We start from the raw sequence: 72,089 nt of genomic DNA, 5'->3' as shown, positions 1-72,089 counted from the left end.
TAAAAAGTATTCAAGCCAGAGGTGCTTCTGGTGATTAGCTGCTTTGAGAATTTCATTTATGACAATAAGCARACATTCAGAATAAGGAGCACCTTAAATTATAATTTTACCCGTGAAATAGGTGTAGACAAGAACCAAATTAGAATGAGCAGACCAAACAGATTTCCATATGTTTTGTGGACATACACATTTCATTTTTATGTTACTGAAGAGGTTTTTACAACACAGCAAAAGAAAATAATGCAACAAAGCAGAATAATGTAAAACTGAGGGGAAATGGTTGATCATGAAGCCTGTTAGAAGGACTTGCTAATTTCAACACAAGTTCGTATTACCTTTCAAGCACTGATGAGGGTAATTCAGCAGTATTYAATTTCAGAGTGGAAAAAAAGTGCAACTAATCCTGCAACAAATTCACCTCTCCTGTGACCTCAATGGGACTCCTGGCCTRCAGGTTTAAAAACAGCAAGGAGCACGACACACTAACTGAGTATCAGTTTAACTTCAGGAAAAACATTAAATGTTGTGGTCAGTTGACCTCATCTGGACACCAGATGCCCAGGTACTGCTCTATCACTGTCCTCATCAGCTGGACAGAGGAGAGAGAACATAAYAAAAGGTTCATGGGTCAAGATAAGGACAGGGAGYGATCACTCACCAATTACTGTCATGGGCAAAACAGACTTGGGAAAATTTGTTTCATTTATTACCAGTCAAATCAGAGCAGGGTAATGAGAAMTGAAACCAAATCTCAAAGGGTCTTTCTCCCCATCCTTCCATTCTTTACAGGCTCAGCTTCCCTCCCAATTTCCTCTGCCATCTCTATCCAGGAGCTCAGAGGGACCGGGAATRGGGATTGTRGTGAGTTCATCACATTGTCTCTGCTRCTCCTTCCTCCTCAGAGGGAAGACTCCTCATGCTTCTCCCCTRCCCCAGCRTGGGSTCCCTCCTACAGGAGACAGTCYTTCATGGACTTCTCCAACTGAGWCCTTCYCGTGGGCTRCAGGTCTGCTCCAATTGCTCCAGCAYGGATCCCTTCCATGGCATGCAGTCCCTCAGGAACAAGCTGCTCCAGCCTGGGTGCCCCACAGGGTCACAAGTCCCAGCAGTAAGCCTGCTCCAGAACAGGCTCATCTTTCCATGGRGCTTGCCAGTAGCCTGCTCCAGCATGAGCTTCCCACRTGGTCACTGCCTCCTTTGGGCACCCAGCTGCTCCAGCATGGGAACTTCCACAAGCTGCAGGTGGATGTGTGTTCCACCATGGATCTCCATGGCTGCAGGAACACAGCTGYCTCACCATGGTCTTCACAATAAACTGAAGGGAAATCTTTGCTCTGGTGCCTGGAGCACCTCCTGGCCCTATTCACTCTTCTGTGGGATCTGCCTGCTCAGAGTAAATGGCAAAGGTAAAGACAACTCCCCAGGAATAAGCCTTACCTGCTCTCAGAGAGGTCTTTATTTTGGTGAGCTGTCGTTGATACAAGGAGCAGGTTGGCGCCTCATTAAACATCCTCGTGGCTGCTTCTTCTTTTTCACAGAATTTAAGTGCCTTTGGAAACTACAGCATTTTTTCCACTACACAAAAAGCATCTTTTCCCCTTTTTCATTGCTTAGATGAAGGAAAATATCTTTGTGACTCAAAGCCTTTAATTTCATGCAGATGTATAGAAAGGGTAAGGGATGGAGTTGATTTATTACTGGTCCCTCCTCCTCTTTGCCCATCATGCAGTAGGTACCAAATTCATTTGTTTTCATGATGTTCTTATTCCAGGAGACCAACTTCACTGGAAGAAGGGGAAGGAGACTTGCAAACAGTTCTTAGCACTCAACCACAATTACTGTAYCTCAGTCCACTGAGAATACAGAAGCGCCTGGTCAGCAGGACATCTTTCTCCCTTTCTAGAAAGTTACRCCAAAAACTATTGTCATACAAGGAGATCTCTTTCACATTTAATCTGGTTATTTCAATRGAGCTAACTTTACCAGATCACTTCACAAACTGATGTCCAAACTTTCTCTGCAGCATTTCAGACAGAGACAAGCACCAGCAATGGGCTCTCTGTGCTCTGCTCTGTGGAGTCTGTGCATTGATTCCTGCAGCTCTCCACTTACAGGATCCATTGATTCCTGCAATTGCTCTGAAGTTTCTAGCATGGATACAGGGTATGTGACTTCAACCAGCAACTGCTCCAAGTGAGCAGCCAAAGGTTCTGCCAAATCCCTCACACTCAGGGTTTCTCASTCCACTACTGGTAGCMCCAGGAAGGAGGGAGGAAAGCAGCCCTCCTTCCCCCAGCTCCCATGCAATGTGACAGAGAAGCCATCTTACTACTGTAATGGCACTGGAAATCCCATCATCCTGGGCTTCAACAAAAGAAAGAAGAGAGGAACAGCCTGGAATGATTCCAGAGCCAAGTGAACTGAAGTGCCCTTGAGTGGCAGCTACTGCTYTTCTTTAAATAGATAGGAAGCCTGCAGTAACTAAACACCAAAGAGATGCCTTATGGCGACATCTGCCATGGTAAGCACAGAAAGGGATTAAAAAGGAAGGAAAACAACACGGGCGCTGCAGGACAGATATGTGAGGMTTCTTGGATACATTCGGCAAAGCTGATGAAAGGGCTGGAAGCCATGTCCTGTGAGGAGCWGCTGAGGACTTTGGGCTTGTCTAGTTTGGAGAAAAGGAGGCTAAGGAGTGCACTTTGCACCTTCCTTTGGAGGGGGAGTGGAGAGRGAGATGTTGATCTCTTCTCCCTGGGATCCAGCTATAGGATGTGTGGGAATKGTTYAAAACTGTGTCAGAAAAGTTTTAGATTGGATATTAGGAAGCACTTCTCYACAGAGATAGTGGTCACACCCTGGAAKAGGCYTYCTAGAGAGGCRATTGATGCYCCAAGCCTGTCAGTGTTTAAGAGGYATTTGRMTATACCCTTAATAACACTCTTMAAGTTCTGGTCAGTCCTGAAGGKTCAGGTAGTTGGAATAGATGATTWRYACAGGTCCCTCCCAACTAAAACAGTTCTATTATATTCTTTTTCTACTAKTACAACYGCCTGAATTGGTTTTTACTTYGATTTTTCAGACAGCATTTTGATAGTTAAGACAACTAATTTTCTTTTCGTGAAGAATCAGCCATCTTCGGTTCATTGATAATAAATTTGTAACAGTGTAAATATGTGGGTTTAATTATACTTGATCTAACCATTTCTTGCTGTCCATTTAACTGGGAAGAAATAAGAAGTGGTAGTCATGCTCCAAAGTTTTCCCAAGCATAATGAAGCAGCAAACAACCCACACAAGCCACTAAAACGATGCCAAATAAAACTACCACAGAATCACAGAATATCAAGGTTAGAAAATATCTTCAGGATCATCCAGTTCAACCATCAGCCTAGTACCACCATTAAGGAATGCTGCTGAATAGAGAGATCTACACATTATCTTTGGTAAATAAAACTTATACTTCATTTTTCAAATAAATCAACCATCAGGCATTGCAAATAAAGTCAGTCTGGCAGGTGATGTTCATATCCTCACTCCAAGAATTTTAAGCGCTTGCCACACCATCAGTCACCCACCACCACCRCCCACCAAGAGACCCACACACATATTTCATGCTGTTTAATCTCAAAGCAGCACATACAATGGTAATTGCTCAGTGCAATTTTCACATGTGGTATGGATATGTGCACAGACTACAGTGTTTTACTGTATTGACTTCCACTTGTGCGAATTCATTGTTTGGGGCTCATTCCTTAGGAGAGAAAAAAACAAAAAACAACAGCATAGAAAACAAACAAACCTCTGGCATCAGAGAGGTTTCCTTTGAAGTTCTGGGTAAAAAGCAGTTCTTCCTCTAAAGAATCTTTTTCATCCAGGAATTATTAAGAGAGAAAATTGTTTACCTATGATTGTTCATAATCTAGAAGCCAATTTAGGCAACCCCATAATCTGTCTCACTGTCCAAAGACCCTTTTATTGATCCATCCCCAAACCCATTTGAGCTGTTTGTCCCTTCTGGGAGGCTCAGTTAAGTGAGGAAGGGGACCTTGCCTAAGCATCCTGAGTATCCACTCAGCCCRGTGCTCCTGGGCCATCTTTCTCTGCTCCATTAAGAGTGTTGCTGCTGTGCTGCCTGCCTGACACTTTCCATGACACACCAGTGGTCTGATGTGGCTTCATTTGTCTGGTACAAGGCCACCTCTCTGAAGGCTCATTTTTTCCACAGTCTTGGTGTTGCATCTTTCTCCTCTCAGCAGGAAAGTTGTTCCTCCCCATGATGAAGCCCCCTCTAATCCTAACCTGTGCTTGCAGCTCTACCTGTGCAATGTGCAGCATTCCCCACAGGTAACATMACATGGATCCTGTGTAGCCATGGGCACTTTCCGGATGATGCAGGATTTCTCCGTGTGAGTTCCCAACCCTGAAGGATGCCAGCTGTCATCAGACCTGCCATACACTGCAAACAGYAGCAGAGTAGACTGCTGACAATCACAGGCATGTGAGGAAACTGGTGACMTTGCTGGAGGGAAGAGCAGGCCATCTGTATGGACTGAGTGGCTTTGGAAATAAACTGTACATGGCATAAGTTCTCTAAAAACAGAGATGAACCAAGCCACAGCATGAAGCTGCTCCTGCTGTGAACTCTTGCTTGTGTGAGAGAGGCAATGATGACAGCCCTCAGAGCCTGATAATCTCAGTCCAGATGGGTGCTAGTCCCAGAGGCTGTGCACATTTCTTAGAATCAGCTAACACTCAAGATAATCACAGCCAAGCATTTTCTTGYCTAAAACATCAAGATGTGCTCTTAGTCAAAGCAACCACACCTTGTCTCTTGTGTCTTCAAAGCTACTTCCTGCTCACACACAAATTAGACCATGTTTTACCTGAGATATTAAATTATTACCCGCCACAAGACTCTTGTAGTCCTTGATGTAGCAGGAAAATAAGTATCTGTTCGTTGCATCCTCACACTTTTCAAGATCTAGCCATTGAAAAAGTTCTTGAAACATACAATTCACAAGCAGATGCTTTCATCAGACAACTCACTTGCATTGCAGCAGGTAAATAATTTCTGAGACACGTGGGAACACCACTCAGTGTAACTAAGGCAGAGCTGCTGGTTGCCTGGAGAATGTTACATGCTGTGTAGGATGTTGTTGCATCAGCGTGCTGGTTTCTTTCCCAACATTGAGGACAAGAAGAGGTCTATTTCAATTCATAACCTGTTCTGGGGGAAGAGTGTTTCCTTCTGAGAGGTAATTTTGGGATACCCTCCCATTGCTATATTCTGTAACTGACTGACAACCAACTCATCATGTTAACAGTTTTCCCATTAAGATCAAAATTTGCCATATTGGGTCCAGCTTAAAATCCTGTCAACCTGGCACCCTCTGTGCAATAGAAAGCACACCCAGACATTTCATGGGAAATCAGAAGGTTGGAAGGAACTATCAAGCTTCTATTTTTAATGGTCCCAATGCTTCCAGTTTAACATCTCAGATGTTTTGTCATCTTCCACTCACAGATGCTCCAGATGGGAATGTGGCAGATGCTTAACATTAAAGGATGAGGTGACCAGGTTAAGGACATGTGTCTTACTGCATTAGGAGCCAAACATGCAGGTAAGAAGGCAGAAGTGAGGACCTCGTATTCACAGACAGAACCCTARTGCAAGTTTTTACCTGCCACTTCCATTACTGAGTTTTCCCAGGGGTGCTTCATTACTATTTTTTTTTTTTTTATTCTGGATCTTCGTTGGTATTTTCCAAAACAGAACTGTATCCTTCCAAGCAAACACATTTATTTATGACTGTGGYGCCAAAGGAGACCAAATATAGCAAGAGTCGTGAAGATGGTTCTCTTCCTGTCCCTATTTCCAAACAACCTACTTTCCAAACTAGGCATGGTTTGCCTCGGAAGATTTCTACAATTATAACTCATCCAGAATCTGGAACTKGGGCTACAGCAGGCAAAACCAGAGGCTGAAATATGCCCAGCAACTRAATAACAAGCACATAAAACATAGAGATAAAGCACCACACATACACTTTTTCCATAGATTTTCTCTTTATATTGCACTATATGCCTAAGGGGAAAAATCTGGGGCAGAGTTTTTTGCTGGTCCAATGTGTCATTGATTTCCTTTGAGAATTTTTAAGAACAACAGAATGTGTCTGTCCCCATACTTTTGATGTATTTGTATCAGTGAGTTAAATAAAAAGGCGGGGGAAAAAAAGGTGATCTGAGGAAAACAGGAAACAAGGAAAAACCCTGCAGAAGATCTTTCTACAAATTTATCATGCTTTCCTGCAGATCATTTTTATTGCATTTTCTTACATTAATATTTTAAAAAACCAACACACGTTCATTAGGTTTTTTCCCAACCATTTTACCAGATTATTGCCATGGCTGAACTTTAGAACGATAGAAATGTTGTGARGAAACAAAAAATCAATTGGTCCTTATTTACCAAAACTAGCAGAAATTAAATACCCTGTCCTACAGCTTTCATTAAATAAATGTGATCTTCCCTGAAAGATCTTAAATTATCTGTAACGAGATTCTGTCAATATCAAGCATTGTCAATATCAATTTATTGTCTTAATTTATCCATGCTGAGATTCTGTCAATATCAAGCAAATATTGTTCTGTTAAGGCTAATCAGAGGTGTAGTGATTTCTAAACCTTCTGTTTAGATGGCTGTTACTGTTTGCCAGTATTTATTACCTGCAATAGAGCTCACTTGAAAGAGATAAACCATCCATCAATAGGACATGCCCCTTCAGCAGTTGTTTTATCAACTGCTTCAAGTATCATTCTTTTTCATTAACTGTTTCATCAAACATCTGTCTGTCTTTCATCTTCTTTTTACAAAAAACTGCCACAGCAAACTACCATTGACACATCACCCCTTGCAATGATGAGATTGTGTGAGGTTTTTTTTGGTTTGCATTTTATTTTTCAATCCCCCCAACAGAAAGAAGGCAAGCAAAAGATAGTATAATTTACTAAACAAAAAAAAAAAAAAAAAAAAAAAAAAAAAAAAAAAAAAAAAAAAAAAAAAAAAAAAAAAAAAAAAAAAAAAAAAAAACAAAAAACCCTAGCCCAACATGTATTTTCAGGCATCCAGCCCTTCAATACACTGGTTAAAAAAAAAAAAAGACTAATGTCGTCTTACTCTTTACTTTTTTTTACATATTATATTAAAATATGTAAATGTTAGAGCCATAAAACAAAAGAATACTACTAAAAGTGTACTCCTGTTGCTGTAGAAACAGAGCTTGATTTTTTTTTCTGCTACACTAGAAGCAATTGAATGCAAATMAGCATCTTGGCACCTTGACATTTTGGGATAATTAAGGTGTAAGGCACAACAAAGAGACATTAGAAATACTTTTGTTTAAAAAATACCATAGGAAAGGTTTTCAGGTAGAGCTGGAGGGGTAGAAGCTATTATAAAGGGGAGAAACAATCATTAGAATCACAGAATCATAGAATTAATTAATATTTGAAAAGACTTCTAAGACAGAGACCAATTTTTGACTGACCATCACCTTGTCAAACAAACCATAGCATTAAGTGCTGTGTCCAGTTGTTTCTTAAACACTTTCAGGGATGGTGACTCCACCAATTGCCTGAACAGCCCATTCCAAGGCTTGATCACCCTTTCAGTGAAGAAAAGCTCCCTGATATCCAACCTGAACCTCCTCTGGCACAGTCTGAGGCCATTTCCTCTTGTCCTGCCATTTGTTCCCTGGGAGAAGAGGCCAACCCCCATCTCACGACACCCTCCTTTCAGGCAGCTGTAGAGAGTGATAAGGCCTCCCCCAGGCCTCCTTTTCTCCAGGCTAAACACCCCCAGCTCCCTCAGCCACTCCTCATAGGATTCCTCTCTGGACCCTTCTCCACTCCCATTGCCCTTCTCTGGACATGCTCCAGCACCTCAATGTTCTTCCTGTATTGACTGGCCAGAACTGGACACAGAACCCAAGGTGTGGCCTCAGCAGTGCTGAGAACAGGGGGACAGTCACTACCCTGGTCCTGCTGGCCACACTAGTTTTGACACAAGCCAGGATGACATTTGCCTTCTTGGGCACACGCTGGCTCATGTTCAGTGGCTATTGATCAACACRCTCAGGTCCTTTTCCACCTGGAAGTTTTCCAGTCACTCTGTCCCAGCCTGTAGCATTTATGGGGTTACTGTGACCCAAGTACAAGACCCAGCACTTCACCTTATTGAACTTCATATATTTGACCTTGGCCCATCGATTCAGTCTGTCCRGATCCYTCTGCAGAGTTTTTCTACCCTCCGGAAGACAGGCATTCCCACCTGACTTGGTGTCGCCTGTGAACTTTCTGAGGGTACACTCCATCCCCTTATCTAGATTATCAATAAAGATATTAAGTGTCTTTACTGRCCCMARTACTGAGCCCTGAGGARCCCCACAGCCTGCCAGCTGAATCYAACTCCATTCAGCACCAMTCTCTGGGCATGGCCATCCAGMCAGTTCTYAACCCAGCAAAGAGGGCACCTGACCAAGCCATGGGTTTGACRGCTTTYCTAGGAAARTGCTGTGGGAGACAGTATCAAAGGTGTTACTGAAGTTCAGGTAGACAATATCCACAGCCTTTCCCTCATCCACAGGAGGGTCACCTGGTCATTAAAGGAGAGCGYGTTGGTCAAGCAGGACCTGCCTGTCCTRAACCCCKGCTGGCARGGCCTGACCCCCTGGTTGTCCTGTGTGTGCTGTGTGATTGCACTCCAGACAATCTATTCCATAACCTTCCCCACTGCCAAGGTCAGGCTGACTGACGTACAGTCCCCCAAATCCTCATTCTGACCCTTTTTTAATCCAGGCSTCACACTGCCCAACCTCCATTCATCTGGGACCACCCCATTTAATCGGGGCTGATGTGAAATGATGGGGAGTGGCTTGGTGAGCTCTTCCACCGTCCCTCAGTCYCCTGGGGTGGATCCCCTCAGCCCCACAGAGCTGTGAGTGTCTCAGTGGCACAGCAGATCCTCAGCTGCTTCCTCCTGGATTGCAGGGGCTCTGTTTGCTCCCCGTCCCTGACTGCCAGCCCAGGGGATGGGTGTCCTGAGGAAAACCAGTCTTTCTGTTAAAGATCAAGGCCTTTTCCTCAGCCTTCCTTGGTTACAGGGCTCCCCTCACCATCCAATAAAGGATGGAGATTTTCCTTGGCCTGGTTAGAATACATCTCTTCCCAAATACTATACGTGATCTAACAATACATTGCTCAAATTCTGATACAGATCATGGAATTATAGAATGATTAAGGGTTGAAATGGACTTTAAAGATCATCTAGTCYCAGCCTCCCCTGCCAGGGGCAGGGACACCTCCCACTAGAACAGGCTGCTCAAGGCTTTATCCAACCTGGCTTTGATTATCGCCACAGTTGGGGCAYTCAAAACCCTCCTGGGCAACCTGCTCCGGTGTCTCACCACTCTCACAGTAAAAAAATTCTTCCTAATATGTAACATAAATTTCCCCTCCTTCAATTTGTACCCGTTACTCCTTGTCCCATCCCCACAGTTCCTGACAAAGAGCCCTTCTCAGGTTCCCTGTGGGCCCCCTTCAACTTCCCCAACTGGGAGGTTGTTGTGAGGTCTCCACACAATCTCCTCTTCTCCAGGCTGGGCAGCCCCGATTTCCTCAGCCTGTCTGTGGGAGAGGTGCTCCAGCCCTCCCATCCTTGTCCCCTCTCTGCAGGTGCTGCCACAGCTCCACATCCCTCTCATTCTGGTGGCACAGAGCTGATGCAGCGCTCCAGGCAGGGTCCCTCAATGGCAGAGCAGAGTGGGACAATCCCCTCCTGTGCCCCCTTGGCCACGCTGCTCTCGCTGCAGCCCAGGATTTCCTCGGCTTTCTGGGCTGYGAGCTCTCACTGCTGGCTCACGGTGAGCTTTTCATCAACCATCACCCCCAAGCCTTTCTCTGCAGGGCTGCTCTCAATTGCCTCTCCGCCTTATCTTTGGCATAGAAAAGAATCACAAGCTCCAAACAAATAAATTCAGTGAGAGCACAAAGAACAGAGACACCTGAATTACAGATAGCTTWTGTAAGATTTAGCTGATGAAAGACAGCTAGAGAAATGTGGTGTTAGAAAGCTGGAAGAGACAAAAAKAAAAACAAAGGACTTTCTACACTTCTAAGATAAGTTTGGTATTCAGGGCAATTARAACTAAATTAAACTAGATTAAACTGAAACTCTTTGGAGCTCAATATGTCTTGCAGACTRTTCTCAGTCTCCACCCCTATTTAAAAAAAGTCAAATCTTCTTTTAATTAAACAATTTGACCTTCATTCTTCTTAGGGARCAAATTTCTATGGGATAATGAAAAGCCAGTGAGTGGAACCAATGCCACTTCATGTGTAACAGACCCCAGGAGCTACAGTCAAGAATGCAATTTAATAGCTGGAAGATGTCACAATTATTTGAGATGACATAACTACATAACAGATAAATAAGAAGGTAATTAAAGCATGATATAAACACACCTGGTACAGTGGTACTCGAACTCTACAACCTGGACTAAAACTTGCTATGTTTGTTGCAAACACTTGAAGTTTGATTTTATGCAGAGCAGTTACACATTTTCAAGAATGGAACTAAAGGACAGTATTTTCATTCTCTCATGCCAACAAATTTTTACAAGCTTCTCTTTGAGACATGCCTGGTTGAAAGGCCTTGAAATTTGAACTGAGGCATTTTTTAATGATATAAAATGTTCCTGGAAAAAGTAACTTTAAGTTAGCACTCTCAAAATATTGTTCAACCTTAAAAAAAAAAAAACCACAGTTCATACATGCTGAATAGAGAATTGTTCTAACTTTTTCAAGAAAATTTCAGCAAAAAGTTGATTAGAGTGAGAATCYTGCAGGCCACTGTTGAGCTGGATTTTTATTCTACAAGACCACATCTGAGCAGGCTTTGTCCATATTGACAGCTGGAACCAATCTGTAGTACCTGAGAAGTACAGAAAGATTCCAATACTCACTCACTGGAAAGCCAGGCCAGAGGGAAGACCATACATTTACAATGTTCTGTCTTAGTCCTGCATGATAAATGCTTTTATGACCTTTTTTTTTATTAATAATGTTGAAAAAATATTTAAGTTTACAAAGCTATGCACTTAGAATTTGGAAAATACTAAAGTTTCCTGTGCAAAGATATTTTTGAAAAATCTTTTTCCATTACTGCAATTACTTACATATGTGACCTCATATGATCAGGACAGTTSGAGGAAAATTTTCCAAAAATATAGCCAAAGGATTTTTTTCTCCTTAATTTAGCCCATGTGTAAATATATGTAATACTTCATTTAACACTCAACAGTGTAATTTGTGTTTGTAGAATCTATCATGGTAATTGCTGATTATCGCTTCCAGCCTTTCCTTTAAAACRCATCTTCCCAGTCTCCTAATTCTARGTTAGAGTCTTTCCTGTGATAAGCACATTCAGTTTTCATCAAAGGGCATGGAAATTGCACATGCACAACTTGTAATCTGCACTTGTGCTTGGTAGTTTCCTCTGATCACAAGAGGTGATGCTTGCATAGCAATGAGATCTCCCCATGCTGGGAATCCAGGCTTCTGCTGAGCAACCCTAAAGCACATTGGTGGTTTTGCCACACTATTCGTCTACCAAATCAAACCTAATTTTCTATGTCTTGTGTCCATATGTTTTTTTAACTTACTGAAGTGTATGACTGACCAAATTTAATGTATTTTTTTCRTATGGATTATTTAACAGTTCCTTTTCAATGAGTCACATTTTCATGTTTTTCTTAGTCTCTTATTAACACTGGCCTTATTAAATATACAATTAAACTTTTCTTTAATCTGAAGATATGAAAATGTTCTTTCAGAAGGCGTGTTGAAACAGGTTAACAGTAGGTAAGCTTTTATAAAGGTGCCACAAATGTAATATATGCAAAAAAATAGCAAGTGATTTATGAGTTAAACCATATAATAAATTAAATTTGACATTCAACTTGTGTTTGGGTACCTCAATCTTCGTAACTTGCAAATAAATTTTGTTAAAATTATGTGCTTCCAGACAATGTTTCCTTCCAAAGGATTTGCCAATTATAAGCCAACTAAATATGCCAAATCAATTGATGTTCTATCTAATGCACAAACAATTGTAAAATTGATTACTGTTGAAAGGGCTACCTTTCTACCAATATAGCAAAATGAATTGTTGAATTTTGACTATTTAGCCATATTTTTTCTCCCGTACATWTGGAAGCTGGAAGGAGAAAGGAAGTTGTGCAACAGTGAGGCAGAATCAGTTCTGGATGGRGCAGGAAACTTGAATTCTGGCAAGATGACCTAGATATAGCAGTGTTGCATTTCCACAGTGATTTTCATGATTTTACATTATTTCTGAATAATACCTGACCAAATTTCAAACCAGCTGACAGTAAGGAGGCTTTTAAGTTACCGTCTTGATACAGCAGGCAGCTTTCGATTTTTTCAGTAAGAACAGCAAAATTTTTTTGTGGTAGCTCAGCAGGTATTCCACAKCATCCTGTTCAGTGCTTCAGAAAAAATATGACTTTACTTTCATTCAGTGTGCTTATAAAATGTGCTATACAATGAAAAAGGTTATTGAGTAACTAATAGAAAGTTCTGAAAATGACAGCAAATCTGCCTATTTCCTCGCAGTTTGGCAACATGCTTGGAGCAGAGGGGCTTGCCAAAGAAATAAATATGTAACCAGACCTGCCAACATTCAGTCATTCAAAACTACATTCTTTCATACTGAATTCATTTTAATATTGTCAAGTTTTTCCCTTTAGGGAAAAGGGCATTTACCATGAATATTATGAGACATTGACAAAAATCTCCCTGCTATTTATTCTCTGAGGACRCTGAATATGTGAGTGAAGAAATGGTATTTCACCTAATAGCCCACACAGTGGCAATGTACTCATTCTGGAGTAATTCTATTCATATCTTGCTTTTCAGTGAACTCATTCTGTAGTAATTCTGTTCATATRTTGCTTTTAAAAGCAATACTCCCTTTCCATCTCAAGAAAAGCATCCTCCATAGACCTGCATCTGAAGCACCAGCAGGATCATTCAAKTATTTTCCTCTGGCCAGGCTAACACAGGGAGGGTCAGAAATCTTTAATCTGCTCAAAGCCTCTGTTTGGATCACCTTGTCAGAGGGATGCTTTTGACAAACTGCCTTAATAAAAGCAACAATAACACTGAAGCCATCAAAATCTTCAATAGYAATTGAATTCTATAACATTGAATTCTATTCTAAGAAAGAAACTCTATGAACGGTCAATTTTGTTTGGTTTTTTTGTACAAACTAATCCCCTGTGTTGTCTTCTTAGTCTTTCAAAAAGCAGTTACATCTCTTCCTACAACCTCTTGCTGTTATTGACTAAAACTGTACTATTTTTTCATAATTTATCCATTCATTTCCAAAAAMCCCACAGGTTTTGCATTCTTCTCAGCCTCTAAGTTGTCAGTACATCAAATCACATAGTTCTAAGAACTCTGGGTTTATAAGTATCAGAAAGTTATCTCCTAAATTAACAAAATCACAGTATTTTCTAGAACTCAAAGGCCTACACTCATTATGTATACAAAGTACTATTTTGTTTAACTGGGGTTGCWTGTGCAGTTTTGTGAAGTTCAGCAGGTTGTAGAACTTGGCATTGCTCAAGCTGCTCAGTAAATTATCCACCTTGTCCTCTGGCACAGCAGGCACAGCCTCAGTGTAGTATTATCTGTAATCCACACAAAAGGCCTTGTCTCCTTCCACTGTATCACTCTTGGGAAAATGACCCAGCAAAAAGCACTGCTCAGGCAGTCACTTATCTCCACAGGTTATCCCAGCCCTCTTCACTTTATCATTCTGCACTCTCTGGTGGTCTCTAGTAAGGTTAGAGTGAACATTTTGATCAGGTATACTTCTTCCGAAGATACTCCTAGACATATATCCAAGTCCCTCTGTGCCCTGCTATCTGGGAATAGCAAAATTCCCTCAGCTTGATGTCCTCCAAGGGATATCTTACTTCAGTGATAAAATCTGGTAGGAGGGAGGTGTGGGATGCCTCTTTGCAGCTCTACAGGATGTTCAAAGCTTCTTCACAACAAAAGCTTTTCAAGTCTGTAGTGTGYAGGACCTACCATATAACCTGCATGTGCTGCTTTCCTGTCTTGTCATTAAGCTTGTTAACCATTTCAGTGGCTTCAGAACACTCCCATCCATGAATTCTGGATCTCATTTGTGGTTGATGGCAATTCTCCAGATTCCCAGCATGCTCACCAGTCTAGCAGACCCCTTGGTTTGTGGTTAGACAGGGCTGTATCACCACCAACACRGAAAACCAGCAGGAAGCCACGGGTCAGGGCTACTTGGAGTAGAATTGAAAGAAGGGCATCTCTGTCAGCACCCTTTAGAGTTAGAGGAATCCCATCCCCGTGCTTTAGGAGCTGACCACTGTGCCCTTTCTGAGCTCTGAGCATGAGAAATGGATGAACAGATGAACAGATTTGTGAAAACTGTGGTCTACTACTGATGCTTATTATTGACAGRATTGTAATTCTTTGCCTCATGCCACATTTTGGGAAGAACAATTCTCAGGCACTGCATGCTCTTGGCAGGTAGCCTGCCCTGCCAAGGCAGCTTCCGACAGCCCCCGCTGGAGCATAGCTTCCCACTGACATCAGCTTACTCCTTTCTGTTGACTTTTGCTGGAAATCTGCCCTCTTGCACTTCCTAACTCTTCTGTGGCCTCTCAGCTATCATGGTTACACTTTTTTTCTGATATGTAGAGTATATGGAATCCATATGAAGCATCAACAGTCACTTTAAACTTATGGTAGACCTCCTCATATGGCAGAGCTGACACAGCTGGCCTGTCACTGTGCTTTGCAAATAAGATACAGCAAAATAAATTGAAACTATTCTTTATCTTTCTTTACCTTCATCTCYTTCTTTGCTTCTGAATGTTGGAATACCTACATGTCAAACCCTTCACCTGTAAGTCACCATCAGAAAGTATTTTACAAGAATCTGAGACGCCTTTCCTCATTTTGTCTATCATTTCACATCTCCTATTACTCTGTAAGAAACATTATGGCATTCCTCAGGTGTAAAAATCAGTTTTCTAGCTCTCCCTCTCTTTGTAATCCATTTGTTCGCAGAGTTGTGAAGTTTAATAGATACCTCACTAAAGCTTCTGTTTTTCAAAGACTTGAATTTTCAGTTTCAAAGTCTGTCCAAGTTCTAAAACATCAATAAAATTTMTTGAGATAAATTACAATTCATTACACTTATTGGGCCTAAACTGCTTAGAAGAGGTCAGGGAAATCCTACTGATTTCTGCTATTGTACTTTCTCCTGGGTTTTTTGGGCTTTTTTTTTTTTTTTTTTTTTTTTAACAGACTACAGCAATCGGGCAATATCTACCAATACCAATATTGCCGCTGGCTGCTTTGTGGCTGTATCTAATTGAGCACTCCTCAGGTACTTGTTGAAACCAGAGRTCTCCTTCTTCAGCAAAGTTTCTGKCTGCTTCCCACACTTCAAGCTTRTCCCAAGTGAGAACRAGCACCTGATGTGGCAGACTCTCTGATCACATTGCATTAGTGACAACTTTGTTTGCTTGGGACTCTTTCCAGTATCTTAACTGCTTTTCACCAAGGTGAAGTTYTTTATCTGCTTTCCCCAAACTGTCAGGATTTAAAGTGGAACAGCATTAATCTGCTGAGTTTGCCAGCAGGTTCTTCTCAACCCAGTATAGATGTTGCCTTTTATGCTTTGAATACCAGGGTAAAATGTATTCAAATGTATTCCCCGAGCATTACACTACAGAGTTTACTGATCATTACACACACAGGAACAGAAACACACACACATACACACGTAGAGAGACTCTCTTGCTTGCCTTGCACTAATGAACTGCACCAGGTTGTTCCTGCCTTCCTCTTCCAAGGGATCTCTAATGGAATCTGATGTTCATCACTGGTACTCCAAAGATAATTTGGTAACTGTTTTTCAGGTCTTAGGCAAATTTCATGTGCCTCACTGTTTCTCAAAGACAGCTAGACATTTTTTATATAACAACCCACTCCMTGAATCTACAGTTGCAACAACCAGCAAGAACAAGAAACAATTTTCCATACCCTGTGTTTTACATTCTCTCCCCAACTCWAATCAGATAGTGCATTCTTTAGCTAACAATCCTACAACAGATTTATGATGAAATCACCATCAAGCCAAGTTAAGATGAAAGCAAATGCATTTATTTGTTTATGCATGGAAAGCAAACAGCAACGTTACTAAAGTTCATACAAACTAGTTTACAGGTTATAAAAAGGCAGGAAAAKCATGCCTATTTCAATAAGATATCCAAAAGGCCCTCCAGAACCTCTAACAAGCTGCAAACACCTATCCACACAGCCAAGGTCTGAGGACATTTACAGGAATGCACTTCACACTAGAAAGCATGCTTGCTTCTATATTTCATCATCACTTACAGCCCTTCTGAGCTTTCAGTCAGCTTAAAATATTCTCTAGCCCTGCCTGCAGTTCTTTCTTGAAGCAGCCAAGATGTTAGTTTCCTTCATTCCTTCTGTTTGTCTATCTATCTATCTATCTATCTATCTATCTATCTATCTATCTATCTATCTATCTATCCATCCATCCATCCATCCATCCATCCATCCATCCATCCATCCATCCATCTATCCATCCATCCATCCATCCATCCATCCATCCATCCATCCATCCATCCATCCATCTATCCATCTATCTATCTATCTATCTATCTATCTATCTATCTATCTATCTATCTATCTATCTATCTATCTATCTATCTATCTATCTAATCTATCTTTCTCCACCAGCTCACTGGCCTGACTTCTCCTGCTCTTAAAGCACTGGCATTCCCTGGGCATTCTTTAGCCGAGCCACATTAAAAGGCACTGCCCTGCAGCTGCACCCCAAACAGCTGGCTGGTGCACCCCAAAAAGCTGGCTAATGCACCTGAAACAGCTGGCTGGTACACCCTGAGGGACAGAGCCCTCCACCAATGAGGACAACACTCTAAGCCTCTCGCCATGCATATTATGAACCTGTGATAACTCCTGTGATCAAAGGGAATACTAATAAAGTTTTATTTGATCAAATAAAACATCGACGGGTTGGAGAGATGGGCAGAGAAGAAATTAACAAGGGCAAATGCCAGATCCTGCATTTCCTTATCCTAGGGAAGGATAACCCCATGCACCAGTACAGGCTGGGGRCTGACCTGCTGGAAAGCAGCTCTGCAGAGAAGGACTTCGTTGTCCTGGTGGACACCAAGCTGTCCACTAGTCAGCAGTGCCCTTGTGACCAGGAAGGCAAATCATATCCTAGAGTGCATTAGGAAGAGCATTGTCAGCAAACTGGGGGAGGTGATCCTGGAGAGGTTTTATCTGGAATGCTGTGTCCAATTCTGGGCTCCTCAGTACTAGAGAGACATGGAGATCCTGGAGCAGATCCAGCATCGGGGGATGAGGGGAGTGGACAATCTCTTTTATAAGGAAAGGCTGAGGGGGCTGGTCTTGCTGAGTCTCGAGAAGARAYGGCTGAGAKGGGACCTCATCAAWTCTGTCAGTGTCTGAAGGGARGGTGCCAAGAGGATGGAGCCGGGCTCTGCTCGGCAGCTCTGTGCAACKGAAYGGGARGAAACAGGCAAATACTGCTGYACAGGAAGTTCCACCTGRACATGATGATGAACTTCTTTACTGTGCAAGTGACTGAGCACTGGAACAGGTTGCCCGRAGAAGTTGTGGACTCTCCCTCACTGGAGATATTAAAAAACGGTCTGGATGCAATCCCGTGCCATGTGCTCTGGGAGGACCCAGCTTGAGCAGAGAGCTTGGACAAACATCCCGTGGCYCCTTCCAGCTTGGCCCGTTCTGTGAGTCAGTGCTTCCGTGTGGCGGGACAGCAGCACAACGTCACCGAGCGCCGGCAGGCGACGCTCCGCGATCTCCCGCGCTTTCTGTCCCTCCCCTCCCCCCGGCCCGGCCCGGCCCGGCCCCAGCTCCGCGTCCCGGCGCGACCCCTCCCTGCCCGCGCCGCCCGACCGCGGCTGCGGCCAATCCCGCCGAGGCTGCCGGAGCCGCCCGCCAATCAGAGCSCTGCCTCCCGCCCCCGGCGCGGCGCCGCACCAATGGCACGCGAGGAGACAAACCCCCATTGAGGGTCGGTTGAGCCGCCGCTCCCCGCTGCCCGCCTCGCCCCGAGCCGCCGGGACGTCAAAGGGAGGCAGGGCCAATCGGGGGCGAGGTTCCGTGCGCCGCGGCCAATGGGAGCGCGGCTGGCGTTGCAGCCCCGCCCCTTGTCCCCCCGCCGGCGGCGCGGCCGGCTCTCCCCCTTCCTCCCTCTCCTTCCCTCTCGCAGCAATGGCGGCGGCAGAGCAGGAGCAGTTCTACGCCCTCCTCGGCAACCTGCTCAGCCCGGACAATGCGGTCCGCAAGCAGGCCGAGGTAACGGGGCCGCCGCGTCAGCAGCCGCCGAGACGGCCTGTCAGACCCGCCGGGCCTCGCTGGAGGGAGGGAGGGAGGAAGGAAGGGAGGGGGACGGGGAGGCGGCGGGGCCGGCCGAGCCCCACGTGTGAGCAGCGGCACCAGCTGCCGCCCGGGCGGCCCGGGCCTTCCTCCGGTCGGGGCGGCGGGGCCGGGCGGTGGCGGCCGTTTCGCCTGACGGGCGCGGGGCCCGCGCCGGCCCTCGGCTCGTGAGGGCGCGAAGGGTCCCGTTACTCCCCTGCGCGCCCGCTCCGGCGTGTCCGGCACCGCTCTCGCCCCTCGCCCGCCGCGAGATCTACACCCCCCCGGGGCCCGGGTGGGACCGTTCCCCGGGCTGCTTGTGTCGGTCGCCCATGGCTGTCTCCGCCCGAGCCGCCCGGCGTGACGGAGCGCGGCCCCGGCGCCGCCGCGCAGGGGGAGCCACAAGCCGGTGGCGGCAGCGGTGTGTGGGGGGGCCGGCTCTCGGTGGCTGGGGGCGTGGAGGCGTTTCCCGAAGGAGGTCAGAGCTGGTGCCTGGCGCGATGGAAGCGCTCTTGTGTGCGCTCCCGAGGTGCCCCTCGCAGAGGCTCCGTGCCCCCGCCCCGACTTGACCGGCAGGAGCGGGGCCGAAGGTCAGAGCTGGTGCCTGGCGCGATGGAAGCGCTCTTGTGTGCGCTCCCGAGGTGCCCCTCGCAGAGGCTCCGTGCCCCCGCCCCGACTTGACCGGCAGGAGCGGGGCCGAGGTCCTTCTGTTGCCTCACAGTAGTTTGCTTTTTTAACTTTTCTGAACGGCCCCGTGTGTATTAARCTGTTTTGTCAGCTAAGAAGTATTTCACCCAAAAGAAGTGTTTTCAATATGCTGAGTTTCTCTTGTTATCAGCAAAAAGTTTTCAGACGTGTTGTTTCAGCTGAAATTCTTTGTGGCGGCTAAGCCACGTTAATTCTTTTCTCTCTGTCATGCTTAAGGCTCCATTGTCAAGCCTGGTGGGGAATCTCTCCCGTTGAATTAAATACCGGCGTCTAGGTTTAGAATGAATTCCCACTGCATGGCTGCATCGGGTCTTTTATCGCTCTCATCACTCCAGCGGTCAGCAGAGTTCAGTGCATTGTTTGGTGAAGAATAAAAAGCATTATTCCTGATGCTGCAGTGAAAATTCCTCAAATATGAATCGAGAGTGAGAAGGAGGGAAGACATACCTTTTTAGAAAGCTAGTGAAAGCTAGTGAAGTTAGTGATAACTGCACTCTCTAGAGAGGCAGCAAGAATTATTCTCACATTCCTGAACATAGAGCTGCAATGAAGGCCATTCCGTGGGAGCTGAATTTCTTTCTCTTCTCAACTGCCTACATATAACCTAAAAACATTTCCAATAACTTTTTGAACTTTGTTGGCATCKTAACACAACAAGTTCATTGCACAGCTGTGTCGTAATGCCTATGAAATAAAACATTGGATACGAACTCTAAAACTTAGATTCTTGCAACTGACAGATTTTATTGGCAACTTGCTTGGAACTGAATTGAAGTTCTTTTAAATCTTCGTAGATATATATGCGACTGACTAGGGTCAGTCACAATAAGAAACTTTAATTGGCATGATAGAGACCAAGCTTTTTAAGTCTGTTAGTTTAAAAAAAATACAAGGAGTAGTATAACTTTACTTATTTAACTTCACTGAATTTGGTATCAGTTTCTGCATATTTCCAAGGTGTGCTGCATATATTTTTATGGTTTAGGATCATTCAGAWTGGAAGGGTCCTCAGGAGGTCTGTAATGCTCAAAGCAGTGTCAGCTATCAGGTCAGACCAGGTCACTTCGGGCTTTGTCCTGCTGACTCTTGAAAACCTCTAAGAATGGAGACTGCACAAGCTTTTTGAGTTACTCCTGCTTGCCTGTCCTCATTAGGACAGAGACATCTGGACCTCTTCCAGTTTAAAACTCCTTTTTTCAATCTATGCCTGTTGTCTCATTTTTCCACCATGCATTGCTGTGAAAAAAGCCCCCCTTACTCTTCCCTGTGGGTCAATGAACTTTTACCTCTAAATACAGCTCTGTCTCTCTACAGTGTAGCTAGCTTGACTTAAGTTGCCTATTTCTTGAAGTAAGATTCCTTTGGATAAAAGTATTGCATAGACTTTAAAATATTTGCTTYATAAAATCATACAGGACTCATACTTGATTTTAAACATCAGCATAGTCCAGTCAGCCATTTAAAGTATACTTACTGTTGCAGGGTTGGATTGAATGCATAAAGGATTCAAATAACTGCAGGTAAATTGAATAGCAGGTTTTCATTTGTATCTAATGAAAAGCAGTCAGAATGAGAAACGGATAGACAGGGAACTACGAAGAGAGACTGAGGTTATTTCCAATAGGTCTGATCACTGAAAGGAGAATGAGGGGTGTTCAGCTGAAAACTGAACTTGATGGAGATGTAGAGTCATATGTAGAGTCATATCCTGTTTGGGAGGATTGTAGTAAAAGCTGTTAAAAAAAAAAAAAAAAAGGATGAGGAAGAAAACCTGATGACTCCAAACTCCGTTCAATTTATCTGTGTGGATCTGTATGTGTATAGTCTGCTCTTGTGAGAMCCCACCTGATTTCTGTGGCCCCTACACAAGAAAGTTGTGGACTTGTTGAAGTGAGTCCAGAGGAGGGTCACAAAGATGATCAGAGGGACTGAACAGCTCTCCTGTGAAAAACRGGATAAGAGAATTGGGATTGTTCAGCTTTGGGAAAGAGAAGAGTGGAGAGACTTTCCAGTACCTAACAGACCTGCAAGAAGGGTGGAGAGGGGCTTTCACAAGGGCATGCAGTGATAAAAAAGGGGCAATGGCTTTAAATTGAAGGAGGGCAGGTTTAGATTAGATATACAGAATAAATTCTTTACTGTGAGGGTGATGAGTCACAAGAACAGGCTGCCCAGAGATGCTGTCGTGCCCCATTCTTGGAAGTATTGAAGTCTAGGTTGGTTGGGGTTTTGGACAGCCTGGTCTAGTGGAAGGTATCCCTGCCCATGGCAGGGGGATGGAACTGGATGGTCTTTAGGGTCCCTTTGAATCCAAAACATTCTGTGATTATGTGTATAAGCTAGCATGCGCATAACCTGACTAGTTGGCTGAAATCTGGTTGGTTCATTTTATCATCCATCTTGTAATGTTCTCTGTTGACTATAAAAGCCTGTCTTCCTCTTACTTGTGCATCTGTCTTCTGACAGAGGAACTTATATTTACTTTATTTTGGTGATTTATTTCTTTAAAGGGCATTTCTCATGTTTGGGAGAATATGAGTAGTAAGTGTAGATAATAGATACTTGTTTGCATGTCTTATGAAGGTTGGTCATGCTGTGTCAGAAATTTGTATTTCTGTATAAGATAACTGGGAACTAATTGTGAACTAAAAGAATACAGTAAGATGTAGCAGGATGCAGGTGCATAGTTAGGGTGTGGGCAAGACTGGTAGTAAAGTGGATGGGGCAAGCAAAGAAGTCTTTCACCAGCCCAGAGGGAAGGTTCTTGGTTTGGCCATGTATTCMTTGTGCCCCTTTTCTTTAACATCCTCTGAATCCAGTTTACAGAGTTATACCATYGAGCATCTGCTTAGGTTGTTGCCATTTTTAGTGAGTTAAATAAACAACTCAAAATAGAATTTTATGGTTATCAGAACTGACATGAGGGAAGCCAGCTTTTACTGTGCTTCAGCTGTCTGTGAAAGCATAACTTCATGCTGGGCCTGGGTTTARGGAACCCTTGTGTTTCTGGATTAATTTTTGTATTTGTAGATAATAGTGCAATATAAATATATACATTCATGGAAGTGCTTAACCTAGACTTTCTATTCTGACCCTAAACCTCATTTAATTTTGCAGTCTCCATGAAATGATTAGATTAAATGCAGGGATTCATTGGGGATTCAAAATCTCATTGACTGAGTGTATATTGGCAACTAGAGAGAATATGAAATGAAGATTGAATTTGTGGAAAAGGCCTACTAGGAAGTAGGTACAGAAAGGAGAGGAAGATGATGTCTAAYGTTAAATGTGAAACTACTTTATTGAAAACAGCAGGTACCCTGTCGAGGTGTGTAAGAGTTAGCTAGAGTATTGGAAGGAATTGCTGCAGATTTAGAAATGGGAAGTAGGCAGGCAGAAAATTGGTGAGAATGAGCCTGAGCTTTGCAGAGTAGGCTCATTCCTTGAGTTCAGGATGGAATAATGAATATTTGGAAATGGTGAAGTAATTCATCTTCAAGATTGTCCACAAAACTTGGAGTAACCTGGAGTTACTAAGTATAGAACTATTTCTGAATGTTATGAGGGGCTGCTRTTTAGCTTGTAATTCTACACCTGCCTATATAGACTTACTATATTTTAAAAAAAGCATCTTGAATTTTAAAATGCTCATATATACCATGTTTTGGATAGCAAAAGTTGCTTTGCTGTGTTTTCACTCCAGCTTCTAAGTAACAATGTAGTTTTAAAAGGAGTAATGAATGAAATGCATGCCAGAAGCATGTAAGACAACATAACTGAACTTCTCAATAAACTTTTCATTTTGTTAAGAGGGTTTTTCCAAGGAGGAGACTAAATAGCGTCTTTTTCTGAAATTCAGGCAGGAGTTTAAAAAAAAAGAAGTTCTTATTCAGAATGTGTGGTTGAGATGTGTGGCTGCCACATAACATTGTAGAARTTATAAAAAGGTTCAAAACAAGAACTGATGAAATTTTTGGACTATGCATTTGTCCATGATTGTTAAACTGTTGGTCACAGCTTRGTCTCAGGCTTCCAAAGTTCTTAATTCCTGTATATGATAAAAGCTATGATGGATTCCCAGTAGCGTATGTTCCATGTATGTTGTATTTCTATGAGTTTATGCTCTATTTATGTTATATTTTGTAACTAATCTCCTAAGTGGCCACTCATGCATATGTAGATCATTCCAATATGGCAGATCTTACTAGATAACTAAGATTTACTCACAATTTTAAAATAGGTCATAAATTTTTATTTTGATTGTTTTAATTTTTATTCTGGTAAGTTTTTTTCAGAAATTGAATGGATACTGTTGTTGTTTTAAAAGGAAAGTCAATTCATATTAATGTTTAACACAACTTTCTAATAAATGTTTACAATGAGCTGCATTTCTTTTTGTGCAGGAGACCTACGAGACTATTCCAGGCCCATCAAAGATCACTTACCTCCTGCAGGCAATCAGGAACAATGCTACTCCCGAGGAGGTATGGCTCAATCACCTTGGATTCATTTTCAAGGAAATTTGGAGAAGGAGAGGGGAAATCAGTGTCCGTCATTTTGGGGATAAATGAGCAMGTTTAGATTTGCTGAAGCATCTTCATTTACTGCCCATTTGTAGAGGGATCACTCATCTTCTCATCTTGTTTGTTACATGCCCAGTTCACCAGCTGAGACTTACTGGTGTAGGATATTTAGTTTCAGAAATTTAGTTTCATAAGCAACTGCTTGAATCTCCAGTGTTTTCTGTTGTGTGCTTTGCTTAATGAATATTATTTTCTTAAAATGTGTAACTAATACGTGACTTACTGTCATGTTTCTGCAAGTTACAGTTGAGRAATTGTTTCCATTTGGGATCCTGGGCCTAAAAATGCTGAACTTGTGTGTTGTCTTACAGTGCTTAAGTCATCTAGTAGTATTACAGAGTGATTGGAGAGCAGTCTAAGGACTATATGTRGTTTTTAATCTAGGCATAAAGTGTGCCTGGTAGTTACTCCTCAGTTTTGTAAAGGCTCACAACTTTAGCAATCAGTTAAGTACTGACTAGTAAAACCATTATTCACTTGGATATGCAGRGTGGAGAACTACTGAGCTTTCAAGATATTACACATTTCAGAGTCACTTAAAAGTAAAAATATTGTATTTTAAGTTTTCAGATTTACAGTTTTACTGAGCATTGGAAGGACGTAGCATGTAGAATTTCGGAACTTAAGAGCGTATGTGTGCTGTTTCTCCAATGATGATCTCTTCTGGTAGACTATTCAATTCAGAGTTAGTTGCCTTTTGTGCTTTTTAATGCTAAGAAAGTATCAGTTTACCCCTTCTGATACCTATCTATCTGCAAAGTTGTGTTCTTCTGACAGAATCCTTCAATATTATACTGTCAACTGGTTGCATAAGAGGTATCTAGTTTTCCTTTATGCCCCTCTGAGATGTTTCAAATGATAGAAAACTGTAGAGCAGTGTTACTACAAAGTGTAAATAAATTCTTGTTTCATATGTTCACTGATTTTATTCCCTTTACATGAGCTAAGGAAATAGCCAGTGTAAAACTTAAGAATCTTGCAATGGCTTGGATTCCAACTTGCAAAGTACAAAAAAATCTTTTCACCCATACAAGTTATTCTTGCCAAAGACATCAAAGGCTAACATTTGTAGGATGACTTGACATTTAACTCCGCCAATGGATTAATCAAAGAAAGATTTAAATGTTAGCTCTTAACATAAGTAAACATCAGGTGCTGGACTCACAAAATCCTGATTAATAAAACCGACAAGCAATCTCTTCCCTGTAAATCCAAGTACTGAGTAGCCTAATTAGAGCCTAAGTGAAGTAATCCCCATGCTCAATCTAAACACTGCATATAAACATGCTGGGAAACATTCTGTGCATGTTTAATATGGTTCTGGTATCAACAGGTTGTTTGTGGATATATTCTGTATAGATCCAAATGTCGAGCAGAATATTGCATGTCACCAGTGGATAGAGCTTTGGGCCTGGTATKTGTGCTYTGAGCACATTGAATGTRGCAGTGCCACAGAACAYAGGATGCTGGAAGGAGCTGTAGAACTTTAAAAATCCCTTGTCCAGGCTATTTGAAAGCCGACTTCAGATTCCTCGTCATTGGGAAGTCTCTGTATTCCTTTACCTCCTTTCAGGAAAACTAGGCTGAAGTAAATACTCCATCATCTTTGCATGAATTGGGTGTCTTGTGTTATAGAGAGTAGGACTATTTGTAGGACTGTTCAGACAGCAGTTGGGGGAATCCTGACTCTGCAACCTAGTTGTTTGGCATTATGATGGAGGTACAGGGATGTAGATTGTGCTCCCAATACTCCTTGCATTTGACATAGAAAACATGATTAAACTAGATTAGGAATAACTCTTTTAACTAACTGTATAACAAGTTCTCTCCTAGCCAGGTGCCCAAACTGTGGAAATAGTCACATTTTTCCTCTGCTCTTATTTCRTRCTTTCCTAATAGCCAAGTAACACTGTTCACAGAAGTGGAGAGAAGCATCTGACTTAGCAGTTAGAACACTTCTGTGCCAGATAATGTGCAAACTAGTACACCTCAGTGTGAGGAGRGGCTTGAACCCAGGTCCTAACTTCTGGGAGTTGTAGTCTCACTATTATGAAGTTAGGACTCTATTTCCTATGCACCTGCATTTTAAAGGGTTTTACAGAAAGGTGGTATACATTCACAGTTTATTTGATTGATTTTATTCATAGGACTTGTTTTAGATGTTAGACTGTTACTTTGCAGTTTTGATTTACCATATAAATCTTTGAGAGGAGCAGAAGTTGTACAACCTGCATTCATTTTTTCTTGGTTAACTCTGGACTGGCAGGTTTTGGTTGTGTTGTAACTTACAGATGACTGATAAAATAACAAATGCTCTGTAAAACTGTTTCTGCTGTATTTGCAGCTTTCCTAGAGGCCCCTGACGTCTCCCCATATTGTCACATGAAGGGATGGATTTCTTAGTCCAAAGACTGCTGTTGTGGATAGCTTCTGGTTCAGCTTTTGGGAAGGGCAGGAGGAAGGAAGGCAGCCCAAGGATGTGCCACAGTTCTGCCTTTGAGYTGTCTGTGGACCTTGAGCTCTCTGTACTTTGAATTCAACATAGGACTAGATCCCTGAATGAYATGCAAGTCCATCTATGTGTCCTAAATGTTCTTTATTTCCGTCCCAGCATGTTTTCCTCCTTGAGGACTTGAAAAAGGAACAGTAAAACAAAAGTAAAAATTACTGTGACAGTATTACTCAAGATAGTCAGACTTTCTCTTATGAAGTATATAGGATTATGTAGACACTTTGAATACCAGTGGAGAGCATGGTGTCCTGGATTGCTGTTCATAATTCTGCTGCTATCCTGCTCAAMAAATTGGTTTTCTTCTTGTGCCTTGGTTCCATCAACCCTAAAATACTAAAGCATTTCTGACACCATGTAAATTCTACTAATAAGAAACAGTATGTTAAAATTTTAGTATTATGACTACTTTTTTTATTAGTAGCTTTGACACTTCAGTTGTATGTGAGCATAATTTAGACATGCAGAGGACCCAATGCTGGGAAAAAATGTGCACTTTTTATGCTTCACTGGTAGCTGTAATTTCTTCTTTGGGGATGTACACTTTATATTGTTCCTCTCCTCATTAAAAGCTATTGCTGCTAAATTGCAGGATTTTAAAATKCTTGTTTGAGTACTTATCTTGAAATACATAAGCATAACAGAATCTTTGGGGTGTGTGAAAAATAAATATATTCTTTTTTACTCTAGAAGAAACAGCCCTAGAGGTGCCATTAATTCAGCTATGTTTGTCATAATTAAATTAACAATGATAGTTTTCATATGTAAGTGAATATATACTGRAAATATGCCGTTTTTTATTATTAGAAGTCAACTGCTCATTTGTCACTCCTTCAAACACTTGAATTTCCTTCAGGGATTTKGGGGATTGTTTTTTTTCCTAAGCTCATAACTATAACCAGGATAATTCATGTAGTGCTGATCTTGTTTCCTTCTGTACGCCTTGCTGCTTGTGTTTTTACTTTGCAACCAGCCTGTTTATCAGTCTTCTAATATTTTTAATTCTTCAGAGTTGGAAAATCTTATYTTTGTTTTCATAAAGCATGTAGTCTCAACATCTATTCCCTGCCAGTCCACCTATTAGTACTTAAGGAAATGGTATCATATAATGCAAGTTCAGTCATTATCAGATGTCGGGAAATATGCACTGAAACACAATGCCTTGAATAAGGGAAGATGTAACACCAGAGTTTGTGCCACGTTTAGTCCCAGTAAACTTGCTCACCACTCAAGGCATTTCTTGTGCAAGTTTACCRTGCTAATGAGGAAAAATTTAATCTCCCAATATTGGTGCTCCTAARGATGGGAGAAGGAAAGATACCATTATATTGTGGTACCATCAAAATTTTTGGTCACACTGTCAGTGAGATTCCCRCAGGCACTGAGTAATGAAAGTCCTTCCAAACTCACATTCCCCGTGTCACAGTCCATTGCTAGAGTCTTGGCTTCTGATGGGAACTACAGTGCAGGYGGGCGCTGTGCTTGTGGGCAGCACCTGCTGCCTTCCTTAGATCTACTAGGGAAGAGCTCATCCTACATATGTGGGGGCCTTAGTCCACACTGGAGATATTGAGGAGGAGATATGGAATGATCAAGAGTCGGGTCCAGTTCTATTACTTTCCTTGTGCTAGTAGAGAGACACTTTGTGTGCACTACTCTTTAGCTGTACTGAAGAGAGCTGGGTAGGTTAGAAAAAGTCATAGTGAGTCTAGAAACTGCAGAATATAARAATAGTATCTTGAGTGATGTTCTAGCAATATCTGATATTTACAGGGTGTGTTAGAAGTTAACACTTTGCAGCAGTTTGTGTTTCACATCTACAGGTTATGCTGTGGTAATACAATTGAGAAATTTGGCTTGATTACTTTTTACTGCTCATTAAACGTTTCTGAATTTCAGAGACATAAATTTTGTCATTCATGTGACAAAATTTATTCAAGTAAATGTTTGTCATTCAAATGCACATTAAACAAGAATATCTTACAAAAAACTGAGTTTGGATTATATTTTATGAGAATTTAACACACATAAGGTTTTGTTATGTGTATTAAACTTTACAAGTTTSGGTGGTGATTTTTAGTTACTGTATATCCTTAAAGAAACATGGTGAACAATATATTAAGCTATTCAGGGCTTCATGTGTCTCTTTGCCTTTACTGCATGTGTTGCTCTAGTAATTTTGAATTACTAAGCCATGTTTTTTGCTTCTAGTTCTTGTACAATTGTAAATAAAAACAGATATGTAAACGATACTGTCGTAGACTTGCTGTATGCATACAGGAAATGAGATTGTAATATGTGATATTGAGGTTCCTATGCTTAAGTTCAAGTTTAAAGAAAAAAGTTTCATCATAGCCCTGCAAAACGCTGAAAGCTTTGTTTGGATTTGGGGTTGTTTTTGCATATGTGCAAAACATATGCAAAATGTATTATTTTTCTCTTATTTTTCAGAGAAGAGTTTTATTTGCGAAATTCTAGCTGTAGGTTCCTGAATCTTTAGCTTTAAGTTTAGTTGTTTGAGAGAGTGTAGGAGGGCTTAGAGGTTAATTATCTGACAAAGTTGTGCCCACTTTGTCACTTTTTAATCTGAAAACCCTCATTAGGCTATTTAAAGGAGAAAGAATGTATGCTTTAAAGATCTTTCCATAACACAGCTAAGTCCTTAACTTGTCACCAAATATATCTGAGGTTTAGCTGTAGAAAAAATYTGAATACCTCAGTACTGTGATTATYTCTTTGAAGAGTTGTAATTAYCAGAAATGWGGTTGTAAGCTGATGTTTCTGTACTGTGTTTTTTTCTTACTGTCCTAATTGTCATCTGTTGCTTGAGAGGCATTCCATTCACCARAGAAGTCTACACAATGGAAGTGTCATTTGGAAGCATGATGTCAGTCTTCCCTTGTAAGAGCATGATTATCATATCAAACACTTTAACATACATACTTCTCCTTCAACAGGCTCGGCAGATGGCAGCTGTCCTTCTGCGCCGCCTGTTGTCATCTGCATTTGAAGAAGTTTATCCAGCTCTGTCACCTGAGGATCAGACATCAGTCAAAAGTGAATTGCTGCTCTTTATCCAGATAGAAGTGCAGTCCACTATGAGAAAGAAAATATGTGACATTGTTGCTGAATTGGCCAGGAATTTATTAGGTAYTTCGTTTAATCTTGTGGTAAAACGTTGATGTATTGACAGTAGTTGTATTTGTATCTCTTGTTCTCTAGTTTGCTTAGATATTTGCACATAATGTGCTAACTGATTCCATGGTTTATAATAGAACCTGATACTTGGTCACATCCTTTACCAGGAAAAAATAAGATTCTTGCACTCTGCATTTTAAATTGCTCAGGTTAAGATGAGATTGTATTAAGGTTTATAAATTAAGTTTTGTGTAAATTGTCATAAATCATGCTGAACAATGCTTCAGTTTTCTTTTTTTGAGTGCTGCTATATAGGAGTAAATAGAGATCATCTTSYGTTCTGGAGGGTTTTCAAATTAAAMRTTTCACAGTATTTTACATTATGACTTAGGCACATCTTTAGATCAGGGTTTTTTTAATTATTTCAGTAGTGATGACTGGTTTTCCTGCACATTTGAGATCTCACAACTCTGAAGTTTGCTTATCCTAAAACTTTGTTGTGTTTAATGTAGATGAAGAGGGCAACAACCAGTGGCCAGAAGTTCTGAAATTCTTATTTGACTCTGTCAGCTCTCAGGATGTGGGACTGCGAGAGGCTGCTCTACATATTTTCTGGTAAGCTACATTTTTGTAGATTAGCAAATCATGTYTAAAAATAAAAGAAAAGCTGTCATAACTTGATTAATTAGGAATCATATTTATTTCATTTACTTTGTTGTATTCGGTCTTACTTAACTCTAACATCTACAGTTACAATCTGTAATTTAAAAAATGGAGAAGTTTAAAATAGTAGTTTGACCTTAACTTGTGTGAATTTTTATTAATTTTTTGGTCTTATCTTTAGGAATTTTCCTGGGATTTTTGGGAATCAACAGCAACACTATTTGGAGGTCATTAAGAGAATGCTGGTTCAGTGTATGCAAGATCAGGAGCATCCCTCAGTAAGACCTTTATGTTCTTTTGGGATTTTAATATGTTCTGGGCATAGAAACTCAGTGCAGAGTCTCAAACATAAAGGTCAAACAATAGATTTYGATCAGAGAATTGCATTACCTGAAACTGATGTACTTACGGAGTTTTGACTATGCCTGCTGCAAAACAAAAGGYTCAGACCCTTTTGTGGTCCTAAAGTTTGACTGGCTGCTCATATCTGCGTTGCTTAGGCCCAGATTCTTTCCTGGCTATGCATGGAGAAACCCAGTTGCAGTGGCCGCAAGCAGATGGGGTTTTAGCCCACAGCATTGAGGAGTCACAGACTCCTCATTAAAATCTCTTTCTGGCCTTTGTGTTTAACAGTCTAAATCTGTAGTGTCTCTGTGTACAGTATCTGTACCTGGTATGTCTCAAAAGCCTGAATATAAGACAGCTCCTTCAATTGTATGTGCATGTTTTACTCTAAGGGTGTGTAAGCAAGGCTTACTTTTCTGGAAGGCTTCAGATTTATTGATTTATGCAGAGAATTGTACTTTAAAATGTTTCTCTTGTTGTGGAAAATGCTGGGCAAGGATAGGAAACCCTGCTGTGGTCTATGGGTTCAGTTTGCTGCTCCCCCATTGATTACTTTTTCTGACCTTTGAAAGTCAACTGAGTAACATTTTCTAAAGTACCACAAGTCATGCCTTTAAAGAAGCATGTCTTAAACAGCTGGATCACGCTTCTTGAAAAATGAGACTGACTCTTGCATGCAAATTTGAAGTTTTGGTGATGGAAGTTGAAAACAATAGGGTTTTTTCCTCTTTCATTAAATGAAAACCATCCAAAAAAAAGCAAAACTAGGGAATACTTGCTACTTCATCATATGACAAACTTTTTGTATTGTGGAGGACATAGAAGCTGAAGGTCTTCATTATCACTTTACSTTAATTTGCACAAAAATGTAAAATCCCACATTAAAAACTAACAAATGCATGTTTCTGTACTAGTTTCTCACATTTATTTCTCCAATTGTGTCTTCTAGATCAAGACTTTGTCTGCTAGAGCTGCAGCTGCATTTGTGCTTGCTAATGAGCTCAATGCTCCCCTTCTTAAACATTTTGCAGACTTGCTACCTGGAATCTTGCAGGTAAGAAACCAAATAAGTAACACTCAGTGTGCCATAACCGTCTATATTGACTTTATCATAAATTATTGGTCTGCAAAATTGTGATTTTTTTTCTGAGACCTGAATTAACTGAGTCTGTTAGCCAGACAGCAATYGCCTGTAAGATACAGTGGAGACTAATAAGGAATTTTGCAAACCAAGGATAATTGATATGGTTTTAAGGAAAATAGCTCAGTGCTGATTAACTTACGTAGTGTTACCAAGATAAATGAGTTAAAATTATTTGTAAGTTATATAGGTCAAAATCATACAGCTTTAAAATTAGCCATGATATTGAAATATAGTTTAAATMTGGGATTTGAGAATGTGTAAATTGAAGAGATTTGAAGTAATGTGTAAGTGGGGAATTTGTATACTTGTGATATCCTGTATCTTTTCACTTTGGAGGAAAGCACAGAATTATTCTGAACATAGATTCTCAGACTGAGAGCGAGAGTCTGCAAAAATTATCTTTATTATTTGATAAAATAGGAAATTGCAAATAAAATGCCATTTTAAGCTTCATACAATTTCTGAAGCTSGATTAGATCTCCTGGATGGATGAATTTGAGCAAAAGTTGAAATTCTAGTGGAAAGTTATTTACTTTGGCAGGGAAGCCTATTGTAAACCAAACCAGAAACAGAAATTGTTTGAGCTCTGACAATTCCACAGTACACTTCCCTTTCTATATCAAGAAATAGTGTGAAGCAACTAAGTATCTATGATAACAGAGGAAGTGAACTTCTGGTGGATTTAAATTAGGCTAAATTTATGTTAAAGACAGGCTTCTTGCTACAGTCAGAACAGCAGGTTCTTGTTGACAGTGTGAGCTGTAAACTGCATGTGCTTTGTGGCAAGCTGAAGAAAAATTGTGCCAAATCYACTGGCGTCTGCAACTGATGGAATTCTGCTTGATCTTAAAAGGAAATGGAGAAGAATTTATTCAAACTATTTGAACTTGAAAATGGGCTATAGTATGTATAAATCAAGTGTTTTCATATTKAGGTCACCATTTGGTGGTTAGTCCCTGTCTGTGACTTTGTGAATAAGAATTTGGTTATTTGGAAGTTGTAAGTGGCTGAGAGGACCTTGGCTGCAGAGTAGTGTCTAAGTTGGGGGTTAGTCAGGGTTTGCAGTGGTCATACCACTTGTCTTGATGTTTAGCACTTAAATAGTGTGTGAGTTTTAGATTTTGGGCTAATAGCTCACTGAGTGCTATAACTTTCAAGGCTACTATTACACTATTAATACAATGTAAAAATACAGGCACTTKGCTCGCATTTTCAAGTTTTATTTTGCAAATACAGAGCACAAAGCCATGTTACGAAATCTCTTTTTTTAAAGTACTTACTGCAGGAAGAACTAGATTTTCTGGCTGTGGTAACACAAGATGGGTATGAAGATCTGAGTTTATAAATAGGAATGTGTTAGAATAGTGGTGAGTGACCTTTGGAGACAGTTGGATGCTTTTTTTGTTGCTGTTGAAKTTCATTTTGTTGAAATATTGACGCGGTAAAGAAGCTAAAAATAAAATTCTGACTTGGCATATCGGGCCTTTCAGTGCAAGATCTRTAATGGGTGTGTGAGAAGTTGAACTTTGAAAACTGACAGTTGAAACTTTTACCCAAAGCTTTATCTTGCAGTGGAACTAAAAGCAGATAGAGCTTCATTGAGATTCTTGGATGTTGTTTGAGACTACAAAAGAGTACCTCTGCCTTTTAGGGCTCACTTTTCACCTTGAGCTGCTTTCTTCAGAAAATCAGTCTTGCTTTAAAAARCTGTCAGTTGCAATCTGTATAAAACACAGTTTTGCAGAAACTTCTGGTAAATATGTCATTACCCTTTGAAAGAATGAGAGGATGTGGTAGCTATTAGACCAAGAGGCCTTAACTGTGATGATAGATTTTTTTTTTTCCCAGATTTTTTCCAGAATATTTCCAATATTACATGATGCTGCTTTTATGTTGAAAGTGTGGTTTGTAGAAGTGTGATTTATCAAAAGCATTGAATTCTAGACTTAAGTATTAAAAATCACTTAGTTATTCACTTCAAAAAATATTTAAACATTAAGAAGACATAAAATACTTGGCTATTGAAAATTCCTTTCAGAACCCCAGAAGTGTGTCTAAAAGCTTTTTTCTTTGGAGCTTTGTTGTACTTCTAGATTTTAACACTATTGAGTAACTGTGTTCTGTGTTGGCACTAAAATATCACCTTGATCAGTTAAAAGTAAGTTTTAAATTACTTTTCAGAATGTGGATGTGGGTTAGGAAAGATAGTTGCAAACAGCTTGGTTTCTTTTTCTCTTTCCTGTGTCCTGTGACTGAAGACTAAAAGATCTGCTTTAATTTGGTGGCTCTCCAGGGATGTCTGGAAAAAAACTCTTTAATCTTGTGATTCCTGATATTTGTAAGCATAAGATATTCAAAGCTTTTCTCACATAACAGGCAAATGAGGAGTTAGGCTCATTTTCCTTCTTTTAGGCAGAGTTACTTTCCTTTAAATAGATTTTGAAGTAGTTTTGGTCAGAACTCAGTGGTTTTATATGTTGGAGCCTCTGATGTGTGACCTTAATCCTTTCTGAGTATCTGCAGTGTTAGATTTGAACATTGTGAGCCATAACTTAGTTGTAGAAAGCTTGTAGTTTTGGATCCTGCATAGTATCCTGTTACGGATTTATGCACRCAGGTCACTGTAGTAGGGTCTGACCATGGGATCCTGCTGAAAGTCTGAGTGAAGGTTTCCAATTGTCTTGTATTAGTTGTCAGGTTAGAACTTGAGCTGATGCCTCCGGAGGGGGACCCCTACCCCAGTTCATTCATGCCTCTCAATAGTACATGTACCACTCGTGGCCCAATCCCCAGCTGTTTACTTCTGGTTGTTGGTCTCTTGATTTCTTTACTGGTTTTTACTGTTGCTGGGCTGATCTTCTAATGAAGTTAYTTCCATTCTCTTGGAATTATTTCCTTGGTTCTTATCTTCATTCTGCTTGCATCTGTTGGAATCAGCTAGTTCATTGTTAGAAGCATTCGTTTTAACAAAAAGTTCACTCTGGTCAGTTCTTGTGGCCTAAGGCTTTGGCTGCTTAACTGCTAATGCTAAATGAGACTGTTCAGAGAAACAAGAATACAATTAATGGAATTCCTTTTATAACACTGGTCCTATTCATAGTGTTGTTTGTTTCTATTTAATGGTATCTTCATCTTATCTTTTTATAGGCTCTAAATGACTCCTGCTACCARAACGATGATTCTGTTCTGAAATCCCTTGTAGAAATTGCAGATTCTGTTCCTAAGTATTTACGACCACATTTAGAAGCTACTTTGCAACTAACTCTGAAGGTAAAACTTGAAATGTTTAAGGATCACTTTTTCCACCCCAAAACTTCTGTTCTAACCATTTACTCTAACCTTTTGGGTTGTAGTTGTGTGCAGATACCAGTCTCAGTAACATGCAGCGTCAGTTGGCACTTGAAGTAATTGTGGCCTTGTCAGAAACTGCTGCTGCTATGCTGAGGAAGCATACAAATATTATTGCACAAGCCAGTAAGTATTTTCCTCATTTCTTTTGTTCAAACAGTCATCCTTTACAATATTAATTTGATTTTGCAGGTGGTCAGTGGTAAAATCACATCTGAGAGTTTGCTGGTGCTGATAACTTAAGAAAACTCTATTCAGTGTCATTCAATGGAGTAACCCCCTTTCTGTTATGATTCTTCATAAATTAATCTGTGTCTACGCAGCATCAAAAATCTGAATAAAAATACAGTGGACTCTTATTAGATATTCCCAGGAAAAGACTACTTTCATGCTTTTCTTTTGGCTTTGGAAAATTTTACTGTAACAAAAAGCTGGCATTTAGTTCTGAAGTTTTGTGTTTGAAGTTTGGTAGGCCAGATATTCTCTGGTGCTGGTGACTGTAGGCTGAAGGAATGCTGCATGCATATTGACCATCAGTGTTGAATTAAAGCTGTGAATTAAAAAATCAYATGCAGGTGTAAATACATAGAAATAATATAACTGGTTTATTTACCATGCAGATRGTAAAGTCTTTGAAGAGATACTTAAAAATCATGCATTATTATTTGAAATGCTAAAAACACCTTCTGGGCAGCCCCAGCATCAGTGCTGTTTGCCCCGGTGTTTCTCTGTCTTTTAAATCCTTTTTGTGACTAGAGCAGGTCACTGGCACAGCAGTGTAGCTTGCTTTTCTCTCCCTGCCACACTTGTGTTTTTCTAAATTCTTTCTTGTTTTCTGAAACTTGCATAAAAGGCAAATTTTTTTGTGTRTGCTCAGGCTGAGGTAAGTTGTGTAGATGTCACTGAAGCTATGAAACTACTGTTGGAAAATGTTGTAAACTATCTTCTAGGCTTAAGTGTTTAAAATACTGACGAGAAGAGAAGGGATTCTTTCAGAATATATTTTGAAATCTGTAAATTTTCAGAACACTTTACTTTCACTCCATCCTGTAGCTTGTTGGAATTAGCACTTGACACTTGCTGAYCCCACATCATTACAAGCTTATTTGCTCAGAAGAGAAGTACCTCTTACCTCTTTAGAATGTATTGCTATTATTTTGGGTTGCTAATTGCTTTTTAGGAATGAAATACRTATGGGAATAAAATGCTTTTCATTTGAAATTCATCATAAAGTTAGTCTTATTTATATATCATTAAGGAGAAGGACGTTTATTTTGCAGAGCTGGTAAAGCAGTTGTGTTCAGGGAGTGATAAAAAGGTAGTAAAATAGGATTGCTTCTGTCTTGGCTTTGTATTTTAGTTTAAAAGGTTTTCTGTTTTCATTCAACTCACACCTAAAACTGGGTCTTGGATAAAATTGTCATCTTGTGCTGGTTTTACTGAGCATGATGCTCGTTTAGGAGTGTGTGTCCTGTGTGCCAGTTAGCTGCTCAGGAATCCACTTGGATTAAGACTTTCCTTCTTGAGCTCACAGGATTGCACAGTATTTTATTGCTCTGATAAGAAGCAGGCTTAGTGGGCTTATGCTTAACTTGTTTATTAGAGTCTATATATTGGCAGTAATTAAATTTTGAGGGCTTGTTGGGACAATGTTGAAATTTCCATGCACACTCTACGTTTTTTAAAAACTCTGTGAAACTACACTTACTGACAACCATATTCATATAAAAGATCAAGGAGAAAAAAGATACTGCAGGTTCTAGATGTAATAGTGGCCAGAGCACATTGAATGACAGTTTGTTCTCAGCCTTGTTTGTTAGTAGCAACAAACACTGGCATGACTTTTCAGAGCCGCATAGCATTTATGTCAGATTATGTTTGTCTTCCAAATTTCCACAGATGGTGTGACAATCCATGGTTCTCATGTATGTGCTTATGTGTGTCTGTGTTTGAAAACCTTGTGGACTGTAATACTTYGGCCTTTTTTTTAGGTTTAATAAGTGTATATAAAATTCTGACAAGTGGGAATCATGCTAGAGAGATCATAGTGTCCATTAAGTTATCGTGATAGCATATAAAAGCCCTCTGGAGGTTTTTGCAGCCATAGAATGTTGTCAATCTGAAAATACATAGCCACATCAAGCAAATAAATCCATAATTTGATCTCTTCTTGATACTTGCCCTACAGTGCTGTCAGTGAGCTTTTTTTTTTTTTCTGTCATCAGTTGATCAGAAGTTTYTCATCTGTCCAGATATGTGGTGGTGAGTTTGCTTAGTGTGTTGTCTCTGGTAGATTACAAATAGTATAGGTATATTATGAAATTCAGCAGTTGCAGTATACTTGATCAGTTCCAGTATATCTCACTAACAGCATGGACAGTTACCAGATGCCTGCTAGTTTTTCAGGTAGGTTGCTGTAAGGAGCAGTTAGCTATAATGGCTGTCTTAGAGATACGTGGTAGGATGTCCTGAAAAGGTTGTTAAAGGTCAAAGGTTGAGTATTTGACTAAAACCTTTTCTTTCCAGGTCAAAGTGAAACTTTTTGCATAAATGATACTAAATTCAAACAACTGCTCTGAGCAATAAAAAGTAATTGTAATTACTTTTTAAAGTAAAAATAATTTTTATTAAAAAAAAAGTGTGTAATACAAAATAAAAAAGTGCTTAAGAGCGCCTTATTTTGCTCTGAAAGTGCAAGGTAGACTTTTCACCCCTTGTGCTTTTGAAGTGCATAGGAGCTGGCAGAGCAAACAAACAAATCATTGTACTCCTTCCTCTTGTGAGAACTTGTAAGAATAGGTGATGCTTATTGCATAATAGTTTTATGTTGTGTTAGAGATTGTATAATAGTCTTTATAAAGACCTAGAATGAGAAGAATGGACAGAATCAATCTACAGAGGTAGAAGCAGAAAACTGGGGGATTATAATRTGCAAGGTGTATTCATGATAAAAAGCAAAAATTTGCATTAGATRGGAAAAAGGAAATCTCAAGTTTTGAACTATTGCAAGAGAAAAGGTTTTTGCCAAGTGACCACTGTATATAGCTGAAATTTATTAAGTTAATAAAACTAAGGGTTCAGTACTATTCTTTCATAACTAATACTCTCATTAGTAAATATTCAAAGGATGATGTCAAAGTCTAAGAAAAATTAAGGAAGTATATCTGACTTCTTGAGGCATATATACTATTTTTAACTCTTTCAAGAACATAGACTTTATTAAGGAATTTGCATTTTATAATTGTCATGACTTATAAAAATTTTTGAGTCTTAGGAAGTTACACACTCAAGATTTTTTTACTCTCAGTTTGACTGTTCTGGAAATACTTCTCTGGCAATCATTTCTGAATTATTGGCTGATGCAATTTGACAGACTTGGCCATCTGCTACTGGAAGAAGAGCTATTTCTCTCAAAAAAAWTTTGAAAGGAAAAAAWCCTAAAATTCATGCTTATTTGGGAATCTATTTTAAGACAGCAGGCTGAGTTTAAAACTTTTTTTTTCAGTTCCTCAGATGTTAGCTATGATGGTTGACTTGGAAGAAGATGAAGATTGGGCAAATGCAGATGAACTTGCAGATGATGATTTTGACAGGTAATTACAAAACCAGTTGTTTCAATATATTAACAAGGCTGTGGTTTAAGGCATAGTGAAAGTGCAGAATGCAAATAACTGCAGTGCATTACTTTTTCTTTATTCAAGTAACTACTGTAAATTTGTTTCTTCAATCCTGAGCAATTTATATGTAGGTTACTTAGGTAGTGTTCAGCACGAAAGTAAATTATTTCAGTGTTCACATTTGCTGTAATTAGACAAGTTGGTTGCCCCTTTCGTACTGTTTAGCTTTTCAGAGCTTTTAGCTTTTGTTTTTTGTGTCATGCATATTACCTCAGAAGTCATTGCCTTCTAATCCTCTAAATTTAAGGCTAATCCTGAAGTTAGCTGGAAGCAAAACTGAAGCATATTTATCTGTTTAATCATCTRCAACCAATTTCTTCATGTTTTTCTTTATCTACAGCCTTGAAAATATGTCGTTACAGAAAAAGATGGCTATCTTTGGCAGGATATCATCATGCATGGTGGAAYTCCATGTTGAATTTCACCTAATTCAAAAATGCTATAATACTTCTATTATTTTAAATCCCTTGGTGTGGCTAGCAATAGCTTATATTGTTGTGTGTTAGGCAAGAAAGTTCTAAAGATGTCCAATCATTCAGATTTTCTTATTCCTACATGCTTTGTAGCTTGCTCCAACTTTTTACTAGAGCKGTGGTTTGTGTACAGCATCCTGTTACATTTCCTTTTGTCCAGCTACAGTTACAATGAAGTAGAAATAGAAACAGATGTAGGAGGTATCTATTTCCACACTTCTTAAAAAGACATGGATGTTCATTTACCAGTCGTCTAGACACTTCTTTGACGTACCTGGCTCATCCAGACTCAGATGTATTTTAATTAGTATTTTAAGACAATTTATTGCAAAGTGCTTAGAGATCTTYATAGCAAAATAGACAATAGATGTTGGCTTACCCTGAGCTGTGAAACTACTTCTAATGGACAGCAGGAAGGTAATGACACTTGTAGATGTATAGGAATTGATGGAATAATCTGTTTAATCTTTGCCTTACTTGAAATATTTTTTTTAGTTCTCTTCCATTATGAAATTGAAAGTGAGCTGTCTTTTCTTCTCTCCCTCACATAGTAGACCATACCCTTCTAACCTGTTTCCTAAAAGTTGAAATTTTACTATACAGGTGTCAGACACCATTCAGGTTTGTTTAGTACTTGAATCTTTTCAGTCAGTAAAATTTCAAGGGGGGATAGAATATTAAAGTTCAAATCCTTATCAAGCTTTTCAGGGTGTGGAAATTTATTCAGATGGCTTGCTTTAGGCAGCTTAGTAAGTAAGCTGAATCATCCACTTGAGGCATGCCATTTTCTCTTTGTAACTTTGTTCTTCTAAATACAGCTTAGCTGCCTGTGGATTTTGTAATGGAAGTTTTCCTTTTCTTTGTTAGAAGTCACAACTAGAGTGAGCACAGATCAGAAAACAAGTTATGCTCAACAACCTTAGCCTGAAGGAGAAATGTAGCTTCTTTAACCCTCAAATAGGCGAGCTTGAGGCTTAGACACAAACTACTGGACACGAGCTGGTCTCTGGTGATTGTGTGTGTGAGGGCAGCTTTTCTTTTGGCAGGGTCACTCGTAGTGTTGTTATGCTTCCCACCATTGAAGCTTGCCTTTTTTGAGAGCTCAGTGGCTGATGTGCATCTYCTAACATCTAACATCTTCTGATGCTTGAATCTGTGTAGCTTCCTAAGAAGACTAATTTTTGTGCAGTCCCAGGAACAGGCTAATGATCATCAGGCTGCACCCTAGTTAGGGTGTGTTCAGATCTGATTAAAGGGGATATGAGTCAGCCTATACAAAAGCAGCAGGGAATACTTCAGTATTTCCAGTTTTTTGTCACTTCGACTTCTTAAAGCAGGGAAATTCTAAAGGAGGAARAGGTTTATCCGACTGCCTCTTTTCTTGGCACAAGTCTTGTGAACATTGCAGGGGGAGATGTAGTTGTTTTTCTGAGGTAAACTATTTCTTGAAACTGAATATGTGAATTAATGGTGGGAAGAAGGAGCTCAAGGAATGGAATTTTAGATGAAAGCTGCTATTAACTTTAGGGAGTTTGCTCAAGTTTAACCCTGTGTGYCCATGCTCCATTGTCCTTCTGGTGATGTGTCTTTTTATTTGAACATGGCTAATCAGAAGAACAAATACAATACTGTCAATATCTTTTCACAATCACCTTTGTTCACAATATGTGAGTTTCTAGATTATTTGTGGTTTGTAATGAGACTTGGGGATTCAAGCATAGTAATTTGAAGACCTGTTTCTGACCCTGCTGACTGCAACTTCAAAGAAGAGGGAGAGTGATCCCTTTCTGAACCATTACTTTTTCRGCTTTTTCATCATCATGGATGCCGAGGGTGGACTGTAATAGCCTTGAGTTATTACAGTGCCAGCCATACCCAGACTGTAGCAGTAGTTATCTGTGTCCTGGAAACTTTCTTGCTTTTCTGTAGGGAATAATTCCATTGGGTGGAACAAATCACTTTACACTGGCTATTCTAAGTTCTGTAACTGGCTGAGAGTCACAAATTCCCTTGTCTGGACTGGATATTTTCTGCCTGAGCCATTGACAAGAAGTGATGCTACTAGAATACAGCCACACAAGAATGGCCTCTTGTGTGTCAAAGTTTGAATTCTGCTGGTTTACCTGAATCATAGCAAATCTAAACTGATTTGTGTTCTCATGACAACAAAGCAATGGCCAGTGTTACTGCTTCATTCAATGCAAATTTATCTTCAGCTTTGTAGGTGTGTGTAAGTGCTGTGAAATTCAGTCTGTATTTTTGGTCCCAGTGCTAGTAAGGCTCAAATTTCTTAGGCAGAAGACTTAAGCAATGGCCTGCAGATAATAAATGTTTCAATGAAGAGTAAATAACTATTTTGTGATGGGTGTAGGTGTGTTATTATGTTTGGGTATGGTTTATTTACTTTAAGAAGCTCATGTTTTCAGCTGGCAAAAGTTTTGAGACTAGAACTGCAGGGAAGGGCACTCTGTTGTACTGCTTGTTTTATTGTAGATATCAAACCACTGATATTTGTTTAACTGATATTTAGCAATGCAGTGGCTGGTGAGAGTGCACTGGACAGGATGGCATGTGGCCTTGGAGGGAAACTTGTTTTGCCTATGATTAAAGAACATATTATGCAAATGCTCCAAAATCGTAAGTAACTGCATTTTCTTTCATTATTTTGTAACAATTCTGTCCTTTCCAGGAACTTTGATACCCCTTAAGTCTGCATATTTAGCTACTTGATATGTTGTTATAGATTACCACTTTTGACGTCAGCAGCAAAAACTGTAAATGCTGTGAACTTCAAAATTTATGCCTTCTCTTAGACTGTGATTTATTAAACTTACATGGAGTGCATTAGAACATTTTTTCTGGAGCATGGACAGCTGAGCAGAGATGTCATTAAAAAAGCAGTACATTTTTTGAACACGTAAGGGAATATTTGGGCAGTTTTTATTTAAAATATCCCCTAAATCCCTAAACAGACCCTCACAGTACCTTTAAATTTGCCTAAAGCACCAGCTGTTTTTCTGTAGTTCAGTGTTCTTGTTTCTTCAGAAGTGCTTAATTTAAGTGAAATTTTAATACATTACAGAGGAAAACTTGCTTTTTYCCCCCTGGAACTTGATGGATAGAGGTCTTTAGTAGGCTGATTGTCTTTTGGTATGCTCATTTTAGTACTTGTTTTGTAAAGTATTTCCATATATTCTTATCAGTTGTTTTGTATGCTTCTTTTCCTCCTAAAATACCTGTAATGCCTGCTCAGCCAATTATTCCAAAAAATATTGTGCATTGCTTTCATGCACTTTCACTTGCCCAGTGGTTTGATCCTTTGGAGTAGAAGATAACGCAGAAGTTCTGGGTGCTGTTTCTACCTTCATGGTTTCAAACCCAGTCCAGAAAAGGCTGTTATCATATTGGATATGGAACAGTGGGCTACTCAAGGTAGCACCTGCTGGGTGTGAGGACTTACAAAATCTGTTTGGGATTAAAGGTTTTTTTATCAAAAAAGTTTTATTAAGAAGCTGGGCTAACCTGACCCAGTGTTGCTRGCTTCTACACTAGCAACTACGTAGTTTTGTAGCATACTCAGAGGGGTGTGGAGTCTAACCACTCAAAGACCTGACTCCTGTGAAGAGGAGGGAGGTCATRCAATTCATACCTGATGCTTGCTTTCTTCTGGGTCAGAGCCTTCCATAACCATTAGTACTCTTTGGAGAAGGGAAATGCAAAAGATTTTTTGGATTGAAGGCTCTCACTGGTAGGGATTTGGGAGAAAAGATGAAGACACATAGACTAAAATATTGAGAGTACTCTCAGAAGTCAAACTTCTTCTCCTACCCATTCTTGCACGAATATTTATTGAAATATTTTAAGACTTTTGAGTTTCAGTTGGGTGGCCAGATGGTCCACAGATGATTGTGTTTCATTTTGTAGATTCATTAATTTCAAGTTTTGAATACATGCTAACAGTAATGCAGTGAGAGTCACGAGGTGTAGGCTTAACTAGAAACATCTAATGAACTGAAATAGCCCAAAATAAACTGCTGCTTTTCTGCGGTACCTTCTGTCAAGATGACACTTCATCTCATCCTGGTCAGACAGAARCTTGAATGTCAGGATTCAACTGCTTTGAACTGTGATGTTCTTCATGCCAGGAATGTAATATGTTACTAGCAATAATGAAATACAGCACTATTTTGGGAGATAAGTCTCCATTACATGCCTTTTCCACAGGCTGCTTGATTAACTGTTTATTCTTTTGGTTTTTTCTTCTGTAATCCAAGTGGTTTCTATCACAGAGAAAGGTTTTCTGTAAAAAAGAAATAAAATAAATTGAAATTTCTCACGTTACCTAAAAAAAAGGAGAGGGGCATGAAAAATTCATTTCAACAATACCCACCCACTATTCTGAAAATAGGTTAATAAGACTTGGAGATGGGGAAGGTTTGCATCCATAAGTTGAATGTTACTGTTCTTACAGCCTTGAGAAGACTGCTGAAAAGTTTAKTATCAATCATGTATTTGTTTTAAATTTAGATATTGTTTGAGTAATTAGACCTTTTTCTGGAGGAAGGGTTAGGCTTTTTTGATGATACTAAAACAGAAAAAAAGATGGGGGAGAGGGAAATAAAAATACTGTCCTGATGTTTCCCTGGTCAGCTCATTTAATTAAAATGCAGTTTCCAGGTATTAGTACTATGTACATACTTGTATCAGCAGTTAAGAATTCTTTCTTCTAGGTCTGGATTTGGCCTGGATTAGACACTCAATTTTTTGTGCATCTCTTGAAGTATGTATGAGAAAAATGGAAAAGTATTTAACAAATCAAGTAGATTCATTAACTTCCCTTCCATCTCCTGTTCTTCACGCTACCTCCTCCTGTGCCCCCCAGCCCCTGCAAAGAAAAGGTGATTCATCTTTGTAGTTCTTTGTGGTTTCCAAAACCAGTAACATTTCATCATTACTTTTCTGTAGCTGACTGGAAGTACAGGCATGCTGGCTTGATGGCACTCTCTGCCATTGGAGAAGGTTGCCACCAACAGATGGAGGGAATTTTAAATGAAATAGTTAATTTCGTTTTGCTATTCCTTCAGGATCCTGTGAGTATAGTTCTAGTAATTATTTCAAATGGTTTTCATTTCTGTTCTCATGACTGCTTGTTAACTATTTGAGGGAAATACTTTTTCAGCATCCAAGAGTGAGATATGCTGCTTGTAACGCAATTGGACAAATGGCAACTGACTTTGCACCTGGCTTTCAAAAGAAATTTCACGAGAAGGCAAGTAACAGAGTAGTAAGGGGAAAAAAGTGATAAAATATGTCTCCTTCAGAGATTTGTTTTCTGAAAAGAARTATTTCTTTTTCAGGTGATAGGAGCTCTTCTACAAACCATGGAGGATCAAGGCAGCCAGCGTGTTCAAGCCCATGCAGCTGCAGCACTCATAAACTTCACTGAAGATTGTCCCAAGTCACTGCTCATTCCATATTTGGATAATCTAGTGAAGCATCTTCATTCCATTATGGTGATAAAATTACAAGAGGTATRATACACTGAATTGTTTCATGGAGGRTAASCTTGTCAYATAGGCAGAATAAGTATAGCTGAACTAAGACCTCAGAAATGAGCTAGTATCTGACTGAAAATGAACCAACATATCTGCTGATGTTGGTCTAAAATGACAAGAATTAGCATATGTGCAAGAGCAGATTTTTACATTTGGCAAACTTTTAGATAATATGTGTGCTTTAGAAATATAACACTTTATYCTTCTTCTTTCCAAGTTGATACAGAAAGGCACTAAGCTTGTTTTGGARCAAGTTGTGACTTCAATTGCATCAGTTGCAGATACAGTAGAGGAAAAGTTYGTTCCCTACTATGACTTATTTATGCCCTCCTTAAAACACATTGTTGAAAATGCTGTTCAGAAGGAATTAAGACTTCTACGAGGAAAGACTATTGAATGCATCAGCCTAATTGGTCTTGCTGTTGGCAAAGAAAAGGTAAGCTTACATTTTAWATAGTGGTTTAAATATATTTTTAAGAAGAGATCAATGCCTTTGTTTTTCATGGTATTAGCATTAAATTAATGTAATCACATGTTAAACATATAGCTATATTGTTGCTGATTTCTATGCTTGTCTTTGTGTTCTCATTTCTGAAGTGACTGTCTTGCTGCTTAGATTCACAAATTCACAATAGAATCTTATTGCAGCTGAAGTCATTCTTGTCACACTGAACAATGTTGAAAGCAAGCATTTTTTTCTTCCTTTGAGGCTTTTTTTGCCTTAAGGAAAATACTATAGCATCTCATTTAGGCAGTATCAGGGCAAAATGTATGCAGCTCAAAGGAAACTTATTATAGTTTTGTATATGTATGCCTAAAACAGTTAAATTTAAGTCTCTTGAGAAGAAGTATCTTAATTTGCCTTTAAAAACATAGTTGTTTCCTTTATCTAGTTCATGCAGGATGCATCAGATGTAATGCAGCTGTTACTGAAGACACAGACAGACTTCAGTGATCTAGAAGATGATGATCCGCAGGTATGTTAAAATTGTGTGTCTATAGCTCGYCAAGTTTTAGTATTAAAAACATTCTTGTATACATGATGTTTCTGGCCCCTCCCTAGCTCTTCAGGTCCAGCCTGTCTTACTAAACTTGACATTGAGATGGCCCTAGAATCTTTCACAGAAACGTGGTTAGGAAATGAGACTTCCAGGACCTATATTTGCTGGAGAAATTTGAGCTTGCTGTCACCTTCTTATAAATAGATCAACAAGACTTGTTAGGCAGCTGTTCTAATGTGCAGAGAGCTATTTTGACTTGTAATCTGAAAACAAACACTCCTCTGAAAACACAGTACTGCACACTTTTATTCTTTTTGCTCTATGTTACTATTTTCAGGAATGTGGCTCATAGTATCTTTTAAATCTRGGAAATATTTCAGAAAAAAAATATTTTTTTAAAACAGACACTTGCAATGCAGTCATGAATCTTACATTGTCAACATTTTTACATGTATAGCAACTTTGAYGAGAGGTACTGTCAAGGTGTGGTTAGACAGCAGATATCTTTTAAAGATTAATTTTTCTATGGAAAGCATATTGGATTACTTCTCTTTGAAATAAGCTTTATGGATTGCTAACAAATTCTTTTTAAAAGTCTGCTTGTGTAATGTAATTCCTTTATGCTTTCCTTTTAAGTATGCATTAAAATAAAATGTGGGACATGAAAATTCTGACTTCTCTTTTCTAGATTTCTTACATGATCTCTGCATGGGCCAGAATGTGTAAAATTCTTGGAAAGGAATTTCAACAGTACCTTCCTGTTGTCATGGGACCGTTAATGAAGACTGCATCCATTAAACCTGAAGTAGCTCTTTTAGACAGTAGGTTTAAGATGTTTTTTTTTCTTGAAAAATATACTGAAATAAATGACTTTGTGACACTTTTAGATTATTTTTCCTCCTCTTYGTATAACAGCACAGGATATGGAGAATATGAGTGATGATGATGGTTGGGAATTCGTAAGCATAGGCGATCAGCAGAGTTTTGGGATTAAAACTGCGGGTCTTGAAGAAAAGGCAACTGCATGTCAGATGCTGGTGAGTAATTGAATAGTTTTGGTGATGTGTGTTTCTGGTCAATTGACTCTGAAGCCAAATCTATCCAAAATACTCTTTTTTTGTCTCATCACTCAAAAAACTCTTTCAATACTGCTTAGTTTGGATTACAGACACTTTGTTGCATGTGGTTTACTTGATTCAAATTAGTTTATTGAGTTGGCAGCTTAAAAATTTTTAAATGAACAGATAGTTTTCCTTAGTTAGCAAAACTTAAGGAATTTGATATGTTAAAAAGTAGTTCCATTTTGCAAATATTGCTGTTTCTGAATTTGGCTTGAAAAATACATGCATGCCTGAAGAGTGAGAACTCATCTCCAATCAGGGTTTCTTAAAATACCACAATGGAGGGGGAAGGTAAATGGATTTTTGCATGTTTTTAAAAATAAACTAAAAAGCCCTTGCACTTTTTAACAATATCTCTCTCACCTTTACATACTTGAAAAATGTAAGTATTTTTCTTTAAAAGAGGCATATCTSTGCTTTTTTTCAGGTTTGCTATGCAAAAGAGCTAAAAGAAGGATTTGTGGAGTACACAGAACAAGTTGTAAAGCTGATGGTTCCGTTGTTGAAGTTCTATTTCCATGATGATATCCTGTTAAAAAAWTCCACTGTAAAAACAGAAATTTAGAATCAAAATCATGCTTGCTATTTTCCTAAGTGTATTGAAARTGTTAGTGTTAGAATATTTTGTGGCTTTATTGCAGAAATGGTTTCAGAGCCTGTTGGTTTGCACACACTATTTTAGGCAATATATTCCTTCTTTTTTCCCTAGTTTCTTTTTTTAAATAAGCAATCAGTAGAAAAAGTGATATTTGTGTAACAAAGCTAAAAAGAACTTGAACCATGGCCTTAAACAGGCTTGAAACCACTTCTAAATAGCAGACAGTGTAATTGTCCTATGATTTAATCTATATTGAACTAAGAAATCAAATGCGTGAACTGTTATAAAATGAGTCCTAGGTAGAAAATGAAGAACTTCATTATGGTGATAGGGTCTTAAATTCTAAGGCTTTGYTGGTGTTGATTGCTGTTTCCTTAATAACGACACGTGTTCGAGTGGCAGCRGCAGAGTCGATGCCTCTCCTCCTTGAATGTGCCAGGGTTCGTGGGCCAGAGTACCTCACGCAGATGTGGCACTTCATGTGTGACGCGCTCATCAAAGCCATTGGGACAGAGCCAGAATCCGATGTCCTCTCAGAAATAATGCATTCTTTTGCAAAGGTAACATTCTTACAAATTTCATGGCATGATTGTTTGCAGCTTTTTGCGATAGGAACGGATATATTTGATGTTCCTTTAAATGGCTCAAACAAATGCAAGGCTTCCTCTATATGAAATTTGTTTTGACTTTAAATGTTGTTACAGTTGTTAGAAAAAATTGTTTGGGGTTTGGTTGGTTGGTTTTTTTTAAATACCAAAATATTAACCTAAAATAATTACCAAATTTGTTCATTTTAACCACAAGCGACTGAAGTTACGGGCATGAAATGCACAGTGGTACTACACCTTATGTCTATAATTTGATCACTGATTACATTATGACTGTTCTACTAGTATTCTTCTAGTGATCCAGAACATGTATTAATGTTCTTTGTGTGCTTAGATTTCATTAAGACTGTTTATGTTAAATTTTAAAGCTGAAAAACTGATGATTTTATTTCACAAGTGCATTGAGGTAATGGGAGACGGATGCCTTAACAGCGAACACTTTGAAGAACTTGGAGGAATACTGAAAGAAAAACTAGAAGAGCACTTTAAAAATCAAGAATTAAGACAGGGTAAGTTAAGATAAATCCTGTTAACATGTGATRTGGCTGTTCTTTGAAGCAGACTTTCTAATTATTTCTGAACACGGAAAAAAAGTGTTTGGATTTCTTTGATTTGTATATTTATGTAAAGTAACTGGACTTCGAAACAGCAGAATCCATGAGTTATGTTTGTAAGCTCTTGGAGGATGAAGATGACATCATTTGCAGCAATACTGTAGTTTAATCAAAAGTTGATGGACAGATTTACTTGAAGAACAGTGCACATCTATGGTGTTATCATTTTCATGGGTTTTTTCATCTGAAGTCTTTGCCATTTTCTCAAAGCAGTAATAGTTCCTCATTTCAAAGCATTTCTCTTGTCTTTGTGGACAAGCTATATGTTYATTTCTATTTCCTGTGCTTTGTTACACATTCCTAAACTGAGCTGTCCTGTATGTTTTTTTTTTCTTTCTAAGAAAGCTATTTGAAGCTTCTTGGAGATAGAAAATTCCTATTGCATCTTCATCTACTGTTTCCTGTTCTCTGAGTTTGTTTCTGCATAATTTTCCCKTTCACAKGCTTCTTATGCACTCATAGAAAGGWAGTGGTTTAATTTTWTTTTTTTTTTMWTTTAGTGAAAAGACAAGATGAAGACTATGATGAGCAAGTTGAAGAGTCATTACAAGATGAAGTAAGTTAGTTTGACTGGTTTTTCCACTCATGAAGCACCTRGATGGAAATATAGCAGAAATATGCTTTCTACTCAGAGCATAGTGCATGCTCAGAATTATTTCTTTATGGAAAAGTGTTGTTACCATAGTCCTTCAGTAAGAAATAGGTCACACTACATGTGTGAATTAGAAAATATGAAAGGTGTCCTTCGTATTCATATAATTCATATAGTCCTTAAGGTGAAGTAAGAAATACAGGATATAGTTTATTTTCGTTGTCCTCTCAAACAGTTCTTGGGTGACATTAATTCTGCTACAGATTTGACAGCAGACTATTTAATCACAGAATGTGCTGAGTTAGAAGGAGCCCRCGAGTCCAACTCCTAGTCCTGCACAGGAGTCACACCACATGATTGAGAGCTTTGTCTGAACACTTTTTGAACTCGGACAGACTTGGTGCTGTGTCCACTAGCCTGAGGACCCTGTTCCAGTACCTTACCACTCTCTGGGGGAAGAACCTTTTTTCCAATATCCAGCCTAAAAATCTTTCCTGACACATCTTCAGGCCATTCCCTCAGGTCCTCTCACTGCTCACCAAAGAGAAGAGATCAGTGCCTGTCCCTCCTCTTCCCCTCATGAGGAAGTTGTAACTGCAGTGATGTTGCCCCTCAGTCTAGCCCTGCTGACTTGCTTTTTCTTTGAGCCTTGCAAGCTCAAGAGCCTTGGTGGCTCTTCAACTTGAGCCTCTGTACCTTTGATTCCAAGACATCTGGTGTGTCACATCAGGAGCCTGTCTCAAAAAGTGTAGCCCAAAAACAGTATCAGAGAAGGACAGCAGGATAAACAGCTGCCATAATGTGTTTGCTGATGAGAGAATACCAAATTGACTACTTACACACCAAGGTACCAAAGTGAGTTAATAGTTTCAAGTGGAGGTAATTGTAGAAGAGATATATTAGTTTTACTAAGTCATTATTAGTGTGGAGGGAGAGTAATAATGAATGTTGCTCATAACATGAGACAAAAGATGCTCAGTAAATATAAGTACTAAGCAATTGTTTGCTGCACAATTCAGGTATGAAGTTTGATCACATGGGTTTAACCTGTATGCAGACTCCAGAAATCRTACACCCATATGTAAATACTATTTTAAATAACAGTGCAGTTCTTGAGCCCTTTGCCTTTGTGAACATTAGGCCAGCATTCAAGACAATACATTTTTGTTGCCTCCAAGACCCTTTTATTTCCTATGTATCACTGTGTACTGATAATGAGAGAAAATGACAGCAGGCAGCGATTTCAGAAAAGCTGAGTCCATACTCTGCAACAGAGTAGCAAGGCGTTTTTAGAAATGTTCTAATGTTTGCTGATTTTTTTGTAAAGTCTGAAGACAGACTTATCCTGCATTACCCTGTGAAAGGAGGAGTGGGACCAGAATGTCACTTGCCATGTGGACAGAATTAACAGATGCTAATGAGTGATGTTTGGATATACACCTTTGATCCCAGAGAATGTTTGTATAGCCCCTACCTCAAGGCAGCAAAAATGTAAGATGTAGAAAAGCCACAAAACTTAGTCAAACTAGTTTCAGATACAGCCCTCCCTTCAGCGATAACTAAATTGCTGATTTGGTAGGGAGTGGAAGGTGTACACCAAGCAAGAGTTATACTCTTCCCAAACATCTGTGGCCAACGATCGGTCAGCAGGCAGTACCAGGCCAAGTGGACCTTGTGGTGATGGCTACTGTATGTATGTTCCAGGGTTACTGCTTGMATTGTGCCTCAATGATGCAGAAATTGCCTCAGCAGGAAGGGTTTAAATATCCAGTTGTGGGAAGCTGCCTGTTGCATGAGAAATAGTTACTATTTTCTCACCAGAGGGTGAGAAGGGTGAAGGTCACTAGGAACCAGAAACTAGCTGTACTGTTTTCCCTGCCTGTTAAAGTATAAACTGGTTAAAGGGACCATACTGAGTACAACAGAAGTTGCTGTAAAAGAAAGTTGGAGTTTTCCCAGCATAAGTGCGTCCACGGAATAATCCTCATCTGTAGATATAAATTGAATTGATAGCTCTGAGGTAAGGATCTTTACTTGACCAGTCTGGTGTATCAACTAGGCAAGGTGAAAAAATAATTTTAACRACAAGAGGAGGAGAATAATATTTATTGTATTTTTGCCACAATCTTTATCACAAAGTCAGTTACCCATTTGCTTTTCCATAAAAGCTTATGCTATCTGTAAGGCGCAGAAGAGGAAAAGGGTCTTTTGCCTTCTGTAAAGGAAACCCATTAAAGCAATAAATTTGCACAAGTCCATTTTCATCTTGACCTGATTTTTCGGTCCCTGAAACAAACCTGCAAGTCCTAGGCAACTGAGTTCTAGCAATTGACTTGCATTTTTAAGAATGAGGAAAAAGAGGACCTCAGGAACTACCAGTTACTCAGTCAGTCTCACTCTGTAAGATCATTGAAGAGGTTTTCCTGGCAGCTATGGAAGACAGGGAGGTGATTCRAGCCAGCTGATACAACTTCCAAAATGCAAACCATGCCTGATTAATTTGGTGGGTTTTGTGATGGAGTAATTGTATTGGTGGATTAAGGAAGAGCAACTGGTGCCATCRGTCTTGACTTKTGTAAAGCCTTTGACAGGGTCCCCCATGACATCCTTGTCGCTAAATTGAGGACACCCATATTTGATGAATGGACTATTCAGTGGATAAGGAATTGACTGGATGGCCCTGTAAAGAAAAAATCCATTCAGTGCCTCAGTATCCACATGAAAATCAGTAACAAGTGATGTCCCTCAAGAGAATGGAACATGTTGCCTAGAGAAGGATGTGAATGCGCCATCCTTGGAAATGTTCAAGGACAGATTGAATGAAGCTCTGAGCAACCTCATCTAGTGGGAAGTACCCCTGACTAGTGGGATGTGTCCCTGCCCATGGCAGGGACTTGGTAACTAGATGACTTTTAGGGTGCTTTCCAACCCAAACCATTCTGTTATTCTCTCATTCTGTAATTAGACAAAGAATTGAAAATAAATGAACTTTAAAAAACAGGTTTTACAAAAAAAGTAATAAACTGACTTTGTTGCATTAGTTTAGACACCTTAGCACTTCATATAATTTCCACTCCATTAATGGTTGTTAGTCTTCATGTGAATTGTATCCTTTTCCTTTCAGGATGACAGTGACGTTTATATTTTGACTAAAGTATCAGACATTTTGCACTCAATATTCAGTAGTTACAAGGAGAAGGTACTGCCGTGGTTTGAAAGGTTACTTCCACTAATTGTCAACCTAATTGTAAGTACCTTGCTTTTCTTTAATTTAAATTTTGTTATTTTTTCTGATGCTTTAATACACCTTCCATACTGAAATCCTAGAGAACTTGGTAGGCCGAATGTAGCAATTACTGTTTTACAAAATAGATATTGCATTCCAGATCAAGAATGAAGTCACTACCCTATGCTTTATGAGCAGGATCACTGTTATGCTACTTAAAATTTCTGTGTTGCAAGACCCAGGATTGTTGACAGACACAGCTGTTTTGAGAAATTTAATTTCCTTGAGATTGTCTGGTACCTCTAAAATGGATTTCAAGAGGAGGGCCAAAAAAGACTCGTTACAGACTCGTTGGGAAAAATTGAGACTGATACATRTAATGGAGTGTGAAATAGAGGTGCAGAGATAGGCACCTGTATTTTGTTTTGTTCTTAGTATTGCTGGAAGTATCACTACCAAAAACTACATGGGTTTAGGATTGAATTTAATCCGTGAAGATTTGAACAAAAGTATTAGACCACTATTCCTGTGGTTGTTGTTGATACAATCACTGGCTGAACAAAAATTTCAAGGTGTCTTACCTGTCATGTGTTTGTGCTGCAGTGCCCGCATCGGCCGTGGCCAGACCGGCAGTGGGGGCTGTGCATTTTTGAYGATATTGTGGAGCACTGCAGCCCCGGCTCGTTCAAGTACGCTGAGTACTTCCTGCAGCCCATGCTGGAGTCRGTGTGTGACAACAGCCCCGAGGTTCGGCAGGCGGCTGCCTATGGAGTGGGAGTTATGGCACAATTCGGAGGGGAAGGCTACCGGCCCTTCTGCCCAGGTACGGACCCGTGGCTGATGGAACTCTTTGAATGTGGGGGTTGGGGGGAAGAAATAAAAATGGCTCGCCTCTTGGTTGATGAAGTCTCTTCCCACTGGCAGTGAAATAGGTTTCCAGTATAACCTGTGTGGTAGATTAGTGATGGATTAATAAAGTTCCTGACTTCCTCATGTTTTATTGTTGTTCTGCTTAGTGGCATTTCTGTTGCAGCATTTACTGCTTAGCAAACTTGATTTACATAKTCTTCTTTAAAATATGATCTGACATGCAAATGTTAATTTCATAAAAAACATCTTTCTGAAACATAGGTGTCTCATAGCATTTTTTTACTATTTTTAATGTGGTTTCATATTAATGCAAAAAGCTTTGGGTGTCTGCAAAAACTACACAAGAGGCATATATTATGGAATAGCCTAGAATATAACTAATGTGGCTCTCTGCTTTCCTGTTATGTAAAAAGAAGCCTGATTTCTCTAAAGTGAGAAATTGTGATAATGCTTATCAGAAACACATTGTCTCCTGTCTTTCTGAATGTTTCTAATTTCTCTAAAACTTCAAGTTCATCTTAAAGAAATGATTGTCAGCTTGCACTCTTCTTGCCAGTCACCAAAGTTAAATTTGTGCGCTAAGTAGCACCCCTTATCAAAGRCTTTCTCCTTCTTTTTTTAGCAAATACGTGGTCATGTAAGCATGTATTTAAAATACGTGTTTCACATGACTCTTAAATGAAAGCTGAATTAGATGATGTAAGAAAATAAGAATAATCTAATAGGGATTAACACAAACCTTGCCTACATCAATCAGGRTTGTAATTTTCATTGTTAATGTAAATGTGACTGTTACGTGATAACAATCAGGACGAGGTGTCTTTTTAAAAAGAAAAGGGGAAAAAAGCAGTGTGGGAAGCATTGCAATGAATCATTAAGAGCATGAAAATTTAAAATTGTCTAGACAGTCCTGATTTTGAAAATTTTTGAGCTTTTTAGCRTCTTTGAGGTCTTCATTTTATTTTTCTTTAATTAGACTTTATCTTGCCCCACTAAAACTTTGTAACATCTTTGATCCTTTTCTTTGTATTTGGACAAATAATCCTTGATTATGCCCAGACACTTGGCTTCCCCTTAAGTTGAATTTYAGATAAAATAAACTTTTTACTTTACAGCATAGAGTTTATTAGCAGAACCCCAAAAGTATTCTAARTACTTTCATATGTACATGGAAGAACTTTGTGGTTTATTTGAATAGATTAAGATATGCTATGATTAGAAACAAAGTAAATCCATGGCATGAGATGTTTTCTACCCCCTAGATTTTGCTATTTCTCTGAAAAGCGTCATGTTTGTGAGCTTTTATTTGTAACTTGCTTTCTTTATGGGTTGACGCATAGCACTGACATACTGTTCTTTAGCAAGTTTGAAACGTATGTAATGACKCTTCAGAAAAATCAGTGGTATTGATATGAGCGTTTTTGGCAGTCAGTTGAAAAAAGTCCAGCAGTATAGGGAGAACTTGTAAATGGCATGTGAGCTACAATGATACAACAAACAGCACTAAAACTAGATTTAGTAAAGAGCAAAGAAATAAGATGGAAGGRAAAACTACAGCAAATTAAGTCACTTTCTAAATAGGGATACAATGTTACAATTGATRCAACTGGCGATGTTGCTTCTGTTATGTTGGTGGAAGAATATAATTAGCTGTTCTCTATGAAAACTGTCAATCAATTGCATGGATTTCTTCCTAAATCACATAAATGGCCTCRAAACTAGGTGGTGCCAGATGTCAGAGCAGTTAGTCCTTGGGAAAAAGCTTAATGTTATGGAACATGGATCTTGTAGCATAGAGTCTTTTTTAAGGTTTATCTATCACAGCAGGTATGTGAGAAGGAATCTGTTTTATAGACAAGAAGAAAACCTAGACTGTAGGAAGAAAATTGTACTGATTCATTTTGATGCCTTCATAATTTTAGAGCTGCAAAGACACACATACCTAGAGAGTCATCCATTAGCATTAATGAGTGAGATACAGATGAGGTGAGATGTAGCTTCASMAGACATGGAAACCTGAGGTATAAAATGCAGTCTCAGTTGGCCTTGATGTTGTAGACTTCTCTGAAACACATTCTGCTTTGCCGAGTAGTCCAGCATCATTGCCCTGCATTCAATACATGGGTTAGTGGGTCTGATGACCAATGTTTCTGTAGTTCTGTAATGTTTAACATTTTTTCCATAGCTGCTTAGTTCTTTAAAAATCTAATTCAGTGGACTTAATATTGAAAGCGTGATTGTATAATCTTTAACTGCAAAGCTGCTACTTACTCATCAAAATGCAGTGGTGTGAGATCTCGCTCTTCCTCGGTAATTAGAGTTATTTTGAAGTGTGCTTTCTGTACAATTCCACAACCTGTTTACTGATAACAACTTTCACAGCTTTAGCATTTTAGTTTTAGCAGAAGAACACAAGGACAATTGTACCTGCTTATATGTAGTGTGCTAGAAACATGGACATTAGTAGCTAAACACTTAACACTAATGGTCATTTAGAAGCTGTGTGGTTTACCCTTGTCCCATTAAAATTATATAATTGCTATTAACCTTGCAAGAAAACTGGCATTTTTCCTCCAATTTCCTGGCAAACTGGCATTGAAATACTTTTCCTTTCCTTGATTTTTGTGATCTAAACTATGCCAGCTTCATTTACCCAATGAGATTACTCCTGTAAGCCTTTCGTAGGGCACCCTTTAGTGGTGGGAGGCATGTATGTGTATGTACATACATATTTTTGTATACAGATGTGCCCACAAGCAATGTATACACAGCATRCATGCACTATAGTTCACATTGTGAGTGTCACTGTAGCAGTACTTTCCTCGTCCTATGTTTATAGGGCATATTCAGTTAAACAGATAATGCTTGCTAACTACAGTGTCTTCTGTGTTTTAAATTGWATTACTCCAGTTGAGAGACATGGGAAGATTATTTTCTTCTGAACTTCTAAAGCAAACTAAAATTTTTGCAGTAGCTGTTTTCTTTTGTTTCTTTGCAGAGCTTTGTCTGATTTGTTTTCATATGATAATTATTGGGCAGAGAAGAGCCTAGAAGTAGTGGAACATTGTAATGACTGGATTTTAGTGCTTTGGACACAAAAAAACCCAAAAACTTGCAGTTATTTCCTGTAGAATTTGTGATGTTAATGAAGTATAACTGGATGATGCRTTGAACTTTATTCTTGTGTTTTTAACAATTAGAGGCGCTTCCATTGCTGGTGAGAGTCATTCAGTCAGCAGATGCCAAAGCCAAAGAGAATGTCAATGCAACAGAAAACTGCATTTCAGCGATAGGAAAGATAATGAAGTTCAAGCCTGACTGCATAAATGTTGAAGAAGTCCTTCCACACTGGTTATCATGGCTTCCACTTCATGAAGACAAAGAGGAAGCTATTCATACGTTTAATTATCTGTGTGACTTACTTGAGAGGTAAAGCAAAGTCTTCACACTAATGCAGAAGGAAAGCCTGTTTGCATGCTCTTTCCTTGCACTCTTTTTCCARAATTGAGAAACTGTGAGATTAATCTACATATGGTTTAGAGAAGATAATTTGGWATGTCAGAACTGAGTTTTTCCTGATGTTACTGCTGCTTTTTTAAACTGTTACTGTTCTTGTCCTAAATAATGTCTGTATGACGGGAAAAAAATCCTGCCTGTACATAAGGGAAAGGAACATCCTATGTACATAATGCATGTACATATGTACATCCTATGTACATAATGGAAAGGAACAACAGAAAACTTCTACAGAAAATTTCAGGAAAAATTTTTGAAACCGCTTACATATCAATACTAGTAACTGACCATGCCATTTCCCTTAAAAGCAGCACACATGCTCTTGCAGCCTTCTTTTTGTAACCTTTTGAAGTAGCTTTGCACCTTTTTGTATTCCAACAAAGTGAAGCATAAAGTAGAGAAATAATGTGGAAAAATTCATGGTACAGTGCTATCTCGCTTAATAATTATTTCAGTTATTATTGAAAGCATCTTGTCCTACAGCTTGTTCTCTGGATTTGTGCTCCCTGCCATAGGTAAGTGGAGAAAAAAAAAGTTACTCTGGATAAGGTACAAGTTGCACTTCATAAATGAGCGAAAGAATGTAGCCTCTGAGGTGTAATGTAAAAAGCGCATTCTGGCTGGTGCTGTATTACRTCTTAGGAGAAAAATATAAAGGAAGTAACTTATATTTCTTACAKTCTTTTCTACTTTGTGAATACTTGATATCTCCTGGTGCTTTTTTAAGGCAAAGTCTCAAAATGGCAGCTGAGGTCCCTAGACTGATTATAGAACCGTTGTGCAGAGACACCATAGTAATGGGCCAGGTGTGCATGTAAACAGCAATGTAGAAATTGGGAATTGCAGTACCGGCACACTTCTGTAGCCAGCTCTGTGCAGGTGGCTCAGCCTGGCTACCTGCTTCTCTGGAGCTCTGCCAGTCCTACGTGCACAGCCTCTGCATTCCAGCAGCAGTAGGTGGCAGGGCTGGAAGTAGATCATGTGTTCCATCCACACAGATTCCTGATTGCTAATACTCCACCACTCCAGCATTTGGCTGGGAAAGAGGGAGCAGAACTGCTTTCTTGCTGTGTCATGGAGAGTGCTGGCAGAGAGCTGAAGTTACCAGCAGTCCTGATGCCAGTAACACACTGTCCTGGGAGACGTAGAGAGAGGAATAAATCCTTTTAGGCAGGGTATTTCTGTCACACTATTTACAGTTCCATCTGCATGGAACTCAGCCATTCTGTAAAGTTCAGGACTTCTTCCTGATAAAAGTTTAGGCTGAGTAAAGAATCAGCTGGTTAAATATTAGCAGGAGGGGGAACATTGTGTCAGCAGGCAACAAAGCTGTGCATACTTGTTCAGCTGTGTGAAACTTAAATGTAAATAAGCAGCTTTAGAATAAGATCATTCAAAATGACTTCACTTACATGTAAAGTGCTTCCATTATTTTTCGCTAAACATTAATTCCTTTGTAATATATATTTTGTAACAGCAATAACCCAATTGTCCTCGGTCCCAACAATTCCAACCTTCCCAGAATACTTGGTATAATTGCGGATGGTGAAATCCATGAAGCTATCAAACATGAAGATCCATGTACCAAACGGCTGGCTAATGTTGTTCGCCAAGTGCAGGTAAATAAATGCTTGCTTAAGTATAAAGGGAATGTTTAGAATATATTTGCTGAAGTAACTAAACTGGTAAACTAGTTTGGAGATGCTTGGATGTTCCTTGAATGATTAGTGATAAAACTTGGTAACATTTGCACTTGAATAAAATAACTGTAACTGACTTACATGCAGCGAGGTGGTTAACCTGCAAACCAGTATTAGTTTTTCTGTGGGTTTTTTTCCTGAGTCAGAAATTAGAATCTGGAGAGAAATCTGCATGTCCTTTTATCAGTGAACTGTAGTGCAGGATTTGATCCAACGTGTGGTTCTTGTAAGGATCGCCAGCATCACGTGGTGACTTTATAATACAGCAGCAGCTTGGGTTCTTGGTTGGAGAATGAGTGCAAACCACAAGTTAYTTTGCTACTGCCCTTTTTAATCCAGTGCAAATATGGGGGGCTGTTCAATGTTTTCCCTGCCTCTGGGGAACTGCCTTAAGGTTCACTTCCTTTATGTAGTAATGAGTTACTTAATGATGGTAGGGATGTCCAAGTGCTTAAAAAGCACTTTGTTACAGTGCTGGGATAGTGCTCATAGTGCCTATCTGCTCCCGGGCCAAGTGTTGTCACGTGGATGTAGCACTAGTGATAGAAAGGAGTGTGCCTGATAAGCATCTTGCTCATAAAATAGCATGGAGGATTTTGAGCAGCAGATCTTCAATTATTGACCTTTCTGCCTGACCTGCTTTGGCAAAATTCAGGTTCAARAATTTTAGGAACATTTGATGTTGGAAAGGATTCACCTGAGTGACTGTGTCAGCCTGAGAGATCCATTAAGTCTGGTTGTTAAAATTAATGAAGGCATAAAGAGAATGAAATTTAGCCAAGTTTCAAAGTGAAAGTGGTATAAGTGACTSCTCTAGATTCTGGCTGACAGATACAAATTCTTGCTGTTAGCACTTACAGTCTGTGAATGGAACTTTGTATTAGGGTTTACTAATGCATTTGTTAATTTTACCTCAAGTTGTCAAGGTTAGATGATGATTCATTTTTTTAACAATACAATGGCACATACACGCATAAATTAGTTGTGTACAGCAACATCTGGTTTTGGCCAGGATTGATAGGAACATTGTTATGAGACAAGACCTTCAGCATTGGCTGAGTGCTTTACTTTCAGACCAGGGAGGGAGAAAAATCTTAGAAGTCATGTCTTTTAGAAWATACAATTTAACACAGTGTTACCATATCCATTTCTCTTCATATGTAGTATTTTGACTAGTAAAGCACTGTAGGAGTTTTGTACTACGATAGGAATTTTCAAGGCTTGCTCCTTAGATTTCTTATCTCCTTAGAAGCTCCTGCTTCACAGATTCCAGGAGACTTTTTTTTTATGATCTCAGTAAGCTGTTTCACTGCCAGCATCTCTCACGAGCAACATGGTCATAATTGGGAATTGAATATAAATTTCTTTGCTTAGATATTTTTGAGGTGAGAAATATTTCAGTGTAAAGTATCAGTTTAAATGTGCATCAGAAGTGCTGGAAGAACACATTTAATTCTGCAGTATTTCATCATTTGAGAGTCGAAAATGCTTCATGTTATTTAAAACTAAAACCACAAACTTTTACTTGAGAGCATTTATTTTTTAATTTTGTGAATCCATTTTTATATTTATTAATTTTTATTTTTTTTTTAATTTTAAGAACTGGTCATTAGAATAGAAGTGAACATAAAATATACYGAATATAAACTTGAAAAAAAAATCATTTGAAGTATACTGTTACTGCAAAAGCCAATCTAAGGACCTAAAGTCAGTCATCTGCAGTTGTTTWCCCTGTCACTGTCCTGAAGAAAGCAGGGTGCCAATTACTTCCAGTTACTGTTGATAAGTGAATGTATACTTCCCCAATCTTATTTAATATTCAGCACTTTCTGGTGCCATTAGAACAGTGCAGTTGGTGGCTACTTTRAAAGCTGATGTTTCAGCTGAGGGCTGTGGTAGCACAGATGATGGGTTTGCATTTACCCAGATAGATGTAAGGCAGTTCTCTCTGGGAAGTAACTGACCATTCCTTTTGCTAAACAGCCAYGCCCTGTGTTGGCAGCAGAATTTTGCACACTTCCATTGTGCTGTAATCCCAGTGCTCACCTTGAAGCTCTGAGTGTGTTTCTGCTGCACCAGTGCCCAAAATACTCATGTGGAAGRCGCATGCTTCAGTTTTGCCCGATTGGTCTTCTAACTTCCGTGTAGAATGGAGCAAAATTGTTTAGGCTRTGCTTAACAGGAGTGTCATTTGTCAACCCACTTAGTTGTTACAGGGAGATCCTAGGAGTTCTGAATCAATTACTCTGCTGCCATTTAGCCTTTTGGAGTATCTCAAGTTGAACTTTTGCAGCACTATGTGTAACTGAAGATTTCAGTCTCTTTGGCATATCTATTACAGGAATAAGCTGAGTGAATGTTGAGCTTTGTAAACATAGCAGGGTTTAGGATGTGAGTTGGACACTTTCAGCCTGCATAATGACCACTTCTCATGTTTTTTCTAGACATCTGGAGGACTGTGGACAGAATGCATATCACAGCTCAATGCAGATCAACAGGCAGCCATACAGGAGCTCCTGAACGCTGCTTGAAGGGCCTTAATTATCACCTGCAAGAAAACTAACTCCAAATAAACGTTTACCCTATTGTTTAGGTTTCTTTTGTTTCTTTTCTGAGTAAAACCAGAACTGTAGTGCGTGTAGGCCATTCTTCTGCAACCTACAGGCAGTGGCAGCAGGAAGAAGCATTCTTTCAGAACGGTGTTTAAATCGGTTTCTATCCCACAACATGGAAGAAGTTTCCTGTAAACCCTACAATAGCACTGAAGAGTATTTTTCTAACGGTATCAGCCATCCATACGATGGTGAAAGGGAAACAAGTTGAATTTTCTCATTAGACATAAGACCTTCAGCAGTAGATGTACGTTATAACAGATAAACGTTTCTCTACATCTAGTGTTAATTGTATTAATTGGAGTGTGAGTCTTTGTAGGGTAGAAAGTGTCCTTCTGCCCAACGAGGTAGTAGATCAAAAGATGAAAAACTGAAGACAAACATCGAGCATGAAGACCTCATTGATCGCACTTTCGATTCCCAAAAACAACTTGTACAGTGACTCAATGAGGAAAGCTGTTCAGCTTCCAGCCCTTGAATGTGAAGTCTCTTTGGCATGTCTGACAGTATCTCATTCACTCCTCAATAAATGACATTGAAACACAAGAAGCTTGTGTAGAAGTTCAGTGATGTGTGGTTCTTTTAATTTACCCTTGTGAAAAGATGAAAATAACAAACTATACAAGTCACAATTTTATATTTGAAACTTTGTATATTGTTGCCTATTACAGATTTTATGCTTTTTTGTTTCTTGACTTTTTAACAAATTTTTCACCTGGGTATGTAGAATGGAAACTTAATGGCATTCCTTGTATGACAGTAAATTTACATATCTTGACTTTAAAATGTTTTTTCATATTCAGATGCAATTGCATTTCTTAACTTATAAAATGTAGTGTCGTTCCAGCAGCAAATGTGCAACATGATCTGGTAGGCAGCAAATGTGTTATAGTAGCCTGTGCTTTATTTAAAACAATCATGCAGTTGACAGCCTGACCTGAAAGAATCCAAAAACCTTCTCAGGTCTTTCTGGTACTTCAAGAGCAATACATCATCTACCAGCAAACACAGGCATAGAATCTGATTTCTAAAAAAGGTGAGTGAGGTTTTGCACTCTGTTACTTCAAAGCTGTTMATGTATGCATTGATCTTTGAAAACTTAAGTTCTTACTGAAGTGTTCTTCAAGTTGATCTCAATTGTCTCTTGAAACAGATCTTTTCACAAAGAGGGTGTAAGTTTTCTTCCTTTATAATAAAAGGTAGAACTTAACATGTAATAAATGCCTCTCATACTAAAGAATAAACTTAGTTTTGCCTTTGAAAGTGTTTCAGAATAGAAAATACAGAATGAGGTATACCAGAACTAGCCCAGGACCATTGTACCCAAATATTTGTGAGACAAACTGCCTTAACCATAGGACTTGATAATGTACTTTGTTTAGAGGCATTGAAACAGTGCAACAAGGTACTGTTTCAGTTTTCATTTTGTTCAGTATTGTTAATCTCTTGTTTGCAAAAATTCAAGCATTTATGCATCTGGAAGATGAATCCCGAGGATTGGATACCAGTACTATGAGAGAACTAGTAAATCATGTCAGTTATCTCAAGCACTGGTCCTGRTAACAGTTGTGCTATAGTATATCCATCACCATTCTTTGTTGGGTTTGGTTTTTAAAGTATTTGTTATTTCAATTTCCCCTTCAGTCTAAAACATGTAAATTTTTCCCTGCCGCAAACTTCTACTTTTTCTCAGAAYATCCAGCTTAGATGATTTTTTTTCCCCTTTCTTTGGACTGTGTGATGTGAATGGTAGCACATTTGGCATTTCCCAGAAATGGTGTCAGCTATGGCTTTCTGTGAGCCACATCGGAATTGCTCTCCTAATGGCCCAACTGTGATCCTCTTTCCTTCAGTCCAAGTAACTGTGAACAAATAGAACCAGGAGATGGGGTTGCTCKGTGTGCCAGAGCCAGCATAAACCAACCTTGTGCAGTTGCTTCTACCTTATTAATCATTTTATCCAAGCAAAGGGCACACAGTGAATCACTGACAGGTAGTTTGGTTCTGGGTTCTACCTGGACATCTGTTCTTGCCTGTCTGCACTGAAGTTGTCAGGCTTTATCATAAAGCTTCTGTAGCATTTTCTCAATTTGCACAAGCTTTAAAAACTACTCTCCCAGCTATTTAAAAGCTGTGTGGATTAGTAATATTGGTTTTTCTGGTTCCTTAATACAGAAATTTTAGGCAGTCAACCATTCCTGTTCATTGCACTTAAGTACTGTTGCCCAAAGAAGGTGTAGTAGTAGAACAGTAGGTTTATCTGCAGCTATCAAAAAATAGTCATCCTTATGAAGGAGCCAAATATTAAACTGTGGTACTGATAAGGGAAAGGTTGTAACTTTGACGCAGCCATTTTTCCTGAGTCTAACACCAGTCTCGCTTTAACTGCTCAGTTGTTGCGTGGGCTGAGGGATGTACCCAATGTAGCGTGACAAGCACTGCAATCAGCAGCAGTGCTTCACTTTGCCTGAACAAAGAAGTACCCACACAAAAGTTGTACTCAGTAACAAAGCCCAACTAGGAAACACCATGCAGGTGTTCCAGTACTGTAGTTCCATTAGCCCATTTAATAAGCATATGGTAGTGACTACTGTTCATGAGCACTGTTTCCAGCAGTGGCTCATCTCCCTGAAGTGTCAGTGGGTTCCCACCTAAACTCTTGTCCGTACTGTTCTGAAGGTGAAGCTACTTGCTTTGTGTTTGCAGCTCTAGGTTGTTCATGACAGATAATAATGCAGATAAATGTTGAGTCTCCTTTGCCTGGCTTTGTCTGCAAGATCCCCCAGAGCATTCTGTGCAAAATCTATGTAAGAAAGTGACTTGTAGCCTTCATGCTTCATGGGCTTTGTGTACTGCTGAGGCATTGTCATTGCTTTTTCTCTGCAGAGACTTCAAAGTAGTGCTGAGTGCAAGGGCTGGTATTCCCCAGCATGGAACAGTTGTTGTTATGCCAAATGTCTGTTGTTCCCTACACATCTAGATCTATCAGTCTCATGTGCGAAGTACGTGCAGGAGAGTAAAACGTGTTGCACAGTTGGAATTTTTGATGAAATAAAGAATTAAGGAAGGTGAATTTCCTATTGACTCTGTGTATGCTTTTATGTATGGGCTGTGCAGCTGCCTCAGGTTCTTGAACTGGAGCTTTATTTTTGCCTTAGTGGTATCTATAGGGGTGCACACATACTCTTGAGTTTTACAAATACAATGAGAGTGCTATTAAAAATAATACAGAAGCCACCACATGCCACCACATGCTTTTTCAACTTGGAAGTAATTTTGCTATGCATCTTTGGGGAGGAGGCTCAGCCTTTCCTGTTCAATGGTTTGGTTTGATTTTCCTTTGCTAACTTAGACAATGCTACTTCCTTGTGTGGGGCTCAATGGTATCTTTAATTTTAAGAAATGCATTTGTTGTCTTCCAAGAAGCAGTAAACAGGATCTATGTCTATCTAGTACAGGTCCTTTGTCTTCTTGGTTATGATGAGGATTTTTGTGTTGTTTCAGTGAAGAACTCAGGATAGCRTAACATCTGTTGAGATTTGGAGGTATGGGCTCAATACTGAGTAGAATTCATGGGATTTGTTCAGGAAAAGGTTTCTACAGCATCTTCTTGGAAAAGATGGGAGGRACGGAGGCCTACTCAGAATATGAAAGCTGTGAACCTTTCTACCCTATCTTTGAACACCAAATGCTAACCTGAGACACAAKACAGTTATTTCAGTAGAACTCTGGGTTTGTCTCTTGAGTTTTTGATCACTTTTGTGTATCGGAGTATTTGCTTTTCAAAGGCATTGTCTTGTTCCTCACAGCCCATGAGGCCTAATGTTTGGTTTTGACATTTGTCACAAGTTCACAGATTTTGGTCACATAATTGATTTTGATCATTTTAATTACCTGATAGAGAAGGCACATCACCTCTCAGCTCTTTTGAGCCTATTTAGGAAATCAGCATGGGAGTGGCAGCCTGGGATGATACCTCCTCCTGATGAGCAAACAAATGATGTTCAGTGCAATTGCTCACAACCTGCTGAGCGATGCCAGACCCCCTTTCCCAAACCCAGATCAGCCACCCTTCCAGGTATCTTGCCCCAGATTATATACTGGGCACGGCATTCTGCCGTGTGGAATATCCCTTTGGTTAGTTCAGGTCACCTGTCCCAGCTATGCTACCTCCATTTTCTTTTGCATTCCTCATTGGCAGAGCATGAGACAAGGAGGCAAAAAAAAAGTCCTTGACTTAGGGTAAACACAACTTAGCAAAAACCAAAATAGCAGTGTGTTTTCAACACCATTCTCATTCCAAATCCAAAACACAGCACTGTAACAGCTACTGAGAAGAAATTTACACTAACCTACCTGAAACCAATACATCCAGAAGGCTGGAGTTAGTGTGAAATTAATTTCTTCGGTTTGGAGATAAGGAATTGCAGCTTCTGCTCTGGGGAGACCATTTCTACAACCTCTGCAAGAGATCTTTTCCTATCATTCTGGTTCAGACCAGTGATAAACTTTTTTGTGCATTTTCAGGAAGGAAAGGTAGGACCTCAGAGGACTTTATGATTTTGCTTTATCACTCCAAAGGCTGCCCATGACCTTTGCTCAAATGCAGGGAATTTTTGTGGCTGCTAAACCATGAAATCAGAATGTCTTTTGAGTTTAGTATTTTTACCACTCTAGGCTTAAGAATAACTTGTGCTGATGTAATACTAGATACACACAAGTACATGTAGTGGAGTTTCACTTACTTAGCAATCGATAATGAAAATTTAACACTAAGCAGCGAATGCCTTAAGGAGGTTTGTTGTTTTTTTGAGGAGGTTTTTTTTGTGTGTGTGTGTTCTTGCTAGCAGCAGAGGATCAAAGCTCCCCTGAGGTGCCAGATGAGCCATACTCATTGATGAAATAGAATTTTCTTCCAGAGGAGTGGGAAGGGTACATGTTGGCAGAAATTCCTCGAGGGACCACTACTCAGGAGTATACAGAGACRTGTTCCCAACTTAATGGTGACTGATGGGAATTACAAGTCAGTTTTGCTCTGAAGGTTATTTCTTATCTCTTATTTTGCCAACACAATTACCACTGCTTACCTATTGCAGATGCCAGTGTCTTCTGATGGTGGGTAAGGAACAAAAAAGAAGGGGTATTTCTTCAACTTAATGTTTCTGCATTAAATGTATGCCTTTTTTTTTTCCTATGAAGCAACAGAACGTTTTATTTTAAATATATCTGAAATACGGTTTTTCATGTAATGTGTGCTGTTAACAAAATGCTGCTCCTTAATAACTRTACAGTCCTATCTTGTGTGTGGTGGTGACAGGATTTGCTGCAAATTAATTCAGAGGTGTAACATTAAATTCATATACTTAACTTAAAAATTAACACTAATCTTTCAACCAAAAMCAACAACAACAACAAAAAAAGCTTGGAATAAAATTCACATTTTGGATTCAGAATGGTGAAAAGTAATGTAACGCAGGATATTGAATCAGGGAAGCTAACCTTGCCTGAATTACTTGAACTAAATTGTGCAACATCACCATTTTTAAATATCTAAGAATAAAATACCAAGAGACATTTTTACTGTGAAGTTTTGTCTGTTTAGGAGGTTGTGTTCCTGGAAAACAAACAAACCCAAWAATGCCCACCAAACCCCCCAAACCTACCAATTTTTGTCAACAGTGCAAAGAAGTGTGAGGATGCAGTGGTTGTATTGCAGCCGTTCTGTGCTCCAGCTCAATCTTTTTCTGGCCAGCAGATGGAGATGATGCCATTGACTATCAGAAGGCCACATACTTGTACTTGAGAAGTTTGCCACTTTACAGTCCGTTTTTGGAAGGTATACTTTACAGACAGAGTGTTTCACATCTKTTCACTGGAAACCTTTGCACAGAGCAGCTAGTCTGCCTCGAGAACTGCCTTCTACAACCCTACAGAAASAAAACCAAGAGGGAGTGTTAAATCAGTACAGGTTTAGCCAGGTCTTCTCCCTATCCCTGTTTCTCCCATCATTAGAGAATGTGAATAAAGTACATGCCCATGAATAAATGCTTTCTTGTAAAATGAGACAGCCATAGCAACTTTCTCCTTGCAGCTACAGAGGCAAACTTTGTTTGGAACCTGCCACCTTTCCTCAGGGTAAGGGGGAAATGAGTTTCATTTGGAATGACTGTCAGTCTCTCTGGGAGCAAGTGAAAGTTGGCTCTGTACATGAGCTCCCGAGGCTCTGTGGATTCCACAAGTGTGGATTCCTGTCCTTAAAATAAGTAAAAGCTTAAAGACATAACTAAAGTGGCAGAGTGGTGAGAAAACACATTTCAAGTGCAAAGCTAAAAGGGGTTAACTGGTAAAGAAGTTATATTAAGCTTTAAGAGGATCTTCATCTGCCCTTGTTGCTGTTAAAATAGTTTCCCATAGTATTTATTATCACTGGGGGAAAATAAAACAAAAAAAAAAAAACCCTGCAATCAAAACCTCCCAGTTGTTGGAATTGGACTCTTCTCATCATTCTTATGCCTGAGCACAAAACTGAACTCTGACTGGCTGTCCACTGTAACTTCCATTTTTTAAGTATTTTTACTAATGTAAAATATTTAGCAATGTTTTACAGCTCCTGACATCAGTGTAGTATATAATTTTTGTTCTGCTTCATTTTTCAGCCATCTGTAGTCTTTGGTTTGCTGGAACCTGAGTCCCTTGCTAATCCTATGAAAAAGATGTCAGGTGTCATTTGATATGTTTTGGAGGTCTATTTTTCTTATTTGACACAACTGGTAGTGTTTCTTTCTTTTGAAAAGAGCAATGAAAGTTCAAACAACTTTTAAAATAAATAATTTCTTSACAACAAATCACCCGGACTTTGTGTTTAAATTGTGAGACTTAGGCACCTAAATTATTTTATCTTGCCTTTAGTTGAATTTCAATTCCCATCTTCAGAAAAATCCCAAAACCAAACAGTACAAGCAAGCTTCTATCATATCATCTGAAAAAAGAACCATAATTAATTTTCCCTCAAATCCTAATTTTTTCTGGTACTACTGTAATAACAGTGGAAGSAAATGATTGCTTTTCTTGGAAAAAGGGCAGCACAAAAGACTTTCAGCTGTTTTTTTCTTGTAATAATTCCATTTTTTTCCTCAGTAGGGAGTTGAGCATGAGGTGCTGCAGTAGCCAGGGGTGTTCTGTATAAACATCTGTGCACCTCTGCCTTGACTTCACATGCAGTCCTGACAGCAGTGCCAGGAACAGGATATAGCAGGTTGGGAAAGGTTGGGAAAGAGGTGGTAATTTTAAGAACTAGGCCATGCAGTGATGATCTGAGGTGAAATTGAACAGGTTCAGATTTTCAAAGTGGAAAAAAGTGATGGTTCCAAGCGAAGCAGGACAGACAGTTATCAGTGATGGGGAGTAGATGAATCAGGAATAGCTCACTGTTTCCCATAACAAGAGACTACCCAAATAAAGTATTAAATTGCATCTTTAAAACCAACAAATTTTTTTTCATACACTAATTTCYAATCGATGTATCAGGAAGTCAAAAATAGATTATTAAAACCAATTCTGTAAGGGTGTGAATGGCTAATAATCAAGGTGCTCCTGAGGAAACCACTTGCTCAAGAAATCCATAAATCATTGGCTGTCAGAAGCTGACAGAGAAGCTCAGAAAAGGGTCACTCTACCTTTTCCCCATTTGTTGTTTTCTTTCCTTAAGTCTCCCTTGCTCCATGTCCTGTTAGACACCAGTTCTTTGATCAGGCTTCTCATGGCCCTTTGTACACATCCTTCTTTACATTACTCCTTGCTTTTCCCTCACTGATTTTGTTTATGCAGATCAAAACTCACTATGTTTGCATGGGGCTTTAGGAGATACAAATAATTCTTCACCCAGGCTATATAGGATCAACTAGAGCAGGAATCACTTTGAATAAAACATTTCTCAGTGCTAATATTCATGTAGACACTTGCTCTGGGGCCCGAGAAGGAAAAAAATGTTTTCTTGCCTTGACACTGTTACATGTTACATGGATTCTAAATAAAAGACAAAAGAGAAATCTATAATCAAGTACAATCATAAAAATTCTATCCTTTATTCTCTGCATCATTTTGAAGGAGATAATGGATTTTCTTTRTGCATTCAAATGTGGCAGATCTGAAAYGCTGAACATTTGTAGCTCRCACAAAGGATCAAAGTGCRGTAGAAAGTAAGGCATGTGGCGAGACTCTCTGGCTTTCCCTAGTAGAAGATTAAACCATTTTAATATTTGGGCAGTTTTATGAGAACTGCAGCTCCTTTGTTACTGATCTGCCTCTTAGGATGAGAGATGACAGCAGGAAGCAGGGATTAAGATTTCCTGTCCAGTGCCAGAGGGAGATAYGGCACAGTAAAGATATGTGATAATCCAATGTTGTTATCAACTGTAGAGAAAATGTGAAGGGAACAAACTAAACAGGCAGGGGTGAAGCAATTGGAAATATCAAAGAAATGACTGCCCTACAGAATTTAAAAGAATGAGATAATAGGCACTTCTTTTTAATAAAGACAGTTAAATTTAGTATGGACTATTATTACAACTCCTGGTGCTTTAATGGAGTTCCTGGGAACTATTCTGGATAAGCCTGTCCTGTTTCAGCAGAGTGAATTCAATCCAATTCTATATTAAGCKCATGTCCATTTTGAAATCCAGTATTTTTAAAAAATAAGATTTGTTTTTCTTTTGGTTCACTTGCAAATACCAAATGGTCACTAGAGAACACTAAAATATTTWTAAAGGACAATTGTATCCTAAATGTTACTGACAAACCAGAAATGATTCCTTTCTGCATTTTGTCRTCAGACTAAACCATGAATCTCACATTTAAAATACTTACAGAGTAGAAAACTGCACAATAAACTAGAATACTATGAAACACCAAAATGCTGAGGAGAATGAGACATACATGTCATGCAGACCACTAACTGAGAAAACAGAAAAACAYGTAAGTACAGAACACAAGTGAATTTTTTTCTCTTAAGTAGAGTGGGAAAMTGATGTAATTGGAAGTAGTAGTAATGAATTCTGAATGATTAGGTGGAAAAAATCAGGGGAAAAACTCATATCCTCTTTGCCTGTTATCTGCATCTCAGAAAATTAAGCTGCTGTAAACAAAAACTGTTCCCTGTCTTCAGCATCAGAATCTARGAAACAGGACAGCACTCATCACTCACACTTAAAAGCTACAGGAAGAGCCCAAGTTGCCACAGACTTGAGGTTAAAAAGCATCTTTGACAGTGACAGACCAGCACAGGGAGGAACATGACCAACAGTTCTGGGCATCCTTGTCAGCAAGTTGATGGGAGCTGATGGGAGAAAAAGTGTACCCTTAATCTACCTGACCTTTCAGGGAAAAATTCCATCCTGATTTGAAAGTTGACTCTAGTAGAAAATAGACCATGTCATCACAGATGATTTTTCTCATCGGTGAAATGGAAATGATGCTTCATATTTTTTCATCTAAATTCTACTTTCTAGAGTAGTTGTTTTACTTACAGTCACTGAAATTTTATTTCTGAGAAAAAAAATTAAGAAGACAATAAGCAGGAAATAAATGCTTTTCAAGTCTCTAATAATTTGATTTTATTAAACATAAATTATGCAGATCTTGCTAAGCTTTCTACAGTGAAATGTTATTTCTGTAAATTATTTAATGCTTTTCACTTTCAGAACAGAAAGTTTCACAGATCCTTTTTGAAGAAGGAATTTCATTAATTATGTTAAGCACAGATAGAAAATTGATGGTCTTGTTTCTTTTCATTCTGTTATGTTGTTCATATGGGACACATAAAAATTACCACCCTGAGAAGACCCGGCTTCTGGTCTGACATTTAGGAATGGGCTAATTTCAGAGGCTGCTTTCTGAGACAGCAAAGTCATACACTGAATTGATGTTTGCCTTGACAGTTTTTATAGTTTCTCCCCACAGCCAGATTTAGATGTTCTAAACATTAAAACAGGAGAATATGACAATGGAGAAGACAATAACTAAGCCACCTGTTGTAACTAGCTGTTGTAAAAATAAAATGTCTGTCATCCAGCATGAAATTAGAAAGGACCCATGGGAGATCCTGAATGCAACAGAACACCAGAAAAGGCTCCCCCTCCACCACTATAAAGGGGGGATTATCCCAGAAGGATCTATTCAAACACACTGATACGTTCCAGATGTATTCCCTTGCAGAAGGTCACAGCAAAAATATGTGCAGGGGGTGATGAGGAGAGCAAGAGATTTATTGTTTTCATGGGAATCTTTAAGTGTGATAATGCTAAAAGCCATGTTTAATGTTCTGTATTGTTCTCATTTTCATATTTGCAAGGGGACACTTTTCAGCTGTGTTTACTCACAGTATAAATCCTAAGGAGCTACAAAAAATGGCTTTTCTTTTTTTTTTTTTTTTTTAATTTAAAACTGTAGTTACTGTTATCAGTCCAGGTAGTTAAAAGGTTCCTCTTCATCATAGAGTTAAATGGTTTCAAAATCATTTAGTAAATTCAGTTTTGCACTTCCTCCTAGAAAGTAAGTATCACCTTTTTGCTTTCTCTGTTGTTTGTTTGTTTCATTGTTTCTTTAAACAGATAAACAGTTTGCTCAGTTCAAAATTACAAAACAACGGAAGAGAATGAGCTATGGTGCTAGGAGTTCTACCCTAGGCTCTGCATTCTAAGAACACATTTCTATTTCAGACAACACATTTAGTTTTCTTCTCTGAAGTAGCATTGAGAGATTAACATGGTTGGTTGGATGTTTATATGAAATCTTTTCAGCTCTGCTAATACTTTCCCTTATCACTTCTGTCTCCTCACCATGACAGAGTTTTTGATGGAAATACTGGTATAGAATATGTATTTTGTCCTGATGTTCAGTG

General features: G+C 39.2%; 1 protein-coding gene across 1 annotated transcript; it reads left to right on the top strand.

Annotated features, from left to right (window-relative positions):
* The first annotated feature begins 18,376 nt into the window (after positions 1-18,376).
* IPO5 (importin 5) lies at positions 18,377-64,023 on the top strand. The gene is made up of 26 exons (XM_057366201.1): positions 18,377-18,531; positions 23,703-23,783; positions 29,349-29,541; positions 30,042-30,144; positions 30,374-30,470; positions 31,487-31,591; positions 34,829-34,951; positions 35,035-35,155; positions 38,535-38,622; positions 41,710-41,816; positions 44,145-44,269; positions 44,359-44,448; positions 44,537-44,710; positions 44,952-45,170; positions 45,628-45,711; positions 46,424-46,556; positions 46,651-46,772; positions 47,284-47,380; positions 47,842-48,014; positions 48,460-48,571; positions 49,177-49,232; positions 52,393-52,515; positions 53,098-53,317; positions 56,565-56,793; positions 58,358-58,499; positions 61,025-64,023. Exons 1-26 carry the CDS (start codon positions 18,448-18,450, stop codon positions 61,109-61,111), a joined length of 3,288 nt encoding a protein of 1,095 aa, XP_057222184.1. The 5' UTR covers positions 18,377-18,447; the 3' UTR covers positions 61,112-64,023.
* Positions 64,024-72,089: the final 8,066 nt, after the last annotated feature.

The sequence above is a fragment of the Malurus melanocephalus genome, unplaced genomic scaffold, assembly GCF_030028575.1.
Source record: "Malurus melanocephalus ecotype Western Australia unplaced genomic scaffold, MMel_1.1 scaffold_61, whole genome shotgun sequence".
Lineage (NCBI taxonomy): Eukaryota > Metazoa > Chordata > Aves > Passeriformes > Maluridae > Malurus > Malurus melanocephalus.
Note: the sequence above shows the minus strand (reverse complement) of the source record. Positions and strands in the feature narration are given on the sequence as shown.